The sequence below is a fragment of the Falco rusticolus genome, chromosome 6 (genome assembly GCF_015220075.1).
Source record: "Falco rusticolus isolate bFalRus1 chromosome 6, bFalRus1.pri, whole genome shotgun sequence".
Lineage (NCBI taxonomy): Eukaryota > Metazoa > Chordata > Aves > Falconiformes > Falconidae > Falco > Falco rusticolus.
In genome coordinates this window covers 62,168,193-62,240,281 of record NC_051192.1, presented here as the reverse complement: position 1 = coordinate 62,240,281, position 72,089 = coordinate 62,168,193, and the positions used below count along the sequence as shown (strand labels likewise).

Below are 72,089 nucleotides of genomic sequence, written 5' to 3'. Positions count from 1 at the left end.
ACAGCTGCAGGTGACAAACCTATCCAAAAGGTCTGCCAGAGCTAATGCAGAGAAGAAGAGACACAACGGAGAACTGGTTTTGGAGGTTTCCTGTGGTATGTGAGAGCAAGCGTGTGGATGGAGAGCTCCTTCTGAACAGTGTTTGTTAATCACTTCCATACACCATTCTGAGTGGAGTTATCCCAGCCTCATCTGATGAGAACATCCCTGGGATCTGCAAAATATTTAGATATTTAATTTGGGTGCAAATGAGTAACGCTTCATAGAGGAATGTTTTTAACCATAGGCTATAGACTACTTGTTTCCTTCTGCAGTCCAAGCTAAAATTCTGCGTAAAGGACACCTGTGCTGCTTGCTGAGCAAGGGGAGCCCTACCCTCAAAATGCCTTGCTCCAGAGGTGAAGACTTCTCTAGTCAGCTTGTGTAAGAGATCCCAGTTAACTTGCCCCTGTTGTGAGTGGTGCCCAAATCCTTCAAGAGTCCTGCCAAAAAAATATGGGAATTCAGATCAGGGTTTAAACAAGCCAAAACTGCACCACTTAACAAAAAAATTGCTCCCTATAAGCACTCATTAGGATCGTGGTTATTATGTTGCAACGAAATCTTTGATTTCCTTAATGCTGGGAGCTAATAAGGACACACAAACAGTAATGGGCTGATACCACATCAACTCCCTCCTGCAACTATCACGCAATGGCTCCAGAATGTGCCTAGCTAAAATAGACGTGATTCCTTTGGTTTATCTATGTTAAATACAGAAGTACTTTTGGAATATCAGAGGTTGTGTCCTGTCAGGCTCTATTTTCCAGCAGAATTGTAGAAATGCCACCTTCAAGACTGGTAGCAATCAGACTGGCATTCTTCCAAACAGATTTTATTTCCACAAACAGCCCTTATGCTTTAACTTTTTGTGTTATGCCTGCATTTAATGAATGCAAATAACATAACAAAAGATAAACAAATGAAAGAAACACCTTCTCTAATCACTTCAGAAGTTGTCAGCAACAGTTAAAAAAACCCTGGAAATATTTACATTTGTCGCTCTGGTTTCAAAAGCATTAGGGAATGATCTTGCCCCATGGGAAAAAAGAGAGGGATTGTGGAGGTGGAAGGCATTTATGGACTGCACAGAGCTGTTTGCAATTATTATCTGTAGGACATACCTTAATGGAAATGGAACTACACTGAAGTGGTTTACTTGTGGTTCAAAGACTGGGTGTTACTCATACTTTATATGTAGTAGACACTATGAGGTTGACTTGGGCAGGAGCCATCAAACACATCTGACTGCTCAGCCTCATAACATACATGATACAGCCATGGAAGGCATCTTCAGGTTACTTCACAATAGCTACTCAGAGCCTGGAAGCTGTTTTCCCTCTAAGGAGGGATTTCCAGGCTTGGGTATTAGCGGTTAGACACAGCTCCAGTTTCTTGGACTGAGGGCTGACGAGCTGGACTGGAAATCAGCAGTTCAGCTATCTTCCTGGCCATACCACTTGTCTGTTAACAACAGAGGACCTCAGAGTCAGTCATTGGGGGGGGAAAAAAAAAGCAAAAAAAAAAAATGACTGAAGATTTATGTGAGCTACAGCTTTTAAAAAGGACAGAGAGGAATATATACTAATTCACCATTTGTTTATACCTTTTCTTGCATGGTGTGACTTTCAAATGCCAGTTCTTGCTATGTTCTCTGAGTTCCTTCGGAGCTCAATTGATCTCTGTAACTGCAAGTACAAAACTTTGGAATTTTTTTCATGTTTTTGTCCCAGCATAATCTGTTAGCTCTTAAAGTCTATTGCTGTCCATTTTCAATGCTCTCTGCAAGGACTGGTTTTGTTGGGAGAGAAGGAGTAGGACGGAGACTCAGTCAGTGGTAACTTCCACATGGTACTGCCTTGAAGAATGTGCATTCTGAAACGCACGAGCATCAGCATCTGCTGTAGCTGCCCTCCCTACCATCAGCATCACCCTACATCTGGCAATGGAGTCCTGCAGGTCAGATTACGGTCCAAAACCACAATCACCAAAAGGAGAAACTAAAAGCAGTAGGTAGGAATGATACTGCTGTCTGTCCACATTGCCATTCTGTCCTTTTTTCCATGGAAAAGTCATGGGCCAGATGTGCTGTGAAACTGCTCCTTAGATGCTTCATCTGTATCTTCACCCCCTCTGCTGCAATGTTATAACAACAGCTCACACCCACAGGCTCAGCGGCTGCAATTCCTTTCTCCCAGGGCTTGAAACAACCTCATTCTGCCACCGGCACTCCTCCGTAGGCAGGCTGCCAGTGACACAGCAGACTGACACTATGTTGGTTCCAGCACCTACAGACCTGGCTTATGGCTTAGCCTGGCCTTTGAGTCACATCCTGGCGTGTCTTCTCTGCTGCAACTTCAGAGGTGTAACTCACCCTCAGCCTCCACAGTGATTGCAGCAGTGGGAAGACCACATGCTGGCTGCAGGCTCTGCCTTTTTCAGCCTGTCTTTCCCTTTACACACAGGACACCTTTCTGCTGTGTCCTGACGACAGCCCAGAGGTGGGAAGTAGAGAAGTAGACATGTTTATTCACCACTTCCACAGAATTGCAGGAAATGGGATCAAAGCAACGTTTGGAGATCCCCAGAGTCTAGCTTCCTTTCTGAAGCCAGATAAGCTCTACCCACCCCACATCAGAGAGACATTTAGCTGATCTGCTCCTGTGATGGAAACCTCACAGCTTTCAGTATGCTCGCAGCAACATACAAATACAGGCAGACCAAAGTTACCTGCCCCTTTGCATATATGTAAGGAAGGGTACAAGGCACAGGACAAGTACAGAGTGATCTTTTTCCCCAGTGTGTGCTTCCAGCTTCAGGCAATCTCCGATTTAAGGATTTCTTGAGCTAGAGGCAGCATCCAGGTTCTGAGGTACAGTAAATCTCAGTAGATTTATCACCTGCAAGCACATCTCACTCCTTTTAGGACTAGTACCTACATTTGGCCTCCATAATAGCTGAAGATAATTAGCTTCACAAGGTACCTATACAACATATACATAAATACTCCATATGTCTGTCTTAAAGCTGCTACCTGATAATTTCATTAGATGGCACCTGGATCTTACATTATGAAGAATAATGAATAGTAGTTTTGTAATCTTCCTCTCCACACCATTCCAACTATTTTATAGGCTTCTATAATATGGCTGCTCAGCTGTCTTTGTTTCCAGGCCAAAAAGTCCCACACTTTTTAATCTTCATTCACAAGGAAACTCTTCATGTCTCTTATAAAAAATGCTAGAATGCCGTTTCACTTCAGTGCAGTTATACCACACCCTTTCTTAAAGTGAGGTGATAAGAACTAAGCATAACAGCCGTAGTATGGTACTCTGGGGGTTTATGTATAGCACAGATATTTCCCGCCCCCCCTTCCTCTCATTTCCAGTAACATTTGACGATTGCTGAACACTGAATCAATGTTTTCAGAGAACATTCTCCAGTGACAAAGTCTTTCCTACATACCAGTAACAAGCCGAGAGCTCACCGTTCTGTCGCTGCAGCTGACTGGATTTTCCTGCCTCCCTCTATTACTTCGTGCAGCTGATGTGCCACTGCCACATCACACCATGCCACAGTGACAGCCATCGCTTTGTGTTCTACCCAGGTTTACTGAACTCTCCTACAGCTCTTTGCAGTCTTCCTTATTTATTTTCCTGGGTGATGATTTACCTTTCCAAAACGCACATAAATACATGGATGGGCACAGGGTTCCTCAGAGGTCCCTGGGAAACCCCACTGCTACCTTCCTCCTGTCAGGGGAACTGCCCATTCACTGCCACCCTTTCTTTCCTATCTATAACAACATACTAATCCACAGGAGGACCTCTCCTGTTAACGCATGACAATGGACAGAAACCAAGCCTAGTTTCCAAGCAAACCGTAAAATATATCATTAACAGAGTAGCAGAAGCCCAAGTGTTCTGAATTGTTTGCATGTTTATGGAAAACCCAAACAAGGGGCAGCTTCCATACAAGGAGTGACTCAATGGTTCAGGGCTTCGGTCTCGAAAAGAGATGACTTAAAGAGGATCACAAAAGAAGTCTACAACATCAAGAGTGTTGTCACAAAGAGGACAAGAAGGCAACATCTGTCTCACTGTTTCCTCAAAGCCAAGAATGGGAATGAAGCTCAAGTGAAGCCACAGAGCCAGGTGTAGCACTAGCAATAGGAAGTGTCTCACCACACAGTAGCAGTAGATGTCATGGATGCTAAAATCTGGCGGCTTCAAGGGCAGGCACAAGGAGTACACAGAAACTAAGGTACCATACCAAGGTAGGGAGGTAAGAAGCCAAGGTACTAAGGACACAGAAATCAGATGCAGCTAAGGCTGTCCTCAACCTAAATATTGCTGATAGCAGGGTGACTATTAGGGAGAAGCTGCTACTGTAGAACTGTGTGTCACATCTCCTAGTACACATGGGTTACACTGTAACTATGCACTGCTCAAAGTTTGCAAAAGAAGTACTACTCACCTAAAGCTGCAAATATTCATAGGGTTTCTGTCCCTCCCCAAGTACTCTGACTGCAATCCCACTGCCCTTGCCTAATCCTATAACCACATAAGAAACCTGTGCAGTTACCTACAGATACGGAACCTGTTCTCCAGGGGAAACTTCAAAGTCTTCTACATACAACACCCAACCAAAAATGGCATTTAAGACTTGAACTGTTCCTGATTGTGGCTGCAGACACCTTTGTGAGCAGGATCCATAAAGTTTCAAGGGCACAAACCACACAAAAGTAGACTCTTCTGGTCTCCCTTAGGTCATCGGAAGTAAAACAGAAGAAGAAAAAAAGGAAATAAAGTGAAATCCTTTATTTAAAATATTTTTTTAAAGATTTCCACCACCACCACCCCCAATTGCATCTGAAAAAGGGTGTCTTTGGTTTAAATCCTTAGCAACAGCAACTGGGGACAGAGAGGCTTTGAGAAATACTGTCTCTAAGTTACCGATTTCAGAGCAGGGAACGCACCTTTTATCCCTGCCCTCTGTGCAAGGCAGAACTCATCTGCATTTAACCACCTTCCTGGTGTATGATCTGCCATACTGTCAGGAAACCAAACCAAAGCAAAGACGTAAAAGGTCTTGTCCATCAGGGCAGACCAAAACTTTAGCTCCTTCTCGTGCCAGTTAAGACAGTGCTCTGACAGAACCACTCAGTGGATTCAGAAACCTTCATCTTACTCTTCTGAGACACGGTCATCTCCTCACCCCTTCTAATTTTGAGATCCATTACAGCACATATATTAGGAATGGGTGCAAAATGAGGGAGCAGCAGAAATTTTACAGAGCTTCCAGTGTTTTACCACATCCTCCTTCCACTTTGGGAAATTATTGGGCAACTAGGAACTGGGTTTATGCAAAGCGGATCCGACTCCCAGAGGAGGGCACCCTGCTAGAGTTGTGCGTGACTGAGCTTTGGCTTCTGCTGCAGAGCAGGAACCACAGACTACCCTGTGTGGCCACTGTTAGGGGTCAGGGCAGCAGCTGGTAAGAGCTAATTAACTCATTACACCTGAACAGCCACCTTCCCTTACCCCAATACAATATACTCCTTCCCCTCAACTCCACCCACCAGAACAACCCAAACCTGCAGGCGACCCGTAAGCCACACAGGCAGTACCTTGCAATCATCACAGTAAACATACAGCCAATATCACCCCAACACAGGCAAAACTCCTTTGATGTCAATGAGAGTGTGGCTTGTGTCAAGGCAGCAGGATTGACCCTGTTGTTCTGGAGGCTATGTAGGTGGAAAAGACAAGACCGGCAAGTGGAATAAAAGCCCAAAGAAAATGAATTGAGGAATTATTCAGTAACAGTTCAAAGCCCTGCATGTGGGATGAAAGCCAGCTTAATGCTTAATAAACCCAAGAAATGATTCAGTAATAGTTCATCCTGTGTGATGGGTTCTCTGTAATCAACGTAAGCCGTGTCTGTGAGAGCCAATACAAGTTAAGTACCGGTTGTTCAGATTACCTCTCTGCCTTTGGACTGCTTTAGTTATGTACCAAAGAAAGAACTTTTAATTGAGAGAAAAGTAAGGCTTTCTCAACAATCACATGCTCGTCAACCCAAGACCTCTTGTTAAGGGATTTGGAGCATGGTCACCATAACTAGCTCTCACAGTATCACTGCTTCTCCAGTTAAAACACAAGAGATCCCATTGATATAACAGAATTTCTCTCTTGCAATGCCTGAAATCAACATGCAAAATGATGTTCAAAGAAAACTGTTCCAGTAGCTTTCCAATTTCTTGCTTTGAGGCATCAGATGCTCTGAGACACCAACACTGAAATCCCTCAGAACTGTTATTGTCCCTTGTGTATTTATGTCCTTCTGCCTTAGGGCTTAGTCCTCCTTTCTTGGAACCCTGTAGCCAGCTTTGCTTTACTTTCAGAGACTTAATATTCATGGAAGAAAACAGACTCTATGGACAGTTTTGGCTCTACTGCTTTTCAAATTGGCAGTGAGGAACGTTGCGCAGGCCCCACAGGGAGCTTGTGGTACCTTTCTGAAACACCAAAGACATTTCTGGATACATTGGCCTCAAAATGCACTGACACACTGAAGGCTTTCAATAAGGAGCAGGAAGATTGCTCAGAGAATGCAAGGTAGAAAGGAAAGCTAGAAGCATGGCTGTTGCCAAGCTCTCAGGACAGCCTTGCACTGAAGATTTCCGAGCTGTGGTCAAAGCGGTGATAGGCCTATATTCTTAGATTCAAGCACCTTTGAATTCTGAGCAAGCCTGGAGGCCAGTCCAAATTCTTGCCTCAGCCAAAAGGCAGAAATTTTAACCTGTGGGAGTCACACAGCCTAATACAGTACAAGTTTGCTGGCTGTACGGGTACCTTATGCACTGACAGATTCTCAAGCCCATCTGGTTCTTCAGGCTGGTTTGTACCTCGATGTATTTAGCTTAGATGCCCTAAAATGCTTTACTCTGTGCAGTGAGACAAATGAAGTGATGCATGAAGCCAGAAGTAGGGCTGTCTCGAAGTCAGAACCTCCAAAGCTTCTGGTGATTAAGATATTATTTCCACTTAGCTCCTATCAGTTAGTTGTCACCAAATCCCAGCTACACTAGGAAAAGAACCATTAGCACCAATAATAATTTTCATTCCCAATTAGTGCAGAAATTGTTTTGTTGGTTTAACAGCTAAAGACAGCGTGAAGCAATAAAGAGGTTGTCTATCTGTGGTGGGTTGACCCCAGCTGGATGCCAGGTGCCCACCAAAGCCGCTCTGTCACTGTCCTCCCCGGCTGGGCAGGGGAGGCCCAGCTGGCCCTAGCACGGGTCCCCGCGGGGCCACGGGCCCTGCCCGGAGCTGCTCCAGCGCGGGCTGCCCGCGGGTCACAGCCTCCTTCGGGCATCCCCCTTCTCCTCCATGGGCTGCAGGTGGCAAACTGCTCCACCGTGGACCTCCACGGGCTGGGGACACAGCCTGCCTCGCCAGGGGCTGCACCACGGGCTGGAGGGCACCTAGAGCACCTCCTCCCCCTCCTTGTTCACAGAACTGCGTGTGTGCAAAGTTTTTCTTTTCACGTACTCTCAGTTCTCTCTCTGGCTGTAATCTGCTGCACAGGTTTCTTCCCCTTCTGAAATCTGCTGTCCCAGGGGCGCTGCCACCGTCACTGACGGGCTGGGCCTTGGCCAGCGGCGGGTCCCTCTCGGAGCCGGCTGGCGCTGGCTCCGTTGGACATGGGGGCAGCTCCTGCCAGCTTCTCACAGAAGCCACCCCCATGGCCCCTGGCTACCAAAACCTTGCCACGCAAACCCAATACGCTATCAAACTTCCCCTAACTGTTTTGTCTTCTGATTAGTATTCACTAAACCAATTTTCCATCGCTGAAAGGAGCCTGGGAAACCTGTTGCTGACAGCTGCTGTGGGTCGCTTTCTTGATGTTGTCAGTGTCAGAACATGCCCCCCGAAGGGAGGGAAGACAGAAGGGGTTCAGACAGCTCAGCTCTTCAGCAGTCACAAGCTGCGGGCACTTCAGCCTGCTGCTCCACACAGGCACTCACCGATCCAGGCCTTGCGGTTAGACAGTGCCCAATAACTCCAGATGCTGGGGGGTGCAGAACAAAAAAAAAAAAAAAAAAAAAAAAAAAAAAAAAAAATGGGAAGAGTTTACTTTGCCGTTTCTACCTGATCAGCTCTAGTAACCTTGTCATGCTGGCTGGAGGAATCCAGTTTTTAAAAGGCACTGAAGTGCAAGAAACTAGAGCAGGTCAGGACAGGACTGTACCCTCTAGGAGAAAATTGCAGTAAGATTAAAAGCTAGAAAGTCTTCACTGAAACCCCCAAACCAGAACAGATTAGTTCCAGCTCTTGAAAATTTGACATTTACATTGATCAGCTCTTTTCTCTGTTGGAAAGTGTTTCAAGAGAAACATTTGGCCAGATCTCAAATGATTTTCCACCTCTCCTCTCTCCCATCCTTTCCAGCTGCATTATTGACTGCCTTACTAGACAGTTACCCTTTTTCCAAATTATCTCTATGAGAAATTCCTCTAATTTCATGGGGAGTGGTGGCCTCCTTGAAGGAAGGAGCTCTGCTTCCCCAGATCTTCAGAGGCAAGGGGAAACAGTACATCTAGAAAAAGAAAGGTCAATCACCCTTCTGTGATTAAGGGGAAGCATTTAAGAGACCAAGACAGACATCCACCCTTGGCCATTACTCTCTAGAATTGCTTCAGTAGACATCACGTACACATCACATAACCAGGCAAAGTAAAAAGAGATCCTCTGGCAAAACAGCGGAGAGAAGGAGCTGCCTGCCTCGGCTGTTTGGTTATTTCATCCTCCAGTCCTTGAGGCACAGCGCAGCATACACCCACTCAGGTGTAAAATCTCCCTTGCATTGGTCACATTGAATTTCCACCATATACTAGCAGCCCTGTCCTCACATCTGTCCAAAATGCCACCAGTGAAGGCAGCTTTCATTCCCGCCACTCCGGGGAGGTCAAGCAATACCTGAAATAGCTCCATGCCTCATCTTTGCTCTGGAGAAGATTCCACTTTCCTGCAGTTTTGAATGGACCACTCATTATTTGAGAGACTGACCACAGAAATAAAGGATCATGGCCTTCAAAGTCTCCTACAATAACTTTCACTTATCAGCACATCTAACGTCTTTCCTTAACTGGCTAAACCACAGTTAATTTAGAAAGACTAGTCCCCAGCTACCTGCACATTTTGGGTATTGCACACGATGTTCTTGCTCATGTCTACACTGAATAGTGTCAGGCCGCATCCTGAGTACCGCAGCACAATCATCTATGCTCTGCTTCTAGTAATATTTAAATTGCAGCACTGTAGCTACCATGGCACTGTGCAAAAGTGTTTTGTTGTAACCTGTCTAAAATATCTCAGGTAGAGGATATTTATTTGCTGTGGAGATCTGTTTAAAATATTGCCTCATACTTACAGTGCAAGTGTCATAGTCCCATTAGGCAATCTCCCGTTTACATCTGGGAAAGAAGAAAAACACTGTAGCTATGACGGGAGTGTTGCAAACTTCCCTTTTGATTCAGTTTACAAGAATATTCAGCAAAATCCTAAGAGACAAGATAATTACTTCTCAACATTCTCATTTGCATAAGATGATTAAATCCTTACAGGTAAGCATGGGGTCTCTTACGACTTTTATGTACGCACTCCACAGAAGATCTGTTGGTAAATAAAATGGACATAATATTCATTAGTGAGATGATACATAATCTGAATGCATTTGAATGTTGAAACTTTTGTGTAATTGCACATTATGTAACATAATCATGCATGTATGTAATTGTACACAGCAATTGTACTAATGCAGTAGTAAGATCTTTAAAAAAAATTACAGAACACAACTCCACCCAAAACACCCAGACCCTTACTGAAGCAGAGCTAGCACAGCGGCACAGGCATACAGAACAGTAAGAGGGGAATTTTTGGGGGTTAAAGCAACATTTGCCCCTGCATATCGCCAAGAGCACACGCCAGCTCTCCAAACCCCCACCGTGCACTTTGATGTCACGGCTCTTCACATCTCCAAGTTCATATAGATCTACTCTGCTCAACAGCTGCCTATAAACAACCCGTTACTATTATCATTTTAGTGGTCATTTTCAAAGCCCTGCTACATCTGTACAAATCTGTACTATAGATCCAGATATTAATCGAAAAACTGGAGCATAGAGATAGGCACCCCACAAGAAATAGCCAGATGTTAAAAGAAGAGATAATGAGTAGGAGAGACAGAGCAGCTTTGGCAGAAACTGCTGTAGGGAAGGGAAGGGTGGTTCCAGGAATTGGGAGTATAACTTCTGATTAGGGCTGGGCCGGTATTTCCCACTTCAACTGCCTAGTTTTCTCTTTAATGAGGAAATGGGATTTTCACTTTTGCCCCACTCTGAAGAATTAAATGGGAACAAGGACCTGCCTTCATAGGTAAGCTGACCCTAATGTCACTCATAAAGCATGACCACACTGGGAACAACAGTGTTTTAAACTCATACCTGATTTTGCTGTAACATTATTGTACTTCAACTCTAATTGAATGTAACCATCAAAGGAAATGCAGCACTTCTCTCTGCAATTATTTCTTTCAAATGGTAAGAGAAAAATTACTCCCTTCTGAACATGCTCAGGGTTGATCTTCACTCCTTGCAAATGCACCACAGTCTAAACCACTAAGCAAACAAAGAACAGAAGATGAGATCCTGAAAGAGTCAGCAACAGATACATTTCTGAATTTACACTGTTACAGATGATACACAGTCATTGCAGTTTTCATTCACTTGCACAGAAATCAGCTTACTTCACCTCAACTGATGTGTGATCGTGTAAACTAGTCTGTACCACAGGATGCTCACAAGCATTTCATACAGAAAAGCCACTTACAGTACAAACACAGGGTAACGTGTGATGTATTATCAATAAAAATTTGCCACTAAGCCCCATGTGGGTGAAGGATCTGGGCAAAATTGGAAAACAAGAGGAAGGAACGCAGTTAACGCAAGCAGAGTCATCAGAGAGAGGAATGGGGCAGAGAATGCCTAAATTATAGGTGGGGGAACGGGTGTAGAAATCAGCGATACCCAGTTTTACAGACAGTATGACACAAACCCCAGTGCTAGGTTTATGGTTATCCATCTACAGAGTCTTTAAAATGTGGGAATTCTTTTTCGTCCGGCTGTGTAAACTACAAGCTCTGCTAAATCTGATTGTTTTCTGCAGGCTATACTATAAATTGTTCGTTTTGCTGATAGAATAGGACTACTTCTTCATGTTCATCACAAAGAGTCAGTTGTTGAGTATTATGGGCTTTGAAACACAGTGATAACAATCAAGAGCTAAAGTTTATTAATAGATTTATGTGCTTTCATTCAGCTTAAAAACTCCATACTTCCCAAGATCAGACAAAATATATTAGCTATGGAAACAAGCCAAAAAAGTATTTAATCTTTATGAAAGAGATAAAAAGATAAAGCTCGTGAGTGATTCACTTGAAGGATGGGATAAAGGGGGAAAATTACTCCAGTCAATTAACGCTGCATGCCTCTTCCTTACGCCCTACAAGATTCATAGAGTAATCGGGCTGGAGAGGTTTTCTAAAGTTCATTAATCCATTCCTCCTCCTCAAAGCCGGCTCCACTATACCTGGGGGGCTCCTGCGGATGGTTAATCTGACATTGCAAGCCTTTCAGGGGATGTTGCACAACCTCCCCAGGTATTACTAGTTTTCCCATCCGGAAACATGGAGAACGCAGAGATAAAAGGCTGCTGCAAAGCAAGATGGAGTAATTTGGAAACCGTTGCACCCTCCCTCACAACTCTTCCTGAAGCTGGTTATTTCAAATCATGCCCACTTTTTAAGCTCCATACATAAATGGACCCCATGACCATAAAAATGTGTATAAACATCTCACACACGCCTGCTATTTATGGAGGGGAATATTTTAAATCATACTTCACCCTTTTGTTCAGATATTAAAAACCAGCACTGTGGTACGGTAAATTCGTTCATTGTTTTGTATAATCTGATGGATGCTCTCCATTTCAGACAATTATACAAGCCACAGGAACACAGCATGCTTCTTGGCTTGGTAATAGCATTTTGGAAAGAACATTACATAAATAGTTTTGGTTCAATGTTTGTTCAGTGACTAATAGCCTATCCAAAGTAAGCCATATAGTGGTGGAGCAAGAAAGTACTGAAGCATAGGTGATACATCAGGTCCAGGTCTTTTCTTTATCTTGCTAGTACTTCACTCCCATTTAACCACTATCTGTATATTTATTTATAGGCAGTTTATAAACTGATTCTCACCACTAAATTCACATACATATGAAACAATCAGGGTTTCCACAAGGCTACAGCATCTCACCACTCACCTTAGAGTATGAACTTTAAATGTCGAAAAGGATCCCATCAGCTGCTCAGCTTTTAGGAATGGTAATACTGGATCGATACTGATGCCTGCAGTATGGAAAATGAAGTACTGTTGACTGAAAAAAGGTTGATATAATCAGGCTGATACCCAAGAAATGCCTGCTTTGGTTGCATTATGAAGTTAATTGGTTGCAAGGACGTTGCATGCATGTCAGCTTCTACCAAAACTTCAAATCTTCCCCCAGACAGCTGTTCAAGGACATTAACCTGCTTTATCAGTCTCAAGAATCTAAACATGTTTCACACCCGGTCCCTCCATGGGACTTTAAGGCTCTGCTACCTCTCCCCCACCTTGCCAAGGTTTGGCTGGCTGTGCTGAAAGCCAGCTCTGGTAACAGTACAGCCAGACAGCCGGGGACCAGGCTGCTACGAGAAGAGCTGTGTGCCAAAGAGCTCTGAACAGCCTTGCCAGAGACCTGCCCCTGCTTTGCTAGGGAGCTGCATCAGCCCTGGTCCCTGCCTAAGCTACGCTGCAGGTGTGCCCACGCCCGCCAAAGCACCTCACGGACCCTGACCTGCTCACTTGACCTTGGGCCTGCCTTGTAGTTATGAACTTGCCTGTATTGTGTGCTGGCTGAATCTCACTGCTGTCACCCTACTGCTCTTGTCGTTTGCTAACTGCAGGACTGCACCTCCTGTCAGAGAGGTCACTGCCCCCACCTGCCTTGTCGCTAAGCTCCCAGCCCGCTGAGCTGCCCACTCCTGCTGCTCCCCGATCCCTCAAAAGCCAGGCTTGCAAGGAGCCTTCATCCCTATTTCACCAAAAAGCTCTTGGGTTCACATGCACGCCAGGCAGACTGGCACAGGCCACCCACTATAGCTCACCTGTGTTCAGAGTTCCAGCGCTGGACACCCTGAAGAGCCATGCTTCGCTGTTAGCAAAATGCAAACATCAAACACTTCTCCTGACCGAAGCAAGCAACATGCGAAGAACACCACCTTCTTTCAAGCACTTAATGGTCAGATCAAGGCCAGGAAATACACTTTGCTGGCTACTGCTGGTTCATGGGAAAAAGTAGTATGAAATTAAAAATTAGTTCCACTTCTTGATTTTAAAATTATATACTATCTTTCTGGTTTAGAGACATGCTGAGCATCCATCTCCCTGTATTAGAATGACATGTGCTTCCTTCAGGAATATAGCCAACAGGAGGAAAACACCTTTGGCACCACAGGCCTGTTCCTAGTTAATTCTCTCTGGTCTTTCAAAATCTGCATCAGCCACTGGTTATCTAGTAAAGCACGAATTCAGTTATAGTAAGATGGAGACTGCATAGAGCTTTGCCTCTTCTTCACCTTACACAAATCACGACCTCATGCAAGCCCTCAGCAATCCAGAGCATAAATGAAGAAACTGTAGAATGAAGAACTGGCCCCAGGCAGGTGTTCCCTATCAAAGACAAGCAAATGAATTTACAATCCAGCACAGCCTCCCTCTCCTCAAAGGGGCACATCACAACCAGTCAAGTTACATATGCTGTTCATGAATATTCAGATTCTTGAGCCAACTCTTTAATGTTCTCCTTCACAAATGCTATCTGTGACCTCCAGTTTTCTAGGATTCTTCTCTGCAATGGCTGGTATCTATTACTTGCACTTCTATCTCTAATTTGCCTTACTCTAGGCAGCGGGTGCTGGGGGGTGGGGGTGCTTATATACATCGCACATAAAAATACAGTGCACTGACAGGCAAAGCCTGCAGTGCTTTGGAAACCTCAAGCAGTAGGAACTATCTTCTAAAGACCATAAACTACTAGGTGTACATCAAACCTGTCTTCCAGTTTCCACATTTGCTTCCTATAATATTCAGATTACAGTCACAGTCCTATCTTTCCAGGCATTTCACTGGTTACGCCTAGTATGTTTAAACACTAAAGTGTATCCCAGCTATCTTTTATGCAAAATAAATTGTGTGCTAAGGACAGTTTGCATGTGCCTTCTCTCTAACAGTACAAACTATATTCCTTTAATCATATTACAGGCTCCAACCTAAATACGTGATCAGTATTATCATAATGAGGTACTCTTAAGTGCATAAAAAGCAAAAAAACTGACCTAAACCAGTGTCAGTCAAGAATCTCAAAACAGAATACACTTTTTTTAAGCTGAAAGTTAACATTTCAAACTCAGTTCACTACTACCCTGCAGATCAACCACATTAGTTTTTTTACTGCTCTTGACAGCCAAACAAAATCACTGCTAAAATAAGGATGCCTCAAAACCATAAATGCACCTCTAGCTCTTGATCAAACATAATGGGGTTTAGACCTGCCATGAGAAGGAACAAACTCATCCAAATTCCTGTTCTTACAGTGCCAATTCTGTCCACTTAATCCCCAATTCTCCCTGTATCAGCCAGAACGTGTTAAGTTTCCACCATCAACTTTTCCATGTTCAGTATAGCCCTATGTATGAAGCAAACACACCTGAACTGCATGCAGAAAATTTCTAAGAGATAACACAATGCTCCAGGGGAAAGATGCTGCACTAGTACAAACTTTAACTTGTCACTGCACTTGGATTTCAAAGGTTTGAATGCTACCAGAAGACAAGACTCCAAAGAAGGACATACCCTGGGGCAACCACAACTGCATTACATTTGGCTAAATGCATTACATGTGGCTGAAGTAGTAATAATGGTACTTCTTGATATACAGCATGGGCAAGACTGACACTGGAATACGGGATAGCTCTGTGTTAAACAGAAAGCATGAGAAACTTATGGACAATGCAGAAATTTGACAGCTAGAGGTAAAAAATAAAAAGGTATTGAGAGACTCATCTTTTAGCTGACTGCAAATGACAGCAACATGATGATTACAATGTATGTTTTGAAGATGAAGATACCAGGTGCAAAAGGCATTTTTAAAGGAAACAAAATAATTGAAAACAGAAGCAAAGAATTAAAGCAGGTAAAATTAAATTGGGGAGAAGAAAATCAGCTTAATCATGTGACTGATTATTCTGCCATCTAAACAAAACAAAAATAAGCATCAGGCAATGAGAAACCAAGGTTTTTACTGAAATAACTACAAAAATTCTATGGTAAATACTGTCCAGGAGACATGATCAGATTATTAATATGTCTGGTTTATAAAGCAAAATGCTGTCCTGATTTTGGCTGGGATAGAATTGATTTTCTTCCTAGCAGCTGGTACAATGCTGTGTTTTGGATTTAGTGTGAGAATACTGTTGATAACACGCCGATGTTTTAGCTGTTGCCAAGTTGTTGCTTGCTCTAAGTCAAGGACTTCTCAGTTCCCCGTGCTCTGCCAGTGAGCGGGTGCGCAAGAAGCCGGGAGGGAGCAGAGCCAGGACAGCTGACCCGAACCGGCCAAAGGGATATTCCATACCATAGAGCATCACGCTCCGTATATAACTGGGGGGAGTTGGTCGGGAGGGGCCGATGGCTGCTCGGGGACTGGCTGGGCATCGGTCAGCAAGCATTGTGCATCACTTGATTTTTCTCCTTTCTTTCCCTCTCTTCTTCATTAACATTATCATTGTTGTTATTACTACCATCATTGTCATCTTTTACTTTATTTCAATTATTAAACTGTTCTTACATCAACCCATGAGTTTTACCTTTTTCCAACCATGCTCCCTGCCCCTCTGTGGGTGGGAAAGTGGGGGAGTGAGTGAGCGGCTGCACAGTACTTAGCTGCCAACTGGGGTTAAACCATGACAAACATCTAAGAACCTCCAAGTCTCTTAAGATTTACAGTGATGAAGGAATTCACTCATTCTTCTTGGATCCAAAATTCAAAGTTTCTTGGAGTTAGCAAAAAGACAATTTATGAAGACATTTAAAAGCAATAAACAAAGTTTCTATAGGATCAAAAGTAAAAATTAATTTAAGTAGTGAACTACTTATGTAAATGATGGGTTTGCAAGATTAAAATAATTTTAAAAAAATCAAGACAACATGCTGTATCCTGGTTAGCAACAAGCATTCTTTTGAGAATCAAACAAAATGACACAGAAAAGAATCCATAATTTCCTTAACGTAGGTTCTAGTTTCTTATATTAAAACTAAACCAACTTTTTGAAGAATAGCAGGCTACTGGCATGGCCTTAAAGTGCTTCTTACATGAACATATACCCTTGGTCTATGTCGAGCCTGGCTTACCAAAACATATTAAATGTGGTCCTAAGGATTCTAAGTAAAGGCAATATTCACAAAATTTAACTTAGTAAGACTAACCTTCTGAGATTCCCCCTTGTACATCGGTGTGGCAAGAGAGGTTTCCTTCCAGAGTGATTTAGAGGAACTTAAATCAGGCATTTTCAATTGCCCTCATGACAACTATTTATACCTCCTCCTGGGTACTAAGGCAACCCAAGAATATAAATCCAAAGTCAGTTTTTGAAAAAACACAATTGTGTGTCATCCTTCAAGAACCATAAAAGAAAAATCTGTTGTGCCCTTGTAAAGATAAGTTTTTGGACAAAATAACTTACCCTTGATCTTTTATCTAAGCAGTCACAAACAAAGATTTCAGAAAGCAAAAACCCACAGCTCTTAAGTTAAATAAAAGACAGGCAGCCTTGCTGTATACATAAATTCTTAAATTCTTCTGTAGAAAACACCCAGAGTTACACAATAACCAGTTGCTGGTGATTCTTGCACAAATACAGTTCACACTGGAGTTCAGAAACACAGCACACTTGTAGTGTCCTTTGGTCAATACTTACACTTTCATAAACTTTTCAATAATTAACACAGGGTTTAGCAAATTCTGGGTTTTGTGTTCATCAATGAATCAAAATACAAATATACCGGTACCATGTCCCAATTTGAAAAAGTTTTTTTCCATTTGAAAAAGGAAAAGAGATAAACAAGTTTCTTTAAAAAAAACCATAAAATAAATCAACGAAACAGTCGTCCTCTTCCACGTTTGCTCTTGAGATGATTAGCAGAACGCCTAAGAGTTTTCCTCTCTTGACGATGTTGTTTCTCAGCTTCCTGCTGTTTCTTTTGCTGCTCTGACTGGAATAATAAAACAAAAATAGTCAGGTTCTTGTAAACTTACGCATCACCTCATTGTTCAAGTACCTATATATCAAGTCAGAATTCCATTAGGAAATTTTACTGTAAATGGTCCCAGGCTATCTTGTCTTATACCATATGTCTTATAACGTACTTGTTAATTCTGGGTATCCCTAGGCACTATCATTCCAAGCAATTCAGAGCAAACATTTAAGACAAAGCTATCGAAAACCAGTTCATAAAATCATGTATTTCAGATCAAAACCGATGTCTAACAATAGACTGTAAAATTACACTCTAGAATTTACGATTTAATGCCCTTAAGAAGGCAGAGCACAATTTGAAGCTATTTAGTTTCCACTTTGGTAAACAAGTACTACCACATTTAATATTTGCACACAAATGGATTTAATGAAGACAAAACAGTTAAGTTTGCTGAAACATACAGGTTTTTTAAAAAGTGTTCTTAAAAGTTCCTGAACATGTTTGATATGCTGTATGCAGTTCTAGAAAAACTTTCCACATGAAAATAATTTAAAATCTCTGCTCACGTGGCACATGTTCTATTAATGTTTTTTCTCTTCATCAAAAAGACGCTGAAAGGGTTTAACTTACATACCACAAGATGAAATGGCTCTTACAGCCATAAACTACTGTTTTCTTTGGAAGACTAAGGCTTGTCTTAGAACTAAGCATAAACGGGAACTAGCAGACTTGAACTAGCCAAGCTCAGGCAACTGTCTATGCTATAAAATACTCCAGCAATTAAAGTAATTTCAACAGCAGCACAGATAACTGCATTAACAGTGTGACAGAATTACTTGATATGCAGCTGCATCCCCACTGCATCTAATTCTGTAATCAGTAGCATTCATATATTAGCCTGTCTCTCCCTGAACCTCCCATTAAAGTACAATTTAAACTTGAGCTAGAGATTTGTATGCATAGACAGCATTTTGGCTGAGGTGAGATATGAACCAATTTACCAAATGTAACAATAAGCTCATACTAGTATTGTAGTAATAAAAGCTAGTGGTCTTTAGACTTCGCTGAAACGTACTGACTCCCGATTCCACTGCAAGTAGGGTAAAAAGAAACCCACTATTTGAAAACTGAGTAGTTTCTCTGTCTCCAGACCTCATCTGAAATGGTCTTAAGAAATCTTAATTTAATTTTGACTGCTACTGCTAGTATGCTGTAACTAAATGATCTTGATTTGCATTTGAAGCTTCGTTGGGTTTTTATTTGGGTTTTTTTTGTTGTTGTTTTTTTAAATGTCCTTCCATACCTCCCTAGTAATGTAAAGCATTTCAGTATTCTAGAAACCCTGCTATTTTGTTACATCTATTTGCTATGATAAAGCATGCTGAAACTGAGAAACAGGACACACTGCGGGAACCATACTAAAATCTCCTGAAAACGGAACTGTGAAATATCAATGCCAAACAATTTCATCACTGGACCTGTCAGTGGCTGCTGGGCATCTGGGAGGCTGCTAACATACCCCAAATGCAGCAGCCAAGCACAGTCTCAATTCCACCGAGTTACAAGGTCAAGTGATAACAATCCTATGGGAGCACAATTCTCTCCCCGCCACTGAGTCTTTCTACCTACTCCTAAATACACCTGTGCTTTAAGGAAAGCGCGTCACAAAGCGGAAGTTGACGATCACAGTAACACTAAAACAAAATCCCTTTTTTGGCTTGCCAACCTCATCTCTTCATCCTCTGAAAAGGAGCGTCAAGACACAGCATACTGCATAGAATGACTTCTCCCTAGCTCTCCCTGCTCCTTTCCCTGGGACTTCAGAATATATGTGCAGGATCTGTTTATTTGAGAGAAGACTTCCAAGTCTCATTTTGCTATTTTGTTGATAGGACAAAAGATCTCCAACTGCAGACGCCTTATTTTTCTTTTAATTACACCTTAAAAAGTATTGTTCATGCAAATGAGCACAACATATGTATTTCAATAAAGCAACATCAGTTAACAGAAAAAAAAAATCCATATATGTTAGCAGCAATGTAATTAAAAAAAACGCAAAGCTATAGCATATCTACTGAAATCAAGTAAAAATGGCTTTCTGAACAATTGCTATGTCTTCTTCTGCCTTACTCCCAAATCTTCACAATACTTTTAGTAAAAGGCGATACTTCATTGTTCACCACCGACTAGAAAAAACTTTGTGGCTTTGCATCTTCTAAGTTAAAGCTACTATAAAAAAGACTGTGCTTTTGAAGCCCTACAAAACCCACTTAATTATAGATGCAAGACACTAACATACCAGCTATAGCAGCTGGTAAAATCTCCAGAATGTTTATCCTAAACAGCACTGCAAAGGAATCTGTGACTTACTCCTCAGTCAACACATTTTAAATTCAATCAGTGGAATCAAAAACAGATGAAAAAGGACATCTGCAAACAGACAGTAGTTAGGTAAAACAAGTAAGGTAAAAACAGTCCCATAAATCTGGTTATTCAAAGAATTTTTTCAGGCATACCCGCATACCCAATGTGATCAAATAACTACTTAGCCATTCTTAGCAGTTTTACCAGTGAGAATAGTATTTGACTGCTGATAAGGAGAAATGTATTATACGAAAGAGGCTTACCTGAAGAAAACCAGTTTCAACTGAAGTACTTTTTGACAGCTCAAGTATCAATATGGGTCTTCAGCATTTATAAAGTGTCCTTTCCTCAGTTGTAAAGCAATTTTCTAGCAAAAAATCCCTAAGTGTTCTATAATAGTAGCAGATGCACATATGCATTTAACTCTGCCCACAATATAATCACCTGTATGCGATCTACAAATTCCTTAGGATAGGAAATCAAAACCCTTTGGGAAAGGCAGCAGTCAACTACACACTTCCAATGGAATTTGGCAAGTAGAAAAGGTCCAGAGCTCATTCTTGTGATGTGTTACACGAGTTCAACGACAAAAGGCGGCTAGGAGCTCTGTTTTTATCATGCTGAGGTCTAGCAACATTATCAACCAAGAGAAAGCCTGTCACCTATGGCATCCTGACTACATTTGGACCTGCAGACCAAGCAAGATCTGATCAGTCCTGGCACAGAAGTCAGGTAAGGTCACGAGCTTCTGATGGTATGTCTGCAAATAAACTATTAAAAAATGGAAGCCAGTATTTTCCACTGGAACATAAGATTTTATGAGTGCTGCCTAAGTTATAAGGGTATAAACACACAGAGTACTACCGGAGGCTTTTATTCTCTTGGCAAGAAGCAGAAGAGTTGGCAGCTTATAAAGAAACGAAGAAGGACATTAGATCGACGGTTTTAAAGTTCCTGTTCTTTCATGCAAAAACTAAAGTTACTTGTATATTATCTTAAAAAATTATATATATAGCTCACCTTCTTTAATTTGAAAGTTGCCTGTTTGCTGCCTACTGTGGTATCAGACACATTGAGTGTGCCAAGTTTTTCTTCAAGCTTTAAACGATCTCCAAGAGTTTTCCTGCAGAGAATAATTAACATTAGTCCCTATTCTTGACATCTTTTTACTGTAATAAAGGCTGATAATGCAGTCAAGGCTAATCTCAGTTTCTCTGAAACTCTGACATGCCATAACTCTAAAAAATAAACATTCAGTAAACAGAAAAGTTCAAATCATTCACTCCAGATACTGCTTTCAGTAGAAACACTTTTAAAATTTAAGTTCATCATTCTTCCGCTAAAAAAGCAACAGGACTCTAGCTGAAAAAGAAACCACACCCTTCTATTGATGTAGTTTTCTATGAAATGTCAGAGAAAGTCATGAGTATTCAGCTGCAGCAACATACATGGACAAATAAAAAATACACAGTTTTCTTGAAATCTTATCACTTCTGAGTTGGAAACGCTTTTAAGGGAAGGAAATAATCTTGCCTATACATCAGAATGAATTCATCCTCAAATGAATCACTTCACTGATGGAGACAAACTACTTAGTCCAAATACAAATGACTCTTCAGACACTGTTCCCACAACAGCCTAATGCAAATAGTGTTCCAAATAAAAGACCAATGCAAACAAACGAATGTGGTAACTAAGTCAGACCCTGACCCCAGAGAGGAGCTCCACCTGAGCATATGCCTTCAAGCACACTGCGCTCATCAGTTTCTGTAAGCAAGCTGGTATAGAGCCTCTCCCTCAGGCACTGTAAGTCTAACAGTTCTATGGAGCAGGTAGCCGTTGTGGCCAAAACTGATGCTGCTTTCAGCTCTCCTCCACTGGAAGTTAATGCCCCTATACAAAGGCAACTCATGTGGACGTGCCCTAGTTGCTCCAGGTCGTGATCTGATATTTAACATCACCATTTCTGAATTCATTTAAGTTGGGTTGTAAACTGGAACAGTTGGGGACTGGAAATATACCTTGTTCCCGCATAGCCGCCAGCACAGGAGTGAGGCCGGCAGGTAGGGATGGCACCAGCTTCAGCCAGCCTCCCTAAAGGCACCTGTGAGTCCTAACATGGCTTGTCCTTTTTCTGTAACGTGGGTTCTACAAGTAGGTAGTGCCACCTGAGAATATGACATGGCTTGTACAATCAAACAAGCTCACTCTGCGATGCACTTAGGAAACATTCCCCTAACTGTAAACTAAATTAGTTTCTGCAATTTGAGATGCTACTGTTAGTGCCTCACTAGATCTCTCTGAAGAGGGAGGGCTAAGAGACATTTTCTGTACAAGTTTTAAAGTGGAAAATAAGTCATCATAAAAATACAGACTATTAGCAGCCACCAGTCAATGCCATTTACTATGGATGAAGGGCTCATGGATCGTGACCTATGCATGAAGTCTCTGAAGTCCGCTGAATTTTGGTTAATAAGCCATTTTATGTAACAAAGACTCTTCAGATTAACAATAAAAAAATTACTGTCAAGAATTACTTTATTTCTCATGACTAGGTACTTTGTACTTTTTTCTGTAGTATATTTTTCATTGAGTACATGTAAAAACTTGTTCCATCTGTGCAAATCGGGAAGACATGCTAAGCCTTAGAGCTAACTATGGCAGAAGATCAGTCACCGACATTGTGGTGGGATTTCTACATTCAAGTGAAGTCCCATTTTTCTCCCCTTTGAAAGTGAACTGGAGAAATATGGCTACTACCCAGCAATTATTTAGCATGACTGCCTAGATACTGCTTCAGTCAGGAGAAAAACGAAAATGAGGCGATATTAGCAAAATGCTGTGGGGTTGCAATTTTACTGAATAAACGCAGGTATGGCTATATCTACCTGAAAATGTGCAGACCTCAAATGATAGTGAACTGCACATGCTGACACACACAACAGCTGGGTTGTTTGGGTTAGTTGTTTTTTTTTTTTTTAAATCATCCTCAACAAATTGAATCAAGAGTTACATTAACAGTGTTATTAAAGGCAACTTCCCCTGCCCTACCATAAAAAAGAAACAAAAAAAATCACACCCAGGCACCTCTTTTTTTCCTCATTATAAAGAGAACAGTTTTTCAGGACTTTTCCTGCTGTTTTACTTCAGCAATACCTAGTAACATCAACCGTGCTTTTCTTGGCTTAGTCATCTCTGAAGATACACATATTGACTGCTGTACTACCAACTACTGTAGTTTTTAATTTTGACATGCTCTAACTCCAATACGAAACTTTTTAAAGGGACATCAAGAAAATCAAAAGAGCTCTTAGCACATTTCCTTTTATGCATTCCTTTTAAGTAACTATGTCAGGAACTTATGCAGTAGCTAAACAAAGCACAAGTTTTGCATGTTTTCATGTGTAAGCATAGGAGTGCAAAAGGGGGAAATGAAATGTAGACAAATTTGAGACAAAATGTTTACAACCATGAATAAATTCTGCAGCTTTCCTGTGCAAAGAATGCATAGACTGTTGGTCTATGAAGAAATTTATAGTACACATCACTGCTTTAGAAGTTGGGCTTGGAGCCGTGCTGAGTCAGGAACATGTCAAAAGAAACACCCAGTTTTATATAAGTCATAAACTGTTTCCTCAGGTAGAACATTATATGATTAGAGAAAAAAAGAACACCTAGCCATTAAACGCATAGTGAAGGTATTAAGGTACTTAATTATATTGGTCACAGACCATCATTCCATAACTTGGATAAATCAAATCAAAGACAAACATGCCAGCCTCACCAGATTGTACATGCCACTACAGTCTTTCCAATTTTCAGTACATTACTTGAATTAATTATTTTTATGCTGACTACTTATCACTGAATAAGGCCAGCAGAAAACATATTTAAATATTTTCTTCATAAAATTCAAATATGTAAAAATGATCATTAACCAAACAAGTTAGCTCACAACACAGACTAATTCATTATGATTACAGAATCATATTAGCTGTATGTTAGAAGAAACAGATACCAGTTGTTAATTTTTAAATTTCTTCTAAGAATTTGAGGCATATCAGACTCTATACTAAGAACAATGCTTGGATGAACACAAATGGGATCAGTAAGTAGAGCGCTAACTTCTTAAACAAAAATAAAAAAAGACATGGAAAGACAGTTCAATGACAGCAACTCAGAAAAACTTAAAGGATGTAATGCTGTCACATGCATTTTTTTATCCTTCTATCCTATCCTCCATTTTCTCTCTCCTTTTCCTTTTTTTTTTTTAAAACATATTACATTCCATTCCACCAGCGCACCTACCACACAGAGGTTATCTAACCTAAGCCACCCTAATTACGCATCACACTTTGCAAAATATTCTGCAGAGAATTAGCAGCAAATCTTAAGACAGATTCTCTTCTCTAAAAGCAGTCAAGTCTTTCCATGGTTTATGTCATCACTGATTATTCCTCCATCCACTGGACAGGTCTGTGGTATTTGCTTTTGTTTTTCCTGAGTTCGAAGCAATGATTTTTCTCCCTCAATACACCAGATGAAAGAATTTACTTTGTCCTGTGTCACACTACTATTTTTTTCTAAATGTTTCTCTTCCTTACACCTGCCTTGGCTTATTTACTTAACTTTCAGTATCCTTGTTCACATTTAAGCCTTCCATGCTTTGAACATAATGAAATCTTAATACTTGAAATTGAGCGTCCTTGAGAATTTCCTTCAGAGGTCAGCAGCTGAATTTGTGTAGAACAATGTACGAGTCTGCTGCAGTCATTCTGCATTTTAGGGAAGTGTTTCAATGGCAATGGGAATACACTGCCATTCGACCGGTGTCTCCAGCTCCTTTTAAGTCACTTGTTAACATGACTATAAATCTAAGTACAATGTAAAAAAAATTCTTAACCTACAACACTCTGTTAGTGTCCAGAGTAGATTTTCTCCTGACAAAGAAGAAAAACTGACAAAAGTAAAAAGTTGCTTCATCTTCTGGAAGAAAGAAAGAAAATAAATCAGAAGAAAGCTGACAGAGATGACTAAGACCGTTAAGAGTCCAGAATGAGTGGGTATATTGAAAATAAAGAACAAAGAAAAAACCCATGTGAAAACAATTGCTGATAAAAAACACCTCAGGAAAACATGGGAATCAGTTCTGCAGAAGTGCTATAAATCCCGATTTATAAAAACCACTACTGCTATTTAACGAGGTCTTATAGGTACAGCATGGAAATCCCAGACTACTAGACTACTGTAGAAACACTGTCTCAGTAATACTTAAAAACCATTTTACATGGTAATTCTAGTTATAAACTTGCAAATTTAATGGACAGGCTGCATTTTTATCAAATGTTTCTTTACGTATCTCCAGAAAATTTCCATCATGAAACAACTAGGTTGTAGAGTCAGTCATTAGTGACATAAAGAAACAGCTCCATTATATACATTATTCACTTCCTTTTCTTTGACTATATCATTTCATTTTAAGTAAAAATGTAACGGCTATTATGAGATCCCTCTGGCCCAGCAACTTGTTTCCAACATTAGTCAGAATTCTGTTCTGCATCCAGCGTGCTTCAAGAACTTTGAAGCTATTGTCTTTAATATTAGTGTCTGCACTTCAAATACTAAAAGGCTATTAAATCTCATTTTCTGAAGGGCTTAACTCACCTCTGAAAAAAAAAAAAAAAAATCAATGAGATTTGCAGGCATTAAGCACCTCAAAGCCAAGTCCTTCAGTTTGATGTGCTCTTTATACACTACTCAATTACTTCAGTTGTGTGCTCTTTATACACTACTCAATTACTTCAGTTGATTATCAGTTTAAGGCAATTCAAATTAATAAAAAGAGAGGGGGTTTTGTATTGCAAAAAGAAAACCAGAAATAGTAAGACCTGACAATATCAGGACAGCATAAGTTTCTGGATGCCATAGAAGTACACAAACAAAACAATTTTTCTCGATCCTATCCCCAGAATAGGGACTAGCCATGCAGTGTTCTACATTCTTTTAGAGGGTCAGATGAAAAACATCTAGACTGTCAACGTCATATTGATACTGGGGGAGAAATTTAACCAGTCTCACAGACACCAGTGTTATTTGTGAGAGCAGCAATTCACCAACACCGAGTAATGGATCCTCATATGTTTTACTAATCTCATTTGTGTTGCGCTCTGCTATACTGTAAACATTACAGTTGTTAAACTAGAAAACAATGTTTTCAACAACTATGTCACTAAGTTATATCCCTGAATCGCCAGATGTGGCTTTACTTGTAAGTGCTTCCAAGCCAAAATGCCACTGGCCTACATTGTAGAGAAATGCTTGAGAATCATCCACCCCCAGCTATTAAAATAGGAACATTAGTCTTACTTCATTAATTTTTGTTTTTTGGCAGAGTCTTTGAAGCTTCTGAATTCCTCTCCTTCTTTAATCTCAAAAAACTGAGGTTTCAGTAATGTTTGCTGATCCTCCTTGAACCTTTCCTGCCGCTTTACTTTTTCCTCTTGGCGTAGGAGCTTGCGCTGTTTCCTGACCTCTTCAACCCAGCCTTTTTCATCATCTGAACTCTCAGAACTTTCTGCATCACTTGCTTTTCCTTCTGGTTCTTCCTCCTCTTCCTGCAGACAAAAATAGTACAAAATAAGAAATCATCAACTCATTTTGTTTTCAAACCATTCCTGCAATTAGAGTATGTGACAGCTTTTACATACATACAGTCAAAGAAAACTAAAATTTCAATAGAAGTAATAACAGCAAATGAAGCAGAAGACATTTTATAGAATTGTTTCCACCTACATATTTCATGTTTTTCAAACCTATATTCATGTAGACACAATATTGTTCACATCTAAAAAACCCTAGGATAACATAAATTACACTTAATTACTTTAGCTGATAAGACATTCCTGCATTGCCTCCATTCTTCCTTCTTTCTAATGTGAAAACTCTGAATGCTTGAAGCCAAGAAAACAAATAAACTATGGATTTTTCCTAACGCAAATGGAAAATATTTTACCTGTTCTTGTGCTTCCAGTTCCTCTAAGATCTTTAGTTTCCTCTTTCTTTTCTCACTTATTTTAGAAACAAGTGGGTTAAGTAGCCTAAATTCTTCACTCTGCTCATCCACCTGGAAATCGGGATTCTCAAACATGACCTTAAAACGATCATCTTTGAGAAGACTAGGCAGATTCTGGAAAAGAAGCAAAGCATGAGTGAGTTATAAGACTCTGAAACAGACATTGGTAAAGTAAGTAACACCTTTTTAATTAAACACACCTCAAAACCAGCATGTGAAATGCCAGTTGCTTTATCCTTCCAGGTCATATAAAAATCAAGATTTATGCTTATTATATTTTATTACTTTCACAAAGATCAAATATCATTCTAAGCTACCTCTAAGCAAGACAGGTTTTCTTAGGCACACTATAGACACCTTAAATACACAATTACTAATATTTTTGAATTAATGTTTCTCATACATTCAGCCAGCTAGTCTGGAGACATGTTGATATCTATTGGCTAATCAGCAGTACCTCCGAGGCAAATACTCTGCCTGACAGGGATGATTCTGCAACATGTGCAACAAATTATCAGGGTAAACATGTCTTTATGCAATGCTACTACTGTTTTACTGTAAATACCTAAGAGCAAGTGTTTCTATACATCTTATGACACTTTTTCCTCACTGCCCTCACATACAGCATGAAAAAGGCAGTTTCATTCATGTCAAAGTAAAATGATCTCTGTGTAAATTATGCTACTGCTGAATTAGGTACAGGTCAAGCTACAGTTCCAGCTTGTGCGAATACTTGCTGTTGTCACTTAAAAAAAACACTGAATACATAGGATTTTTATTATAAAAAGCAGATCTTTCAACATTGCCAAATTTATAGGAGTATATTTGTCCCAACCCAGCACTACATTTCAATTGCTACCAAAGAAGGGGTGTGTGTGTGTGTGTGTGTGTGTGGTACAGAATACTGTAAATTTCAAACACAGGAACTGTTGCAAATGTATGACTTCCACTCACAGCCATCACACAGTCAACAATAAACCCCAAAGCCTAAAAAATACTGCTCTTCATAAGCCTCTAATGCCATTTCAGGAAAATAGCCAGGACATGCCTTTTTATGTATATACTTTTTAGTTCTCTTAACACAATCTATATGTACTCCTACACAAATCAGCCCCCAATTATTGAACTCAGATTTCCATCATAACACTGGCTAATACACTCTGCATTTAAGATTTTACCACCATCGACTTTTTCGGTAGTTCATGCTTCCTACTAACTGTAACACATAGGATTTCATCAGATGCCACATGAAACCAATGTCTACTTTTCAAGAATGCCATAGTCCTGTGAGAATGAGCACCTATGAAGTGCAACCCATAGAAAGTCCCCCCCAACTCGATATTAAACATTAATCATTTTTTCCTTTAGACTTTGCTTAGGATAAAAATGGATTATTTTCAACATCAGGAAGAATTGCTGTTGCATAAGAGCAAACCATTTCGGCTATTTTATAAAATGTAGTTAACTGTATATACAAAGAAAGGCAATTGTATCTTCAGTTTTACAGATAACATCTATATTGTCATGGTCACCACCAAAATAACAACAAATGCAAACAACAGGTCTTATTTGAACAACTTTGGTATTCACTCTGCATTTAGCCAGCTTCTGGAGCCCTGTGAAGCCCCTACCATCTTCACAGTAAGTATTTCATTTTAAGCTTTAAGTTACTACATGGCCATCTTGCTGCTGCAGCTACAGTGAAGTCCACTTTAAAGCCACCGACTAGAGTATGTTATTTATGAGAAACAGACAATGGAATTTTGGATCTGTTTGGACACATAAAAAACCCAAAACCAACCACACCCAACAACAACAAAATTAGTGTTGTAAGCATTACTATTTCTGTGCTCCCAGAGAAGTCTCCAAAACAAAAGCTCACCTTCTGTTTCCTTTTTCTAGTAACCTGTTGCTCCTCCTCTTCTTCAATCAGTTTGAGTGCAAGCTCTTTATTGACTTTTGGAAGTTTCTAAAGAGAGGAAAGCAATTCATCAGTAAATTACTCTTTTACACACGCAAAAACCTACATGTTTTACATATAGGTATGGTGAAGAGAGAATTCTTACTCCTTCCTATAACTCTTAATGAAAAGCTCCTTGATGAGTTCCAAACATTTCTTGGTACTAGTAAAGCAATAGTGCTTACAGAAAATTTAAGCAGAACTTATGTATCATTTTTTCCTTGTAATACACCAGCTTTAGTACTTTAAAAGCAATTATTTATCCTTGTATGTTGAGCAAATTCAATCTAGAAAGCTACTAGTTGTAAACATGATACTTTTTTTATATATCTCCTTCCACAGTATTCTGTTCTAATGGCTTAAATCATTTAGTTTAAAGAGAGAAGTAGAAACTATTAAGTTTTACCAGTAGGTTATCTGCTCAAGTGGCAGATGTGATGAGATCTGCTCTTTACAGCTTGGTATCAGTCTCTCTCATCTGTGGGAATCACATGCATGGGAATTTTACAGTTCCATTCAAAAAGTTCTATACTTTGTGTCTCTGAAGATAAACAGAATCAAATCCTAAGTCACTACATCTCCAGGATACACTTAAGAATATATTACTCTCTGTATGAAAAGTTTTCCCAGAGGTATACTCATTGTTTACGGGATTTACCTTTAGTTGAACTCTCTGGGCACGTGTTTCTTCTATCTTCTGCCTTATTTTCTCTCTTCTATATTCTTCATAGGCAAATGGGTTGGCCATCATTTTTGCCTTTGAACAAGCAGGAGGAAGTAAAAAGAAGATACCATTAATACAGGATACAGTCCATTATTTGGAGTAACAAAACACAAAGCACGTAAAAACACCCCTCAAACACACACACATTTTATTGTTAAAAGCAAAAATTGACAAGAATCAGACTTATTTACCTTATGATAAAGTCTTATGTCCATGAAAAAGCCATGCATATATGCTCTGAGCAATGACGATCCAATGAGATGAGCAAGGCCTGGGAAAAGAGTTACAGAGGATTTCAAAGATCTTTCATATATAAAGAACTCCTATTCCAAGTTGGCCACTTCACCTACCCGATTCAAGACAAGCAAGCACTGCCAACGCAACACATCAAACAGTCACATCTATTACATCAAGACTAAAGTAAAACCACAAAAAGAAAAAGTTTGGCCAGCAAGAAATTCGAGCTTCTTCAGAGCAACAAAATCCATTTTCATTGTCATAATACATGTTACTGTGCACTTTTTAAAAATGCCCCCATGCACTACATTCCATAAAAGTTTACAAGGAAAAATTCAAGACTATTTTTTTGAAAGTCCATAGACGTTTGACAGTCACTTTTTTAGTGTGGTATAGAGATGCTTTTAATTAAAGAGTTTTGCCTTGAGTCATATCTTTGAAGAATCAACATGTTGAAAAAAAATACAGTACCACATCACATCATAAAACTGTCACCCTAGGCCCTAACCTAAGTAAGAATGAAAATACTTAAGAGTTCTCTGATTTTCCTCCCATGTATCTTCACAAAATTCCAAGACTGAGAAAAGGAAAAGCTTTTTGATAGCAAAATATCCTCTACAGACCCCAAATCTTTAGAAATGAAGAATTAACAAACTTCTTCTAAAACTAAATAGAGAAGAAAAAAAAAACCCAAACCAAAAAACAGAACCACTGAACCTCTCAGAAAGTAATGTCCCTAAAAATTGTTTTAACTGTTTCCAGGAAACAATCTTCCTGCACACTCCAAAACGAGAATACTCCAGCTAATGGCTAGTAATACAAAGAATTCATTGACATATGAAATACGAAATACCCTTAAGCTGGTTCTTCATTTGAAAGCTTGCTTGTATGGGGAAATGAATTTGACTAGGTCATAGTTAATTTAAAGCAGAGCTAAGTATTCCAAGTCAAGTCTCTGTGTAGATACTACTACATTGCCTTATTCCCTTACTAGTGGGATAGGGGTCTGGCAGGCTACATCGAGGCCATCATCTACTCTAGAACTCCTAATGCTGAAGATGCAGGTGCTTTGGATGACCTCCTCCTTGTATGGCCTCCTGCCAGGCCAAACCCAACTCCCATACTCTGAGGTAAATTAATTAAACTGGAGCAACACATTGCAATCAAAACATGTAACAGATGGAAAAGGACTAACTACCTTGTGAGAAGCATGCCTACCTTCTCTGCTGTAACTTTCAGCATTCCATTTCCTTGAAACTGTTTCTATTAGCCCTAGAATGATCTGTATTTTCTGGAAATTACTACATTCAAATAGGGTAGCCTTTGGCAGATTTTGCTATGAGTTCCAACGTACTATTTGAAGACCCCAAAAGTATTTTGAAAACTAAAACAACTTCTCTTCCTATGCCTTCCACTTAGTGTCTGAAAGTACACACACATTTCTAGACATATTACATCAGCAAATATCAATCACCTCCTTAGGATAAAAGTCTGAGAAACACAACTATCTACTGTTGCACTGGTTGGGAACCAAAGAACATAAAGCCATCAGTCTGGTATATTAATAACAAAGATGACTGGAATGAACTATTGTCAGTGAACTTCTAACTGTCCCCATACGTCACACTGGAATCACAAAACTTACATGTGTAGATGATCAAAAAATGAACAAGTCAGTCAGATGAAGAGGGTATTCAACTCTTTTACCTAAATTTTCAAGGTCTTTTCTGGTAACGAATTTGTAATCATCATAAACTGTGCTCTCTGGACTCTCTTCCAGCTCTTCAGTCAAGTTGTCTAAGAAGGAACACCATTTTGGGGCAGGTCCTAAAACCTGTGGGTATTATAAAAAGTTATTATATTTTATATCCTTACAGAAAAAAAAAACCAACCCTACAGTTAGGCTCTCTGCTACTGTGCTGTAATGGAATAACAAATGAACCCTTCTGAAATCAAACAGACCTTAAGAGCAACAGCCGTTAGAGAACACAATTAAACCTACTGCTTGCATTAACAATAAGGGGTACTATAGATTATTTAAGCATTTTAATTTAGGTCATTTATTTGAGACCAACAAGCTAGAGGTTTGAAGTTTAACTGTTTCAAGTTGTCCCAGTTCAATTGATTAATTTATCAAAAGCTCAGAGCCAAACATTATAGATGAAATTAACAGCACTAAAAAGCAACTAATCTGTAAAGCGCTATTGAATCTTGGAACTCATTAGGTTCACTATGCAATCACGTTAAATCCTATTCTGCCCTATTTGTTACAACTAAAACACCACAGGCATATTTAATGTATTTTTATTCAAGAATAAACACAGAGTGTATGAACAGACAATGAGAAATACTAAAAAACTTGCATATTTCCACCATGAGGCAAAGGATTTATTTGAACAATATTATGTTGCACTACTAATGTACTTTTCCATATAAGCTTCCTCCAATTTCCCAAGTTAACAAATTAGCTCCCTTCACTCTTCCCTCCCGCTGTTCGGATTGAAATTCCTCTCTATCCTGATGCATGCACCCGTACTCAACTGTTCCAGTACTATTATTTTAGTAGGCGAGTTAGCTGAACGGAAAAATCCAACACTATAGTTTTCCCTCTAGAGCCAATCAGCTGATGTTTTAGAATGTGAAGTGGCCAGTTAACCCTAAGGCTTCTAACTTGTTTGCCAGAAACACACATTAAAAATTCTGCAGTCAACATGACCATAGGAATGGTTGTGATTCAACAACATTTTAAGATCTTCTTTGATTACAGAGGCAAGTAGAAGTGATTTCATATATATATAAAATACATAAAATTTGTTTTAACATAATAGCGTGGTAACAGTACAAGACAGTGCTGTTCATTTAAAAAGCAGTGTGTTACTACTCATTCAAAAGTCTTCTTTTGAAGACAACTACACATAAAAATTGTAAAATTGTATTCTTGACCATAGTTATTCCACTAATAATCTAGACTGTAACACTCCAGAAATAATATTGTATTCTAGACCACTACCGTCTCTATATCAAGTATGACTTATCTTCACAAGGTATCAGCCCCACCTGAGAACTGTAACATGCCAAATGAAAAACCACACTTTTTCCACATTGCTGCCTTTTTTATTCCAATCAGTAAGAGCTTTCAAGGAAAGACGCAAGATGTCACTAACAGTACAGACTTTACCTACTTAATGAATCAACCAAATCCCTGTGTCTGCTCCAGTAATACACAGTTTAAACCCTATGTAACATTCAGATTGATTTCTTGTCAACACTGCAGAAGCTTGTGTCTTCATCTTATCTCCACCCAGATTTTTTTCAGTTATTTCCCCTAAAACCATTTTTTCAAATCTAAATGCCAAACTTTAATATTAATAAGAAAGCGGTCTAGACATATTAAATGTACCACTGGGTTTCATGCCATTCAATAAATCAGTTATCTGTGCTCCCTTACCAGACCATCAAAGTATAACTGGGATGGAGGAATCTTCTCTAAAGTTTACCTATAGTTTTGTTTTGGATGAAGCAGTTTCTCCTTTTTATAAAAAAACAAGTTGCTTGACTCACATCCATTCCCATTAAATAAAAAGTTCCCCTTCATTCCATCTTGCTGACACATCATGTAAAGATCCCTATCACTTCAATAAACCTTTTTCATCACTTCCATGTCTACGACACTCTCTGCTCCAGCCTTGCAAAGTGCTCATTACTCATCAGAACTCAGGCCAGTCCAACCAATTAGGGTAATCCCCCTATGGGATCTTGACTGGTGTAAATATTTGAATGAGTAACTAAAGCACAAGTCTCACAAATAAGAGAAAACAGTTTATCTGATCTTCAACTGTACCTCCACTCACTGTTCCAAGTATCCCTGCACTCAAAACTTGATATTGGGAGTAAAACCCTTCATGGCACTTAATCAGTGCCATAAAATACAAAGCCAAAAGATCCGATTATTCACTATACTCTGTGGAGTGAGTTGGATGACCGGCTGATAGAAAAGAAGGGGGGGGGGGGGGGGGGCGGGAAATGAGATAATTGACAGAAAAAAGCAGAATACCAGGGAAAAATAGGAAGCCCAACCATTATTCAAATTTCACATGTAAACTGACAAAAAGGAAAATCCTACAGACATGTCTGTGTATGTTTTATTGCCTTATTTCCCGCTCTCCCACCCTACTGAAACCACTTGTCTACCTATTCTAAGGACACCTTAGAAGCTTTGTATACTAAAATGGAACATTTTTTAAACCTTAGCAAGAAATTTTAAAATAGAAAAGGCAAACAACACCAGCCACAACAACAAAAATATAAACAAGAAATGTCCTTCTCTTGCAATAGTAACTCTTCACAGAATTTAATTGCCACTGCATTTTAGCTGCAGAGCCTAATGCTCCTCTGTCATTCACTGCCAACAACAGACACCCCAGGGTGGTGCCAAGAGCACTGTGAAATGGCAGGCTCTGCCACTGCCGTGCTCGGGTACAAATGCAACAGTTCAGAGAGCTGGTCTGCACCAGATTACTAAGGCTGAGGCAAATGGGTGAAACCTGTCTGTCCCTCCCAGTTCACGGGTTTCCATACAGCGGGTGCGCAGCAGCCAGGTAGGACCCCTCAGAGCTCCTGCCACCACCTCAGCCTGGAGTGCAGTCCCCACCAAAACCAGCAAAAATGCTGTGGAGTTGGGTGAGCTAATTAATACATTTATATATATATATAAAAATATATTGCCAATTTAGATTGGGAACATACAATTCTACCATATCCAAGGGAGAAAAATGCACTGGAATTCACAGCAAGAATAAGAAAATATTGTCGAGGTAGGTAATTGCATGCAACTAAACTGACAGATCTCATTTTTGCAATATGTAGCTATCTCTGAAAGTTTTACAAAAGTTGCACACAGGTAATGGGGAAAACCATTATTAAATGAGTGCACATCTACACTCTGCTTTTACTCAAATATTTCTTAGGATAAGAAACCAGACACCATCACCAACAGTGACTGAACCAGTATTTTTTTCTTTCTTTCACTATTCTACTCTCTCCTCCCCACCCAGCGCTCTCCTCCTTAACTGACTGGACAAAGGACCAAAACACAGTTAACTTACATCGTGTCCCACCACCACACTGCAAGACAGAGCAGCGGCTGGGTCACACCAGGCAGGAGATGTACAGCCAGGGAGCATGGCTCTCTCCCCCCCACAGGTGGGGGGGCTTATCGCAGGGGGCTTCCTGCTGCAATACACAGGTAACAGAGACATCTCACCATTGCCTTTTGAGTCTTATACCAAACCACAAGAAGATTTGGACATTTTAATCATTAGTATCATGCCATCTTAATGCCATACTTCTGTTAGTACACATTAGAATTTCTTTTTTTAAAACTTTACACACAGAAAACACAAAATATGATGAGTAATCTAGCATGCAACTGAGCAGACAGAAGTGCAAGGCCAAACTGTTAAGGAAAAGGAAGAGAAAAACATTGGCAGAAAAATATTTTTTTAATATTGTAAAATAACTTCAAAAAACACAGTTCTTTGTATTCCATTTTATAAGACGTTTAACTGAATAGTCTCGTAGCATCAGAAATCTTGTATGGCACAGCTCTGCAATGCCCAATTCCTGAGCACTTCTGTAGAAAATATCATCCTGCCATTGGTCTGTAATTCCCCTGAAATTAATGAAGGCTAGGACAGAGTAGGTATTATTCTTAACCCAAAACAGATGTTCCTTATCTTCAATCTGGAACATCCGACCACACTTGCATTTTTAAAAGCCACTCAACAATTTGACAGCCAGCTCTGCAGAGTCCTTAGAGCCACAGACAAACTGTGTCTAATCCTAACTAGTATTAAACATGCTCAACAACTTAAAAAGAAGCCCAGGATGTGTAGAAGCTGTCTAGGGAGATGTCATGAGATTTAAATTAAACCTTTGAATGCGCATACAGACAAGTACTGTTAAGTATGTGTTTGAAGGTTTCAGGGACCATTTTTAGACGAGTGAACTGAACAGTTGCTCTTTTCTTCTCAGGGAGTCAAAACGGGTTGCAAAATGTATTTTTCAGGATGTTAAATAGTAAGTCCTTGGAAGATTTCATACAAAGCAGCGATAAACTCTTCAGCTGTAAATAAGATACACACCCAGCAGAAACTCCTCCCAACCTTCATTAATGTATTTTAGCAATGAAAAACATGCAAATGTTCACAGACAGTGTAAATCAGATTTTAAAATTATTAACTAGAATTTGCAAGGTTTACACTGCATGAATTCACTCTAGAAGACTAACAATGTATGTGGACATCATTCAACAAAACACTTCCAGAGGCTTTGGAAAGCATAAGTATTAACAGCCGTGGCTGTACAAAACTGCAACATGTGGTTTCACAGAAACTTTTCACAAAAATTAACACTGTAATGCCGTATCACGCATATCATAGTGTTGACCGAAATCAGGACACATAGTAATACAGTTAGTAACAAGTACAAAAATACATCATATCACTGCTCTTTCATAACATATTTTAGAAGTAAAGCCTTCTTTAAGAAACTCAAAAAGTACCTCTTTACAGATTTTGTTAGACAGTAAGACCTTTACCAGGTAACAAAAATGTATTAGTTAAATAATTCACTGCCATGCTATTGGAATAACGCTGACTACAACAAAAATAACATATTTTTAAAAGCCTTCAACAGAGCTCTGGGTACAGTGTATTGTGTAAAAATAAGGTAAGCATGTTAATAACTGTAAGGCAAGATCGGAACTGGCTAATGAAAACCTTATGCTGAAAGGAGTGTTACTGCACAAAAAGAAGTTTACAAGTGAAGCTCCAAGGCCTATCCTAGGAAATATTTTCAGTAACGACTGCCACATATGGTAGGAGAATGCCAGTAAAATTTGCTGATGACAAACTGTCAGATAAGAAGGGTCAAATTCTCTCAGGGAAAAAAAGCTACCTTGAAAACCAAAATGCTGGAAACGGGATGAAACGTATAGCTGACCACTATGAGCTGTAAAGAACAGAATAAGAAAAAAAGATAAAAAATGATCATAAGACAACAAAACAGTCATGTAAGGCCAGAATGACGACTCAGTGGAGTCATCTCGTACAACTCCAGGCAATAACGTTCAGGATACATGAATGCAAACTGTAGCAAGTACAGAGAAAGGCTGCTAGGGTGATTTCTGAAATGTTAATGCTTGCATAAGAATAAATACATGCAAAGTTTTCACAGTGACACTGTAAATTTGAAAAGTTAGCTAAGGTTCAGAGGAATGTGACTAAACTAACAGCCTTTTAATGGAGATGAGGAAGAAACAAACAACTAATTTTGATGAAATATGACACATTCATGGAAAAGATTATAGAATGTGATTGCCTGCAATAAGATGGGCCTGAACACCATGATCCCAGGAAGCTCCTCCATTCCTCTGTTCCCATTTAAAAAGAAAGAAAAACAAACCAAAGACTCCCACACTTAAAGCACTTCAAAGAGAGATTCTTTTGTAGATTATAATGTCTTTAAATATATTTTATACATATGAGTCAATGACTTCACATACATATTATTACTATTATTTGTCTCCTACAGATAAATAAAATCTTAGGGTTTTTTTGGGGGGGGGTAATAAAATGGCACAATAAAAAGCATTTTAAACTTAACAGGACACATTTGCTGGAGAAAGCAAATGCACATCTACGCATGCATATTCTCAGCTTCAATCACATCATTTAACAGGAGGAGAATACAGAAGGTCTCATGAGGGAGGAGAAAAAAAAATGAGTGATCCCCAGGGTGTGGACAGTGATTGAAATGTGCAATTGTGTTTTAAACATAATTGGCTCCCTAATTGCATAGTCAAGTTTAATTAATGCAATTACATGAGTAATTAATTACTATTCATTTTAAGAGTACTGTTTTCAATGTTTTGTTCTCTAATTTTAAGAATTAGACAGATCTCAATATGTAATAACTTTGAATAGTTTCCATCTATACGCATTGAAAAGGCACCTTGTTAACAGTCAAGGTTACATCAATTGTAACTGGTAACTCTCAAAAAACAGATGGATTATTTCTAGCTTGTAGACATGAAAAGCTGTGGCTCTCCGTTCTTGTTTCTATGCTTTTGGGCTTCAGTCATACCCAGCCCAAGAGATCAGCTGGTGTTAGAAGGGAGCTTTGGGATCGCATTACCTTGTTATGTTTCTATCTACAACATTTCCATATACAGTGTTTCCCTTAGCAACCAACGTGCTCCAAACAGTTTGTGATTTTGAGTTTCATTCTGCCATTTCCTTTCTCATCTACTTTCTTGCTATGAAAACTCTACAATCAACTTCAGTTGTGCCCTGTTAATCAGTAATTCCATTTAATTTACTGAATTCTTTACAATTTTTAGATTATCTAAATTAATGGGTGTTTGGAACAAACTTCAAACGAGACTGCCATGTATTTTCATTTTTCATAGTTTCACGCTTTTGTTCACCCTATGTTATATCGTGTAGATTTTATGCTTTTACAACCATCAAGTAGCTTACTGGAGTACAGCTATGAACAGGAGAGACTGAATAGCTTATTTTTCCTTCTCAGCATACTACTGACAGCAGTATTGCATTTGGTTTTAAGCCCACACACTCATAAATTTCACTGAACTATACAACGAATTGGCTCTTTCTTTCATCCTAACTCCAGCACATCCAGACAGTTTTGGCAGATTCATTAATCAGAGAGGTTGGTTTTCCTACCTTTCACTATGCTATGGAAGCTGCCAAATCAACAATTTGGAGGTTTTACTCCTTAGAGAGCATGTTAAAGGAAATGTTGCTTTTAAGATCTTCCCAGTGTTAAACAAAAAACTGCTGCAGGAACTTGCACACATCTTCTAGGAATGAGATACTAAATCTTTCAGCCCTAGTAGTTATCAGATAGTGAGTACTACTTTTTCTAATCCTAAGCAGTCTGGCTTTATAGTGTTGTTTTCTTAAAAATCTCATATTCTCTGATCTGACAGGTATTAGAGTCAGTTAACCAGTCACGGGTCTAAGCTCACTGTGTCTTCCTGGTGAAGCCACAATCTTTTGAAGGAGACAACAATCCCGTTGCTCAGAGTGTTGGGAAAAAAATGCCCTCTAATCGGAACAGCAAATAATTTTTCAGCAAAGAAAGTTACCTCTTAAAATTGTTAATAAAATTAGAATAGTTCTCTTCTTCAGGAAACATGAAGAAAAAGGGATACTTCTCACAAGACATCTGTAACTTAGCAGCTGTGGCATCAAAAGTAAGGAGTCCGATGCTTTCACCAATGTCCCTGTCATGTTCTGACATGCTGACATATATAAATGATAAACACTTGACACTATTGCTGTGGATCTTCTAATTTAGCAGACTCCCTACACATTTTGGTACATTAATGGTACTCCCTACACATTAATGGTCTTTAGACCATTGGAGCTGAGACAATTTGAGGTCAGAAAAATTGGTAGAAACTTAAGTACAAGAACTCACTACTTTCACACTAAATCAATTAATCAAATGAAGCTCAAGAGGCAAGAAGAGAGTGGCATCTCAAAGTATGTGTTATAAGCATGACAAGCTTCAAGCACTTTCCTGTAAATACAGCTGGAAGTGAATGAAAAGTTCCTGGAAGTCTCTTCTTACTCTATACAGCTTCTATAGCATATCTGCTGTAATAACAGAGGCACTTAGGCGTTACCTAAATACGGTGCAGTAAGTTCAGCTGAGACTGACTTCACAGGATTTATTTACCTGTGAACATCTGCTGATGGTCTGTTTCTTTATCCATGGAAACAAGGGAGCAGATCAGCAACCACATTTTACTTCAACCATCCACACCTCCCACTCCCTACCACATCTGACTGTGCCCTTACCAGTTCCTTCACATAGGCTCTGGTATTCGTTAAAACCTTCATAAGGCAAATTTACTGTCCAGTGACAATGCCACACAACCCACCCCTCACAAACCAAACACCTCCACACTTCGTATGAAGTCTAACAAGAAGAAAAAAAACCAACCCTATCCTATCATGATACTCTTCAAAGAATAAATCCCTCACGAAGCTTTCCCCCTGCATTTACAATTGTGACTGCAGGGGAGACCGACAAGGCAATGGCAAGTGGGTGCCTTCCCAGCCGCCTTGGCCTTTTTCTTACACAATGAGAGATCTCCTACACAGCTTGTACTTGTTCCAACATGGTCAGAAATCTGTGTCTCAAAACCTAATGGCATCTCTTGCAATACGAAGGCCATGGGCCATCAATGGACAAAACTTCCACTACTAATAGATATAAGAGTAATATGTGCATCGATTTTAGTACATACATAATAGCCTCTGACTGCAACCTAAATCACCAAGTAAGAAGAAGCAAGAATAAGACAGAAATGCAAAATCCCAGCTAGTCCCCTTCTCCATTTCTCTGATGGAACAGGAAAATTCCCAACTGTCACACCGTGTTGGGACTGACTTGTCTCTCATGCTGTTAAGTGGCCAGGAGCAACAGGGCTGTCACAGTACAAGCCAGGGGCCAAGGAACATTCAGAGCATAAATATCTTTACAGCCGTGAAAACTAAACTTACTGGAGTTCAGAGCATGACCTGCATTTTAGGGAAGTTTGAAGTATGCTACAGACATAAAGGTAACAGCAAATCCAGCTGTACGTCTGCCTTACATAACTGACAAGCTACCGGAAATCTAGGAACGTGTGAGCTTCTAGTAACTCCCTGCCATGGCAGCTTAATTGCTGTTTGCAAAGCTGGGAGGAAGGCTGCTCTGGGAGTTTATGCAACTACTGCCAGACAACACAAAGGGAAGGAAAGGCAACTACCTGTTGGGAACGTGCAACTCCTCCAGACAGATAACAAAGATAACCTCAGCATAAACCAATTTACTCTTTACAGAGCATGATGCTAAAGAGAAGAAATTTTATATAACTTATGACACAATTTTCTTTAAGTAGGAAACTTCTTTCAAATATATATTTGAAAGCTTTCACATATTTGATGGTTTTATTTATCTCTCAGGGTTGTGTGACAGAAATCTTAAATCCTCACAACTTTGTTACTGTTGCTGTATAAAACACTCTTAACTCACACTTCGTTCTCACAACGTTGAGTGCAGCACAGAAGATGACAACACAGATAAGCCACAAGAGTCACTTGCCTCTACTTTCAAATACAATGAAATAAAGACTTAGTTGAAATTATCACAGAGAAAATTCTCATGTGCTTTGTCTTTTCTGATCCAAAAGCTAAAAGACACACTAATTCTTATAACATGCTGATAGACCACAGTATAGTACAAAACTTCCTTTCAGCAATTACATCTTTCCGTTATCTGTGACTGCTTCTCTCTTCACTGACTGAAGTTGAGCAGCTGCACCTCTAAATTTTCAGAAACCAAGTGAAGAATAGATGGCCCAAAGGAAGGAACAAGTGCAACTTTAATAATAATAATAAAAAATATCTTTCAGATACTCAAGGCTTAATTTTTCCACCACTTAAAAAGGGGAGCATACTTCTCCCTCAAAACCTGTTTTGAGGGCCCCATACTACCAAGTGCTTAAGATACAGTCACAATGCTAAAAAAACATGTGAGTCTCAAATAGCAGAGCAATTACCTGGTATAATTCGGTAGAACTGCTTTTAAGAGTTTTCTCCTTTGGTCTATGAAAGGTATGATGCGAACTATAAGGAAGTATGGACTTAACAGTCAGCATACTGATATCTATTAAAAAACCAAAAAAATAAATGAAGAAGTGATGCCTATCATACTATCAGCCACAACAGCAGTAAGCAGGGATAATACATCTTCATAATCTATACATGAGGTTGAACTCCTACATCATCTGCACCAAAAAACATCTAAACCAAGTTTTACAGGAAGATCAGAAATTGTTTCCTGATTATCGCACGTTGTGTTTTCCTTCTATGTATGTGTGATAAGCGGTACAGTGTCTCTTAGCCAGTGCATGGGAAATGAAGGATATCCTTTGTTGGGAATAAGCCCAGCATGTTATTTTTCAATTTGAAAGTGTTTAGGTTAAAAGTAGGAAGCTCACATTTCTGTTTGTGAAGATAAACAATTTTTTTTCCTATGCTTGTAAATACTGTGAGACAGGTAAAGTTATCATTCACAACATACTTTTTATATTGTTTGCGCAGTTTTCTGTGTAAAGGCTTGGACTGTTCTGGCTAGAAAACACAGCTCTAAAAGACTGATATACCAAAACTGAGAATTAGCTTAAAGGCCAAAGATGCCCTCAAGCATCTCTTTGTTAATGGGAAGTTTTTTTCTTACAACACTTGGCAGCCCCAAAGCACAACTATGCTAGTTAACAACCCTGCTTTCCACTCATTTCACAGTTCTCAAAAACTGAGCAAACGAAGGCTAAGACCAACGTTTCCCATTCTACATCATAACTACTGTATTTTTATTTTACAACATTTTTTTCCCAGGGAATGAAACATTTTTCTACACCATATATTGCTTCAGGATAGAAAAGCTCTTAACACAATTCAGTTTCATGGCTGCTTTCCACTTGACCTAAAACTTCTTAGGTCAGGGCTGTACTGAATGAGATTAATAACTGTCTTCTAAAAAATACAGCCTCATCTTACTATCTTCCAGAAGACAGCTGAGGCAGCATTAATCCAGAATGACCAAATACTGCCAATAGGAAGACATGAAAACATCCCAAAAGAAATAAAAATCTCATGCTCTAGTCCTAATCTGTTCTATTATGCCAGCCATAAATACGAAAAGAATTGCATCATTTGCTTCATAGCTTTTGCCACGCAGAAGCCAAAAAACAGTTGAGAAGATCTTGCTTTAACTCCAACGGCACCTGTAAACAACATGAAGAGCACTGACTATACAGAACATTGGTCTTAAAGGTATGAACTATAAGGTGTGGATAGCTGTTTTTCTCCAATCATATCCCCACCACAAAAACTCAAGAGAAAAAAAGACAATTAGTAGAACCCAAAATAAAGAAAGGATGAGAAAGTCAGTCTTAAGAGTGATAAAACTGTTCTAAAAAGCTACGACCATAGAGCTAAGCGTGTCACACGTGAGAAACCACCCACATCTTTTCAAATTAAAAGTGACAGACTAATGACAGATATCTGGTCATCATAACTCCCTGTACAGAACTAGTGAGAGCAGTCACCAGGCTGAGAGAAAACACTAACCTATTTCAGATAAATGCTTATTCTGTCTGAGTGAACTGAACACAACCCTTTGGTCAATTCAGTCAGATGTAGGTTTAGAAGCAGCTAACCTGGAAGCCTACAATCAAACCAAAAGCATGTTCATCATTGATTTACAATCCAGAACTGTTCCAGACTAGTATCAAGAAATAAATACAGGGGGTGAACTAAGGTATTAAAAAACTGTCTTCACTTGTATTTCCTTCAGTACAAGTTCCCTCTACAGATTTGTTTCATCAAATACCCAGTGCATTAAATGAAAACATATAAGCTAGTAGAATTTGGTGCCTTAATCTCTGATTACATTATTTCAGGGTGAGCAACTAAAGAAAAAGTAGTTTGTTCTAAGTTTTTCTAAGAATTTTTTTCCGAATCTAAGGGAAGCATTTTTTTTATTTTTTTTTTTTTAAAGAATGAGCATTTCTGAGGCATATTCAAAACAAAAAGTACCAGGAATGTCTGGTTTAGTTGAAAAGCCACTCAATTTGAAGAGGATAAAATTCATAAATATTTCTAGCAATAAAGAGATCCAAATATCTGAAGCGGGTATTGTATTAGAAACCAGACCCATTATAAAGATATTCTTGGAGAAACTGAATCATTGAGTAGGCAAGAAATACTTGCCCTTGAAACATTTCCAGTTTATAACTCCAACAACCATGAACTAGGAGAGCGCTAGGATATCAAATTATTTTCCAAAACCACCTGAAATGAAGCCAGAGACGCTCCAGGATTTATTTTTTCTTAAAGAGCTTAATATCTTCGCTACACCAAAAGTACATTGCTTCTAGCCTCAACAGGGACTTTTCTGCCAAGATAGCAGGAAAGTAAAAAAATACAGAACACAGAATATTACACTCAATTAATTACACGCTTAATTGCTCTCTTCTTCCAACAGCCTAATGAACAGAGCAAGTTTCAGTTTCAGTATGTATATGCAGCCCAGAGTTTCAAGCCCAATAAAGGAGATGTGACTGATTTGAAATGTCTGTGCTAGGATCAGACATGTTCATATAACCAGTAGTAAACACTCAGAATAAATAACACCTCTGCCCCTTGCCTTCCACTCAGAGCATCCAGGAGCTAATACGTAGGGGGTTTTCTGTACAACCTGAAAAGAGAACACTGTATGTCATGGAAGCTGACAGACAGCCTCAATTAAACTTAAGAGAATCTGGTTCATCTTAGGTCCCAGGCCAGCAGACCACCAGGTATCAGTGGAGCTTCTTCCTCTCCTTACTTCTTTGGCCAGGACCTAGCTGCGCTACTGACTCAACTTAGTTTAAGCCAGTAGTCTGAAAAGTATCCCAAGGCACACAACAACTTTCATTTCAACCTTCCCGAGGCACACATCAAAGTGATATACTAGGAAGCCAGCTGGCAAGAAGCAGGTTCCAAATGTTTGCATAAACTTCAAGTTAACTATTAAACTGTTGGCAAACAGCCCTATTCCAGTCAGAGGCACTTGCCCTCATTAAAGCCCAACAAAATAAAACAAAAACAAAGTCTCTAAGCTAAGACACTCAAGATGTTACCTATGTAAAACAAACATTTCATTTCAACAGTCAGATTCAATTTGGCTTTTACTCACTGTCTGCACTGTGTACCTGCATAAGGCATCTTCTTGCCATTTAAAAGCAAACCTACCTGTCCTCTCTAGTAAACAAAAAACACCTTCTTTTCCCTGGTGGTGATTTATTTTTTTTTTAAGAAATACATAGTTCTCTCAGACATTCCTAATCTCAAATGTCATACCTATCTTGCTGAAAATTCTGCAGGAAAAGCTGACGCATGCCAATTCATTTACAGACAATATTATGATACCCGTTGTCAACTCTTTTATAATCCTGAAGTTCAAGAGACAGTCATTTTTTGGTTTTGCAATGGAAATTTAGCTTTGGCATTAACAATGGAGAGAATGGGCACATGTACACAGATAATTCAGTCAGACATGAGCTCAGTCAGACCCTACTCCAAGCTGGCCGGACATGAGCCAGCTCCAGTTCACAAGTCATGTAGCTGTGTTAGCACAGCACTGTGCCCACACTAATAAAACCTGCTGAGAGGCAGGGTATATTAGGCTGGGCACAGTCCTACACTGTCTGGCCAACTTCAATCAAGGACAGAGGATGCTGGGTCTGTCTGCACCCATCCGTGTACACAGGCACTCCTGCTCTGTTAGACTGACTTCTGTGCATCTCTTCTTCTGAAGAATTTTTTTCTTATGTTGTAAACTATAAGGCTAGAGCACAGCACGTTTGAGGTACATTTGAGATCTGAAGTACCTGCCTTGACCATAGCTATGGTAATTTCTTGTAGCTGTTCCAATGAAGACTTAAAAAAAAAGAGAATAATTACTAGCACTACAGGGCAATGAGGGGCTAGGGCAATCAAATGGATTCTATTTACACAAAAATACTTCCAAGAGCTCTGAAACACAACTGTCCTTTATAGTAGCAGCACTTCCCCCAGGCATTTATTCTGTTGTGGAATTCAAGAATTATAACTCAATTCTTGTCGACATCTCAAAAACAGAGGGCACATTTTAAGTAGCATTCACATCTATCTCAAAGTAAACAAACAAATAGAAAATTAAGCTATTCATTGGAAAAAACAGTGAATCCAAGTTCTTAGAAAAAGCCAGAAAACAAGACTACGAAAAGGGATCGTAATACAGCAAATCACTAGCTCTTTAAAGTTTTGCTCCAAAGATACATGCAACTAAACTCATCTTCGCCTGTGCAAGGAAATTACTCAGTGTTCCAAGGATGGAAAAACCCCATGCCTTAATAACCTACTGACACAGAAACCAAAGGACAGGTGTGCATCTCTGAGCTCAAATAACTAGCCCAAAAGATCAAGGAATAGAACTGTAACATGAACAGGTTAATAACATTGAGTTTTCCTTAATAACAAATACCCTAGAGCAGCTTAAGTCTAACACGACTTCTCCATTTTGTATTCTCTTCATTTAAAAAGAAGATTAAAAAAGCCTAGAACAGCCAACCAAAACAGATTTAGTGAGCTACATACTTGATTTTTAGGAAGTGCAGTAAAAAATACTGCAATTATACAACAGTATCTGTGCCAGCCCTTCAGTCTTGCCCATAAAAAGGCAGACAAGGTAAAAAGGCCAGTTACTACAGTGTGATACTCCTGTTTCAAAGAAACTTAACTTTTCTATTGTCTAAAATAGGCATTTCATGTTTTTAAATGAACTATAGATTTCTGACTAAAAAAAGTCATGCCAGTATATTTAAGATATCTTCAGCAGCCTTCAAACCCAAAGCCATTGATGCTAACTGGAGTTTAGCTTATTCAAAAACCGAATTTGATCTGGACAGTAGCCTTTGAATGAAATTTTAAGTCTTCTTACACACAACAGTATTTCAAAAATAGAACTCCTATTTGGATTTATGCTCTAACATTCATCATTTGCGTCCATTTTATGATCTAAACATGTTCAGGCAGACTCAGGTACTAACAGTCAAAGAACAGTGGCAAAGGAAGATGGCTTAAGGAAAGATTTAGTGCTAATTTTCATTGGAATAGCCTGCATGCTGCAAAAATACTAGATAATATCAGTCAATATTTGGGTTTGCAATAATGTCTGTTAAGTATGACCTGAGATCTAATATAGTGATTGTATTTCTTAGCTAAAAATTACATATCTGACTTCAGAAACATTAACTCAGTATTCAAAGATGATTCTATAAGAGCGAGATTTTTGAAAGAGTAAAAAATATTTTTCATTTTGTTTTACAATATATGCAAGAATACTCAAAATAATACTGGCTAGAACAAGTTCTAACAAACATTAATTACTAGTGACAATCAAGACAAATAGTATTTTGGATAAGTAGCAATGCTGGATATGCACCTCTAATGTACTATAGCTGTGAAGTTCATACATCATAAACACCTGCATAAAAAAAAAAAATGTCAGTGCACAATTTTCAGAGAGAAGTTGAACTTTAGCCTTAGTGACAAAAATAATGCTTTTTCCACCTGAACTTAAGGAATTGAGTAACTAGCCCATTCAAGTTTTAAAAACTCAGACTAAAAATATGGGAGTTTGCCTTCCCCATTCCATTAAATAAAAAGACAACAGACAAAAAAAAATAAAATTGAGAGCTACTCTCTAAACCTTACAAAGAACAAGGTAAAGAGAAATAAAGCGTTCCACTTCTAACTACAGCTAATAGTTTTTCTTAAATACAAAAACATTTTTTGTCCCCCTCCCATTTGTTACCCAAGCATGGAATAGCTCCAGTTAATAAAATACAAGTTGGCTAGAGCTGAATTATAGAAATGGATATTTACATCCAAAGAACACAGACATAAATGACACACAAAACACGTGTATATAACTTTTCCTTTCCTTAAATGCAAAAATCTAGTAACAGAAGTAAATACAACCAGAGTACAGAATTGTTGACAGGAATATACTTTTGTGGTTCGACATGTACATACAACCGGTATATAGTGTCTATTCCACAAAGAAAAATGTGAACTGATGAATCTCCATGTTAAACTTAATCAAGATCATGGGGGGGGGGGGGAGGATGGGGGGGACATGATGACATGACACAACACACATGTACAGACACAACCCAGAAATAAGCTAAAGAAAATTAAATTTACATTAATTTCAAATTCATTATCTGCATGCAGACTTCTCGGCTGATTTAAAAGACAGTTAAAAATGTATTTTAAAATCAGCAGCTTAGAGTTTGTCCAGAACGTCAATAAAATTACTTCAGAGAAAGTGCACATATTTTTAGAGTCTGGTCAGCTAATCTGTATATATCATCCGCATATATATCCTACTATTTGTCTCCTACGAGGCAAAAAAACCCCTAGTAATTTCAGTGTAGAATCAAAAACAACAGTGAAAAGCAAGTGTAATTTTCTGCATCATTCCCTAACACCGGAAGGCTTGCTTTTGTCTCCCTAAAACCAACCTGCAAAGATACAACCTACAGTTAATTCTTTCAAGCGAAGAGCTTCTCAAGTGAAAAGCACAATTCAAGTAGGACATTGAACATAAGCCAGAGCCAAGAGCCATACCTGAAGCCACACAGTAACATCTTTGTCAGAACAGAGAATAATAATTACTGCCATTACTATGTCACTGTATACACCACATATTAAAGACAGTAATGAAATATTTCACAACAAATCAAAATTATTATCTTGGAAGTAAGCTACATAGCTTCTATCTAGGAATTCTTTTCTGGTCAGATATCAAAAAATTACTATTTCCAGCAAAGCTCCACTTGAATTTCCTACTGCCACTAGCCAGTTTTGGAGTCGACAGCAAAAGGAAAATTACAAACTGTTTTTTAGTAATTCAATACATTACATTAATAAATTATGGTTAGCTTAAATTTACTTCATCATGAAAAGTCAGAGAAAGTATAGGTGAATTTGCAGAAGTAATTTTCCAACATGAATACCTGAACAGCACCAAACAACTGATATATATACAATATATCAACAATACAAAACAATTTGTATTACTTACTGGTATATAATAGATATTCATTTTAGGGGCTTCATTGGCAGTCATTAGCATTCCTAAAAAGAGATTTCCATATTTAAAAATACTGCTCACAAGAGGATAACATTACTTTAATAAAAAGTATATATATATACACACTTGAAGCATTTAATTCACATGCAGTAGATTTGTACTTACAATTTAAAATAATCTTTCCAAAAAATAAATGAAAAAAATGGAAAATTTGCTGGCACAAAATGGCAACCTGAGTATTTGTAGGGAAAGAATCCTTCATAGGTTAGGGGAGGAGGGGTGAAATCACATTACTTGTAGCTTATACAGTCCATATTCCTGGCCTGCAATAGAACAGCTATTTGGGATCTATAATAAATTGTTGTGTCAAATGCTAAGGAAAGAAAGGTCTGATAGCAGCACAATTAACAAAGCTTCATTTCCTACATATTCATCCTCTGTCCTCTAACTTAACTGCTTGGCACCACTTCAAGCAACACCGACTCCTGACAACCGTGGGCTGCCATATTTCATAACAAACTTAAACAGTTCATCCCATATTGCACTTAAAAGCTACCTTGGGTATAAACTTGTATTATTAATACAAGGGGTTTTGGGGGTTTTGTTTTTGAACACACAACTATAGCCTAATTTATATTTTATACATATATATAACACATATATAATATATAACATATATATATAATTTACATATATAACAGTCATAAATCATACATGGCTTACACCTTTACTTGTATTTTATCTTGGGCAATCAAAACAACAGTAGCTTCTCAACACAAAATGAGTGACGGGATATTGTGGCTTCAAGTGCTGTAATATTAGTGATACTAGCCAACCTGGGCAAACTGGAAATTTGAAATATCTACGAATATACCTAAGAAATACCATGATTAAAGCTTGTAAATACTCTGAATATAAAAAAATACTGTAGAAGTATTAAAATCCATGGAAAAATCTCCTATTGCCACAAGACTTCATGTAAGTTCAAAATGAGAAATGCTCTCAATTTCCTTCTACATGAGAGTAATAAGGACATTTGGCATACACTTTTACATTTATCTCAATTTTGTCTTTCCAACATAGCTGTTCACCAGGAATACAAGAGATGGAATATGAAGAAGAAAAGAGCAATCAAGTTAGATAACATTCTGATCTAAAAGCACTGTAACATATGCCACTGAGACTATGAATAATTGGGTCAATTACTATACACCCAGAGGGCAGAAATATAATTTACACCCAACTAGAGGAACGCAATTAACATGGGTGGAGTAATCCTTTCTACCTAATCCTTTTATTAAAAAATACACAATGCAGCTGGACTTATAATGTCAGAAAAAAAAGGGGGCTTGCTTCCTTGGCAAAGCAAGATATTTGTGAAAGCTTAGTCAGCAAACTGAGGCTGAAAACCCTACCTGAAAAGGTTTGCAGGCAATTATAGTACATACATATACACACAATGTACTATAGTATATAGATTACACACTCTTAACATATCAGTATGCTTACTACTAGTTCAGGAGACAAAGCATTTCTCCATTGACTAAACGTGAATCACTAGAGACAAGAGGACAGAAATAAATTCTGCAGGTGCTTCAAAGATGACAGTAAAAGGAAAACCTCTTTGAGTCTTCCACCAATAATTAAAGGAGGGAAAACAGACTTTGGAACAGTACATGGGCATATACTACAGGGGAAATGAAAGAATACAAAAAAGGAACAAGTCTGTGAAAGGAGAAGTCTACTCCACACATTTTCATAGTTTCAGCTTGTTAGTTTTAACCACTTTTTATGGGGAGACCACACCCTAACAAACTACACAGCAGCCTAGTTTGATCACTTTAAAAGGGAAATAAATTAGGACTCTTTTTCCAGAGAAAAGGTTTTAATAAGACTCATCTTTGGAAAATGGTCCGAAAAACAGGAGTATGAAGCAGTAGTAAATAGGAGAAGCAGTTTGAGAAAATGCAAATTTTTAACTTAAATTTGGGTTTTTTTACAGTAACTGAAACAAATTAGACAGCTTTCTACACAATGAAGATGCTGTTCAACTTCATTTATGTCCTACAACTTAACTGGAGTGAAGGCTACTTCAGTAACTGGCAAGCCTTTTTTCCCCTAGCCCCATTCTGTGCACATATGATCAGCGAAAAGAAACTCATAGCTAGTTTAAGAGATCCACTGAATTTTGTCACCATGTAGTTTGGTCAAAGATACACAAGGATTTGCTTCCTATGAAAGGCAGTAATACTGAAGCTGGTTGGTAAAAAAATTTAATTTTTAAAAAAAACGAACTTCAAAAAAATTCAAAAAATACTCTTGAAAAAGAATAATTCACATTATACTGATACACAGTTTACCATAAATGACAGAATCCTAGAATATTTTGGGTTGGAAGAGGTCTTTAAAGATCATCTAGTCCAATCCCCCCCTTCAATGAGCAGGGATGTCTTCAACAAGACCAGGTTGCTCAGAGCCACATCCAGCCTGGCCTTGAATGTTTCCAGGGATGGGGCATCTACCACCACTCTGTGCAAACTGTGCCAGTTTCACCACCCACATTGTAAAACATTTCTTTCTTATATTTAGTCTAAATCTACCCTCTTTCAGTTTAAAACCATTACCCCTATTCCTAGCTCAACAAGCCCTGGTAAAAAGTCTGTCCCAGTCTTTCTTATAGGCCCCCTTTAAGTGCCGAAAGGCCGCTGTAAGGTCTCCCCGCAGCCTTCTCTTCTCCAGGCCGAACAGCCCCAACTCCCTCAGCCTGTGCTCACAGGAGAGCTGCTCCAGCCCCCTGACCATGTCTGTGGCCTCCTCCAGACCCGCTCCGACAGGTCCATGTCTCCCCTGTGCCGAGGGCCCCAGAGCTGGACCCGGCGCTGCAGGGGGGTCTCGCCGGAGCGGAGTGGAGGGGCGGAATGCCCTCCCTCGCCCTGCTGCCCACGCTGCTTCTTGTGCAGCCCACAACAACTGGCTTCCTGGGCTGTGAGTGCACATTGCCAGGTCATGTCCAGCTTCTCATCCACCAGTACCCCCAAGTCCTTCTCTGCAGGGCTGCTCTCAATCCCTTCATCCCCCAACCTATGTACATACTGGGGATTGTGCCAACCCTGGTGCAGCACCTGGTACTTGGCCTTGCTGAACTTCATCAGGTTCACATGGACCCCCTTCTCAAGCTTACCCGGGTCCCTCTGGATGGCATCCCATCCCTCAGGTGTGCCAGCCACACCACTCAGCTTGGTGCCCTCTGCAAACTCGCAAAGCGTGCATTCAATCTCACTATGTCATTGCTGAAGATATCAAACAGTATTGGTCCCAATATGAACCCCTGAGGAACACCACTTGTCACTGATCTCCACCTGTTGACCACTCCCCTCTGAATGCAATCATCTAACCAGTTCCTCCACTGAACAGTTCACGCATCAAATCCATCTCTCCAATTTAAAGAGAAGGATGTTGTGGAGGATTGTGTCAAAAGATCTTACAGACGTCCACATAGTTGAAATTCGTAGCTCTTCCCTTATCCACTGATGCAGTCACTATTTCAGAATATTTTATGTTACAGTGTAGTTTCTCTTTTCCAATTCTTTATTTGTATTTTGTAATTGTGACAATGAAGTGTTAAAACTATTTCATAAGGGTGAGATTAAGGTATGGGCTTTCTGAGCAGCTGTTTCTCATGAAATGTTAAAACACAAGCTAGGCAAAAATCTCTTGGGTTTCCTCAGCTGTGCTGGCTTCATGAACATCCAGGATGCCCTGAGCATGCTGAGGGGCACCAATGAGAGCACTGAGCCATAGCCATACTGGTACTTAAATGATATTTTATTTGCAGATTTCCACAACTGCAAGCTCATATTACTGAAAGTATTTCCTTATTTTCAGATGTTCAATTATTATTATTATTTAGATTCTCAATGAGCATGAGGTGGTGCTAGGTATCTTAAACTCTGGAGCAACAGTATTTATGACAAACATGCAAGGCATCACTCCTACCTTAAACCTCTTAACTTCCACTGCAGCATGTTCTAGGATTCCCCGTCTGCCTCCATATAATCATAAAATACAACCCGGTTTTCATCCCACAACAGTTCTTACCAAAAGACATTAACCTGCCCCCCACCAGACATAGTAAAGAAATAATAAGAAGAAAAGCAGAACTGACTCGAGAAGAGATGAGACACAGGACTGGAACGCACTATCTAGATCACAGACACCTGAAAAGGCAATATCCAATAAGCAACACTGGGGAGATACATGCATTCAAATCTCTGTGCTGCAAGATTCTTCCTTCAGTCTCACGAAAATAATTTCTGCAAAAGTACTTGAGGCACGTCTACACACCCGAGGCTATACAGCATCCACAGCTGAGTGATGTCCACCCCTGTAGGTATTCAAACTTGACTGCTTATGACCTGAGCAACCTGATCAGACTTCAAAGCTGGATTAACCTCAAGTCTGGCCCTGCTTTGAGCAGGAAATAGGTGACACCCAAAGCTCCCTTCCAACCTAAATTACGCTAAGATTCTACATTGTCAAATAGCTTGCTTCTGTTTCACTCCCTGTCATGAGCCCTTCATTATCAATGCTGCATGGATGTTAATTCACTCCTGGATTCTCTTTTGGATCAAATCAATAAGCTCAAAGACGAAACCTCAACGAAATACTAAAGATAATTCATTCCAATTATCTCTCTCTGTAACCACTATGGATAAGAGCAGATCAGGTTTGTCCACCTCCACGTTGCACAGTCCACAGTGTTACCACACAGTTATTCTCAAATACACCTAAATGAATTCATACACACAACCAGGGCACATGAGATGTACCCTCAGTGCCATGCCATAAAGTCCTTGTTTTGGCAAGCTTCAATACTCTGCTTGCATTATTTCTGGCACATGGATCTGGCAAAAACAAATATATGGAACATAGATTAAAATGCTATCAATGTCTTTCTGAGGGCTCAGAAAAACCTAGCCCAATTCCTAAGTATTGGAATTCTGTTTCAGAGGGGGCTAAACCTGAGAAGCAAGTTAATATTTTCATCAGCGAGGTCCTGCAGACCACTGCAGTTTTGCTGCTGCATAAGGTCAAAAATGCCTACCATCTCAGCAGGAATCAGTATATAAGTGCTCATCTTACAGGGAAAAAAAAAAGACAAAAAAAGACACATTCTTAACTGAAGCTGGCAGAAAAGACAAGATAAGTTTTAACTCGTTAAAAATCTCAAACTCGCTTATCTACAATCTTGAATTTGAGCTGCTAGTATGAAGCAAAGTCCAAGTCGCTCTGTCTTCACTGCTAACTTTCTCCAAAATTAAAATAGCAGCAGAGTTTGCAACACAGGCATTCTCTGGTTCAAGAATTTTACCCTGTGCCATTCTAGTGGCCCTAGTTTTATTACATCTTTTTCAGTACTGCTTTCTAAAAAGGAAAAAGGTGTCACATAGTAAAGAACTAAGCAACTCAGATCAAGCAGGGAAGATTAAGGCCAGTTGCAATCTAAGGTACAGCCAAAGCACATGTGCACACACAACCACCATTTTGTAAAGTATCTTACTTGTAAGGTAGGATCTGGAAACTGGTTAAAAGCGACCCTCGGTTTTGACCTCTGAACATAACGTTATAGGAAATGACAAATTTGAAAACAGTCACAAAAAGCATGCAAATCTGTGCACTACAGAATCTACACTTAAAACCAAAGTCCTCAATCTAAGGGAGGGCACAGTAAATGCTGTATCTAAAACACAGACAGACCACATAGTTGTAAACACTTGTAAAAATACGAAAACTTGTTGTAAAGAGATTTTTCCTAGTTCTAGAAAGCAAGCTCCAATTCATGTGGGACTTAGCTGAGACAAAAGGCCAAAATTCCTATTCTTATGAAATGAAACACTTCAGCTATTTGAAAGAGCAAAAGAGGTCAGTCACTCAACTGACAGCACAGCAACTTCTAACTGCAGAGAGGCTCCGATTTAATACAGATGCAGAGGAAACAATGACACTAACTGACAAGTAACCATTTACTCCTAACTCTGTCATAAGGAGGAAAGTAGAGTTAACTTGTATCACCTAAACAGAAAAAACAAGACCACAGCTTGGGTTAAGTTCAATGAGGGAAAGCTTGTGTTAAGGCATTAATATATCTAACCTACCTGAGTTTGGATACAGGCAGACATCATTGATATCATGTTCTGGCTCCATTGAAGTAAATATCTTCCCCTGAAATTACAGGAAGAAAACATAAAGAACTCCAAACAATATAATTAAATTTAGGAAATCTAAACATTAAGAATAGCCATTATAGAATCTAAGAAATAGATGGAATAAAGATGGAACAGATTTTGCTGTTTATGTATATATTTTTATATAATGTCATATATATATGTAATAACATTAATAAAATGTTATTAAAGGATCTGAACACAACACAAAGAACTCAATGTTGTATTTTGCCTCTGATCTGATCTCTTAGAAGGAAGCGTAGCCTACTATTTATTGAAGACACAGCAATGTACAGTGGCACCTCTAACTTTTCAACTCACTTCTGTGTTGAAAATATATGTGCTAGATTTACTTTATTTTATGCAAAAGGTGGGGGGTAAGGTCCATAGGTTCTGGGCACATTGGCAGTGTAACCCTCAGTTTGTTCAACTCAAAATTATTTAAAACTACTAAATTCAATTTTAGTAAGTACCATTAGCTGAAATGATGGACTGGAAGTAGAACTTTATTCTGGAGCTCGGTTCCTCCACCTTGCTCACATCTACATGAAAGGAAATATAGCTCAGCACTTTGTTTATAATTTATAAACTCAGTATTAAAGAGGTCTAAATATAAAAGTAGTAAAAGCATCCAGTGGTATCTAGCTTAGATCAGAATTGAAGTTATAAAGGTTATTTAAGAAAGAGGTAAAAGCAGGAAACAACATTCTGAAAAAAATAAGAATTGGAACAGAGTCTGAAAAACCCAGACAAAATACAGGTGCTCTTATAAGCCAACACACAAGACAGCCAGTAAAGGAAGAGTCTCTAAGAACTGGGCCACAGAATCCAAAGCATGAGAGTACATGTCTACACTGTTCTAAATGAGGGACAGGAACAGAGCAAATTTTGATCCTATTCCTCTTCTTTCTTTCCCTGCAGCAATCCCACCTACCTTTCTGGGCCCTTCCTTTCCCTCCCAGTTACATGCTGTTACCCCACCCACCTCTGGTCTCTCCCCGATGATTAATAAGAGTCCTCCCCCACCCCGGTCTTAGCAGACAAAAGCCTCATGCTCCCCACCCCAAGGCACGTCTCAGCATGGGGCTATTCTGGTATCAAAGCCATATGCTCTCCACCCCACAGTCTGCCTCTGCAGTTGGTTCCCAGCCAGAGATAGTCAGGAACCAACATCTGGGAGAGGTGGAGCCAGCTGGAACATACTCTAGGAAAGAGTCCAAAGCTATCTTTGCCTTCCAGCAGTAAGAAACCCTCCCTTTTCCCACTGCAGAGGCCACCTGACAAACCTTACAGTGTTTCACTCTCAATGAGGGAAATATATATACACCTAGGAAAAATGGAGAGCAGCCACTGCAGATGTTTTAAATAATAACCAATAATGTATTTGTTCTTTTAAACAATAAAAAATAACTGCAGAGGAGCTTGCAAAAAACCGCTTGCGATCACAGAAAAAATAAAAGAGGCTGTTGAAAGTTTATGAAGAAGCAAAACAATAGAGAAATGACTGCCTGAAATAGTCAGAAAAAAGGGCCTCTGAACTACTACAACTGTTCTTGGTATGTTTCACTATAAAGCTAGAAAAGTACAGATGGTGCACGTTTTTCAGTCCTTCTAAAATACAATGACTAAAGTTAGCCCCTCAAACCAAACCAAGTTACAGCAGTATTACTATGAACCTATGGGGTAACATTTTGTGCAAGCTTCACTGACAGAAAGATAAGAAAAAGAACTGTATAATGTAATGAAAGGAAGTGTTACGAAAATTAGAGATTTCCATTTCACACAAAGGTGCAAAAGGCAGAGATAAGCCATTGCCTACTGCAACATAACCCATTACAGCATAATACACATTTTGATTTGGATCTAGGCATAGTATCTGCTTCAATCTCCAAATAGGTTTCTATGAAAATAGGAAGCACCTGATTTTAATAGGTCATAAACTAACTGACCTACCTTTCAAGTTAGCCCTGCTTTGAGCAGGGAATTGGAATGACCATTTTTTCTCTGATGAAAATTTGCAAATGGATGTATTCAAGCATACTGTGAGAAATACACAAACCAGGGCAATGGCTAAGGTAGTACCTTTCATGTTTAAACCCTTCTATTGAAAGGAGCATCTGAGGCAGACATGTACAAACAGCTAAAAAAAAAAAAACTGACATTGTATCTTTTACCTGACAGGCGGTTGAATAACTTCCCAGATGCTGGTTTATTTAGTCAGACTGGACAAAGTGTTATGTAAATTAGGACATATTAAAAATTCAACTTCCTACACTGAATTTCAGCTTTGTTATTCAAGCTGCATGAAAAAAACATAACAAAAAGGAAGTAAAAATTAGAAAATTTGAATGCAGCAACAAAAAAACACTTACCGTATCTTTGTTCCACATTTTTATGATTCGAGAATCTGCAGAGATAATTAAATCCAACTGATGCTGAAACTGAATTGACTTAATAGGCAGGCCATAGTGGTGATCTTTGACTATTAATGGATTACTAGACCGGAGATCATATAATAAAACCTTGAAGAATAAAAGGGATTAAATTTACAATATTGTAATGCTAAGAGGAAGTCATGCACATCAGATCTTCACTGAAGACTTAACTAAACTTGAGATGTTTTACTGAAATACACGGACAGAATTTACATAAAAGAAATCATTTTAATTTCTGAAAATAGTTTATTAAGTGAGCCTAGTTTAATCTGGCAGTATATTTTAACCTCAGCATGCTTCAGCCTAGAAAAATTAAGAGCAAATTTAAGAGCTTCTAAAGTATTTTTTATTCCTATTGGGAAAATGAGCCATTTTAAAGGCTGTTAGCATTTTTTAATTACTAATATTTCACTTTCAGGTCCTTGTGCTGTTCTCACAAGATTTGAATTTTCAGACCCCCTTCCACATTCAGTAACACTTCCACTCAATGAAACCCCACAGAATGTAATTTTTTATGTTAAAGAAGGTAGAAAATACAGGCCCTGTCTTCCAGAAACCTGCATTTTTATCTCCAGAGTTTCCTATGGAACTTAAGAGACCTTGCTTGAATCTTTCATACACAAAGTGTGAATACTAATAATTTTGGGGAAAAAAATATTACTGGTTTGTTTAATAAAAAAGTATAATCTCCAATAAAACTTGCCTGGTACGTATGCTAACATTATTGTAAATACAACTCTTACATACATACTTGCTCTTGACAGGCTAGTTTTCCAAACCCATGAAAAGACTGATGAAGGCAGAACCCCCCACCCCCCACCATCATTTTATAAATATGATGGCAACAATGAATCAATGAATATAAGTGCTGCTTTATAGAAAGATAAGACAGTAAAAACAATAGTTGAAAGAATCACTTCTGCTTCTCTGGCCACCATCAAGATAACTGAGAGCATATGTTGCATTGAGATGGTACTGATAGTCTCAAAAAGCAGCAACATCCCCGCATACTTGACTGAAGTCATAAGGAAACTACAGAATTGGAAGTTATCTAGTATGTAGGTTGTGATGACTTTAAGTGGTCCCTATAGTGTTCTAAAGAGCAAGACCATTTGACAAAATTAATTTGCAGTTTAAGAATGACTATTACTTCTCTATACATATAATTTACACTCTTAATAATAATTTGTGTTAATAGATATTAACATTACAATAAGTGCACTCAATGTATGATATACTTGGACTGGCAATTGCAAGAACTCCTAAGAACTGCTGTAGATGAAGTTAAGCCTACCTGCCCAGTAGTTGTTCCAACAGCCATATTCAAAGCTCCATCAAACTTCAGGGCTGAAACGGATGGTAAACCATCTATCCTGCAAAGCATGATGCTTATAGTTAGACATTCTTTCAATAAAGGCTGCAAATAATTTTGAAATGTTAAAAATAGCTAATTAATTAAAATTAATTTACAGATATCACTCAGAAATACTACTTCAAAAAGCTGCATTGTTTACATCCACAACTTGTGGTTGTATAGAGAAGTAGCCACTAGTACTCAGATCAGTAAGAGACTCCTTTATGACTAAGAAAACCCTTTATTCACACCAGCAACAAGACCAGACCTTGGGCAGGCCATTTTAATGCAAAGTGGGATCTGTTCCTAAATGCAAAACTTCTGAAAGAAACAGAAGAACACACTTTGAAAGGTAGCCTTTACTCACTCTGCATCTGCTGTCACACTGCTTAAAGCACAGTCCAACACACCAACTCGATTTCTAGTTCTAGGATCCCAGCATTCCACTTTACCCTAAACAGTTTAAAAAAAAAACATATTTCAAGCTTATCCAACAGAAGTCTGGTATTCTGAAAGTGTTTAAAGAAAATTATGAATTAATCTATGAAAAATTAACCAAGTTCCCCAAGTTGACATGAATTGTTCTAATAGCATACAAGCTCCACAGATTTCACTGGTATTTTTAAAAAACGTGACCTCAATCAAAATCACTAACACTAAATTTCTGAAGATAATAGGGTACACATGCTAGCTAATTTCTACAGACAGCTGTACTGCATAGCAAGGTAACATTATTTTCTCTCCTACCTGCTAAATCTCAAGCATCTCAGCAACCAAGGTAGCTCAGAAATTGTATTTGCACTATTCTCTAAAAAGTCACCTTATTTAATGGATCTATACTTAGCAGATGAGATCAAATTGATTAATTAAGTTCCTGTCATGATTTCTTCTTATCCTCAGGCAAACTAATATAAAAAAAGAAACACACAATACTGCCCTTTTTATATAAGGAATGCAAACATTTACCTCAGCCGTCCCCATAGCGAACAAGAAGTGTACAGGATTTATGTCACAGACATTACTCTCTCTAAAACAGAAAAAAGAGTAAGTTTAATGACCTCAGAATAATTTAACACAACTAAAAAGATTCCTGTAATCATGTACCCTAATGCTCAGCCTGGAAAAGCAAAAGCTGGCCCTAGGGAGGGACTGGTTGCTTTAATAGCACCCTCCTATACTCTGAGAGGCTGACCAAAAATTTGGAGCCATCAGAGACAGCGCTGGTTACTTGAAACAGGTAAGGTTCCAACCAGATGCAAGGAAAGTATTTTAATGTTATGCAAATAATTAAGCACTGGAACAGGTTGCCCACAGAAGATGTGGAATTTCCATCCTTGGAGTTTTTAAGACCCCCCCTGGGAAAACTCATCAGAATTCAGTGTGATTACGTCTTCAGCAGGAAGCTGGGCTCTGAGGTTCTCTCCAACCTGAATGCTTCTGCATTTCTCTGCCCACACCTACCACCAAGCCTTGCCATATTGCTCTGTTCCATTATATTCTTAAACAACTCAATTATGGCAAAAGGTCTTCCCAAATACTTATGTTCTCAAGCTTACATCTACCACATACTCTGATGAATGGCCTGTCTTCCCCTCCCTCACTCAAGTACCATATTTCTCAACAGAGTCCTGTATTTCTCCAACAGTTCTTCCAAAGTATAAATATTTGCCCTTACACACCACTTGTCCCAGTACTCTCCAACTTCTTCCATTCAAAGCCCTCCACCTCTAATTCTGTAACTCATCCAACTCCCCACCTCACAACTTTTCCCAACTTCAAGTCTCACCTCTGTAATTCAGATTTTACACTACACCTTTAGCTCTTCCACTCCAGGATTTTCCCACCTTTTTTATTTTTTTCCTGCTGCTCAGTTTCTGTATTGTGCCTTCCTAAATACTGCTTTGTCCATTAAGCTATCCTACCCACTGAACACCAGCTGTTGCCCACCAACTAGACATTTTATCGAGGTGAGTCTGTTCTTCTCATCTGCTTCTCCCCACATTAAAGCAGCCCAGCTCCTGCTCTGGTAGGGTTTTCAAAAGAATCAGACACATGCTGGAGATATAAAAATTCTGTTTGGGCTACTCCAAGAGCAGAAGGACAAAGACATGTCTGGGAAAGTACATACCCTGTGGGTAGATCTCTATATGATGGCTAAATTGAGCAATAATGGCAAAGTTTTAATGAAATGCTCTTAAGATCAAGTTATATAATACCTATTACAAGTCCATATTAAGTAATTTTAAAATATCCACAAAAGAAAACTCAATTAAAACATAAAAACTAGAACAAAGAATTACAGAACATAAAATGAGGCTCAGGCTCGGCATATGCTCCTTTTTAACACAACAAGATGTTTGGGCAGCATTGAGATACAGTACTGATGGAGAGCATGCTAGTCGTTTGCTTCCACCTGGTGGAAAGACGACAGATAGACGTCATGCATTACAGATAACTTACGAAGCGTCAGTTTGCAGGGAGTTCAGAAACCTTCCTTGTTCCAGATTCAGCCTGTATACTTCAGAACTACAATGGAAAAATTCAAAATTACTCTTTTCTCTTACAAATACTGAAAAATACTGCTGCAAATTTAGAGAAGTTATAGTAAAATCAGGCTGTCAACAGGAGTTTTTAAATATAAAATTTTCAGGTTTCACAACCTAAAAACTAAGACAAATCTGTCCTTCAGTGTTAAAAATACAGAGAAAAATGTGCATGTTCACCAAAGATATTTATTACACTGCAATATCCTACCAATTATTCTTTTTCCAGGGAAAAGAAGCATTAATTCCTTTTTTAGGATCTTTCAGTTTCCTATGATTTATGTTATATCTTAAATTGCTACTTACTTTGTATGAAATCCTGAAGACCTCATTTTATTTTTACTATGATTTCTCACAAACTCAACTAATTATATGTGATTTGACTCACATTTTAACAGCAACAAAACACCAACCAGGATAGAAAAAGTTACTTAACTTCCCTCACTTAGATGCTAATCACTTTTTAAAACAGTACACTGAATTGAGATTTTTTTGTAACAAATTTGCTAACATATAATGTACCCAGTTTAAGAATCAAAGGGAAAAAAAGTATTAAAACAGTACAAGCAACTGAATTTATATTAGTCTTCCCATATTTTCTACTCTTCACAAACAGTCTCAGTTATTAAATTGGAAGGAACTGCCATTTCTTCCAATTTTTAACTTTTCTGGTATTTCATTGTTCATTTTATTCCTGGAAAACGTTGCTAAAAAAGTGAAACAAAGTAATGCACTTGATCAATACCTTGCTCCTACAAAATACAGGTCACATGATGGATAGTGATAAGAGAAATCTCTACCAAATTTTGGTATTCTTGTCTTGTAGTAATGGCCATGTTGCGAATGAAACTCCACAAATCTACCACACTGCAAGAAGACAATCTGAAAAGAAAATAGAAAGCACTGAAACATACAGAAGCTGACAAGCTCCGCAATTTGTCTTTGTCTTACAGTGATTTTTTTCAAGTTCACAGACAAGTTTATCACAACTCATTCAAACCATTTCTATTAAAAAGACAGAATCGACTAGTGCTTCATCATTCTCATTAGCCACAGCAAAAAGCTTTATTAATAAACATTAAATGAATATTCACAAGAGTATATGCGACATCCTGAAAGTGACTCTGCAACCAGAAGCAGTATAGCCATCTCAGTGTTCTGCTGCACCAGAATTAACACCTATACTTCTGACAGTTAACTTCTTCCAGGTACAATGCCACGCAGACATCAATATGTTCATAGGTACTAAGCACATGAATGTCCTGACGCATGGCAGCATTCCAATAATGACACCAACGACCTCTGTGCTTTTTTTGTTGTTGTTGTTTGCCAACTGAATAAGCACGTTGTTTCTTTCTGAAACTGAGACAAACATCTCAGTCCTGCAAAACCCCGCAGGGAGGAATTACTAGGCTAACTAGTAGTAAATAAAATAGGCCAGAACCTGCCCCTATAGTCCTGATGGCAAGTTAACATGGCACAACTCAAATCATATGAAGGAATTCTTCCCACTCCAGAGACAGCATCATCCACACCATCCGTTACACTCATGCTGTACCTCAAACCACACCCAAGCACTGTGTGATGAAGAAACAGGTGGCCTGATCCAAACTCATGCCACGATGCATACAAACTGAAACTGTATAGATAATCTCAGGCTAACTCTTGACTCTGAGCCCCATCTCTATTTAGCTTAGATTAGAAAAGAGTGCTAGTTTAGTTTCAAATCTGTATAGTCCATGCATCTTCTAGAAGTAGTAGACCATTGAAGACTCTACATTTCCTACTGCTGGACTATATTGTTACCAATGCAAATATGGATGAGAACCTCAAGAAATGCGAGGTACAAAAGTTATTTTAAATCTGTTGTCTTTATTTACATATCTGTATATTCCTCCCTTACAAGACACAGACTGACCTTGGCTAGTACTTCATGCCTATATACCATTAAGTCCTCCCTTAATTCTGCTTTTTCTAATACCAGAAACCCTAGTGTTTCAACATTTATCCACGGACTCACTCACCTTAGTCCAAGACCAAGTAGAGTATCATCTTTCAGAATTACAGAATAGTTTTCTGTAAAGAAACCCCCTGCCATGGGCAGGGTCACCTTCCACTAGACCAGGCTGCTCAGAGCTCCATCCAGCCTGGCCTTGGACACTTCCAGGGATGGGGCATCCACAGCTTCTCTGGGCAACCTGTCCCCGTAACTATGATTTCATACGAGATTACCGATGCAGCTGCACAGTTGGCGTTGTACAATGATCTTTTTAATTTGCATCCCAATCAATCCTTTGCATGCTTAATGCCTTTACGCTTTTAACTGGAGATTTACAACAAGCAAAGCTCTTTACTTACTTGTTTGAAACAATGCCCAGATCAAATCTTTTCTCTGTCATCATTATAGAAGAAATGCCTGCATCTTCATGCAGTACAGAAGCTACATGAACTATGAGAACACAAAATTAAATCATATCACATTCTCTTAGTTCACTACCAGTAAGCCACCAAAAACTTAGTACCAGGAAAGAGAGAAGATGCAGTTTGCTTTCAAGGACAAAAGTGAATTTTCTTCTCACCTGCTCTAGCTCCAAAGATATTTTACAAAGTTTTTGATAGCTGCCAAAACCAACCAGATGTTCTGCTTGTGATCGCTTTACCTCTAGTAATTTTCAACTTTAAGATAAATTTCTACAATATTGAACTTGAAGAGATTTGTGTCCTCTGTCATTAGCAGTGCATACAACTTACTGTAAATCATGTTTGTCTTTCCTTCATACTAAATTGATTTTGGTCACTGCCAGAAAACTTCAACCTGAGGGTAGCAAAAGCATAGCCGCCAGTGTGTGGCAAAAATACCAATCAGAAATACAGGTCTTTTTGCAAAAGGCTGTGAAAGAAAAAAAAGATACCACTCTCTCCTAAGTCTGAAGCTCAGTCCAAGACTACAACTTATGAGAGAAGTGTAACTGGCTTTATGGATACCAGTATAACCAAAAGCTAACAGTGTGCTCTCACTGTGAAGATGCAAATAAGCCTCAAAAGGCAACATTACAGAGACAGTGGGAGCAAACTGGAGAGAAGCTGTTTTCCTTGTGCTACCAAAGCATGAGGCAGTGTGTCCAGTTTTGGGGCCCCCAATTCAAGAGAGATGTTGAGAGCATCAAAAGGGCTACCAAGACAAACAAATGTTTTGTTTGGGGCAGAACACAAAATGTACAAAAGAAGGAGAGGCTGGGAGAACCTTAGCTTGTTTAGTCAGGCAAAGAGCACCCTGCAGGATAACCTAATAGCAGCCAGCAAATGAGGTGCAGTTACAAGAATGACAAGTCAAACCCTTTGCCATAGCAACAGTGAAAATTTCAGATTTTCACGGGCAGGTTGGACAGGAAGGAAAAATTCTTTACAACGAGGTAGTACAGCATTACAACAAGTTATTCAGTGAATTTGTGGAACCACCATATGCCTGCAGTTTTTGACAGTCCTGTTCAAGCATTAAAGGACGCCTGAAGATCCCCTTCCAATCAATATTTTTATGATTCTAAGAATTTCAAATGTAATTCCTCAATGTTCCCTTTTTCTAACATGATCAAAACATTATGACAGCTTCCTGAAATTAAGTTTTCTTTCTAATGATTTGTAAGTTTTCGGAAAATCAAATTAAACATAAGGTTGTATTAAGGACTGAAAGCAGGGCTTCAGTCCGAAATAGAGTACCAATTTCAGCTGAACACACACACAAGCCTTACTGTTTGTAACCAGTCAGAAACAAATTTGTGAACACAATGTGTTCCTCAGTCTCCCAAATAACTGTTTGGCCTGTATTACCAGAAACAACCTCCCTCAGACAGCTAAGTGGGAGGCTATTATACTGTCCCAGTTACTGCCTTCTGCTACTTGAATTCAGACACATTCTTGGAAATCTCACTGGAAAATTTTTTGAAAAGACTAAAGACAGAAGGCTAGATGATAATGTCTCTCATCAAACAGTAAAATTTATTGAAACAAACCTGTACCAGAAATGATAAGGTCTCTTCTCAGAAAAAAGTATTAAAATAAATACTTAACAAAACAAACAAAAAAAACCCCACACACCAAAAAACAACAGCTTGTCCTAATGAAATCAGCAAAATTGTATGCTTAAATTTAATGTTTAATTTGAAACAATACTTTGATGAATCAGAAAAGCAAAATTTACAGAAAGAAGTAACACCTTTTATTACACCAACTGTTACAGCTGAAGAAACAAGCTAGGTGTTAAATAGCATTAGAAGCAGTAACTGAATTGGGCCTGAAAAAGAGCTGATGGTCCTAAGAACTCAACTGTTTCCTCCAGGTACAGCTATTCATTTAAAAAAAAAAAACAAACACGAACAAAACAACACACAAACAAAACCCCAAAATATGATGGTCCTAAGAACTCAACTGTTTCCTCCAGGTACAGCTATTCATTTAAAAAAAAAAAACAAACACGAACAAAACAACACACAAACAAAACCCCAAAATATTTACTCCCCTCCACAATCTTTGCCTCATTCATATACTTATGCTAATCACAGCTACAATAACACTGACAAATCAGGCTACTGACTTACCTATAGCTATCCCACCTCTCAAAAATGGTGTAACAGCTTATGACTTGTCACAAAGGATTACGACTTAACATTACCCTAGAAAAAACACCTAATTCCGTTTTTCACATTATTTTGTTTGTAGGCCAGATCATTATTTGAAGTTTTTCCCTACAGACAGAAGACTTTAAAAGTGGTAAGGCAAATTATAATACAAAGAGACACAGAAACAACATTTTGAATGTACAAAAAATGTTTATCCTGTTAACAATTCCTGAAACAAAAATTCTTCTACTCTGAAAGTTGTGTTGACTGCCTTTACTATATATGAAAATGCATTTTAATATACATATTAAACAATTTTTTCATTTATACACTGAAAACATTAAACATACCTTTGAGTAATCATCTGATAAAATCTCAAACGTAACCACTAGAGGAGAGAGCAAGAGAATTTTAAGTCAACTAGGTCAGCAAACTTATTTGCAAACATTGGCGTAAATCCCGAAAATATTTACATTGGTGCTAACCTTTAGTCATATAAGTATTCCCCACAGGTGTCAATGCATAATGCAGACATTGTGATAAAATCTTTAATTATATAACTTTATTTGCAAAATAGTGTAGTTTTCTAAAACTTTAGAAACATATGAAGCATCCTGTAATCTTTTTATCATTCTTGTGTACTTGACATGTTCCTCAACACAACGCTCGACCATGTATTTATTGGCTGGGGAAGACCTAATCAAATGGTTTTCAGTGAGTGTGTGGTCCATGGACCACATCATGTAATCCATCAAACATGATTTAAAAAAATGACACTAGTTTAGACACACTATGCACAAACCTGCATGTACAATCCTTCTAAGGGGTCAGCACTTTCTCACAAGTTTTAAGGCTCAAAAAATATCACAGATTTGGAAGCTACTATCCCTGCTAAACACTACAACATATTGAACTTTGCCTAGTTTTAAATGAGCTGGGTTGGGAACATTAGGGAGTAGCTGCTTCATCTAAATTGGTTCCATTTAAATGAAGTAGCTCATTTAAACGTTACCTGAAGTGACTCTTTGCTACATTTCAAATTAAACATACTTTCGCAATCTAGTAAGATGCCAGTTCCAAAAAATGTTCTTTAAGCTCTAATCACCAGCAAGCATTTACTATTACAATGATTCCTACTCTTCTAAAGTGGGTCTCACTCTTGCCATACCTTCCTCTCTGCAGCCTCTCTGAACCCTGCCCACACCACCTCCCCTCTTGCTATGTTGTAGCACTGTCCCTTCACCTTATGTTACTCCTTGTAGTCCTGACACACAGGGTAAAGAAACACCATCATGCTCTACTGCACTTTTCCTGACCTAATTTAGCCGTTCTTAATTTTTATTTTTCACATCACTTTCACATACACCACAGTTAAACCCGTTTCATTCTTCCATGATGATTTAGGACTTCTGCCACTCTGTGCTCATACCCTCATTGCTTTGGTCACCCCTGTATCCCAGTTTTCACCCATCAGACTTCTAACAAAAACCAAACCAAAACAACCAAACCACCACCACCACCCAAAAAAACCCCACTGCTCTCCAAATCTATGCACCTCAAAACTCAGAGCCACAGCAGCTCTGACCTCCTCCCCTCATCTAACTGCCAGCAGATTCTCCCTTTCTCATTGTCTAGATGGCTCCTTGGTTGCCTCACTACAGTTGTTCTCCCTCCAAATGAGTAGCAAACAAGTTGTAATTAGGGCCTTGGTGATGATGCCACCTACCCTTAAGTATCTTGTTTCCAAGAAAACAAACAAAAAACCAAACCAAACAAACAAAGCAACCCATTCTCAGGGAATTCTCTTTACCCTGTAATTCACCTACTGAGCTTGGGCTACAGAGAGAAAAGAGTGAGAACTCATTTCAGTAACGACAATGCAAGCACAGTACCTTCTCCCACCTTACTGCTTCACAGAAGGGGAAAGAAGGGAGATCTGGCCACTACCCAGCCATCATACCCACATCACATTCCCTGCACAGAGGACAGACTTCAGCCACGCTCACTCTGAGCCCCACACTTACTGGCTCAAGGTAAATCTTACATTCTTCACACCACTCCAACAGAGTAAAGAATGGTGAAGGAGGAGGAGAAGGGAAAAACAGAGATAAAAGACCAGGTGATGTTTTAATCTAGATTCTTGTGTTCTCCCAAAATACATTCTGTCTCCTCAGCGCAGCGAGGGAGATTTCTACTTGAGTCCGAACTGAATTATATATGAAAGATATCTTGTGCTAACAGCCATAGCTTATACTAACCTTCAGAATCTAAGCACCTTTCAAATTTCTGGGATAACTGATAGGTATCATAACAGCGGACCCTTGGCTTGTAAGTTCCTGAAAGAATAATTCGATCTTTAGTAAAAACAATAAACAAAAAGATAACATTAAAGCTCTTTTTTTTTTTTTTAATATAATGTCTTACATATACAGGCTTTACTGCATTTCACTGTAATTATTCTGATCTTACCAAAGTCTCTGTGACTGGAAAAACATGACCCTCAGTAACATAACCTTACGGCCTGAGTTTTGTCTTTGGTGCCTGAAAGCACCCTGCTTGTACATAGGTTCTTCTGATTACCAGATACATCATACAGATTTTAATAATACCTTCCAGTCAGTCTGAAAGAGCAAGTCTCCTTATGCTATTAACACCTACTAAAGTATTCATGGTTAGATCCTCCTTTCACAGTTATAAAGCGTAGCATTATCCTCCATCCTTTAAAACAATACTCGAACAATGACGTTCAAAAGTTATTTAAAGCAAATTTCTGTACGTACAATAAAAATAATTAAGAAATTAGTTTTAAACTGTATTATAAACAATTTCGTTTTTAATTGAATTACAAACCCCTGGTGGTAGAGTGGTTGGACTAGGTGATTGTCAACAGTCCGTTCCAACCCAAACTGTTTCATGATTTAAGAACATCTGTATTCTAAAAGGAAGTATTTCACAATACTGCTACCAAGACAACCACTGTATCACATCTTAAGCTTCCAAAACTCTGTTCAATGCTCCACTTATAAATGAACCCATCAATTCTATTTGAAATACTGTCATTCTGCAATCAAGATTTTCTAGCATTTTTGACCTCTGCTAGAGACTCACTTCATTAACTCACCAGCTGCCATAATATACTGTCCATCTCTTGATACCTTAATCTTTGTGCTGACCGTGGGCATTTCAAAGTCTTGAATAAGTTCAATTCTTCTACGAATATCTAGAAAGAAAAAAAAAAGTTTTGCAATGGTAGCACAACTGTATCGGTCCAAAAAAATGTAATAGTTTCTTACGGAAGCATGTTGAGTTAATTGAGTATAGGAAATATCTCTTAATATCTTTTCAAGTATAAAGATTTTTTCAAGTATAATTGACATGTTTCAAGCAGATTAATACAGTCTGTTAATCCTGAAAAGCACACTACCTCCACGCGAAATAAATGCCTATTCAGAGATAACTACGCAACCAGCTATTACATAACGTAGTAGCAAATATTCATCATATATTTCACACAACTAAGATGTTGTATGATGTACTACATCCTCCTACTAACTCTATGCACTTATTCTTTGGTTGAGTTCCTTGTACAACGCATCCTATGGTACATATATATTTTGTATAACAAGTTTAAGCTAAAATGACAATGCTCTTGCACTGTAGGATTAGCATATATATATGAGGAGTTTATAGTCAGACTTTACCATAAGCTATACATGGAATTCATCATCTACAACCCTGATATTTAATGTCTGAATTTAAAACAATACTGGTAATACTTTATTCACATAAAGCTATACAGAAAGCTGAAGTAACTATTTATATCTTTAATTTTGTAGCTTTTAAAATACGAGCTATCAGTTACTAAAGCTGTCTCCCTGTGGGTTTGCATGTTGCATATGTGCAGCAGAATATTACTGAGGACTCTGAGACAGGAAAACTCACCCACATCTTTCTTCTGTAATGCTCTTTTCTTCCTGTCAGAGAGCCACTGTAAGAAAATATATAAATCAGTCTTGAGCAGATTATTCATGCAAGAACCAGAGAATCACTTACAAGTTTATCCAACTTGGAAGCATAAGTCCATTAGGCCGCTAATAATATTTTTCTTTATTATTTTAAAATTTCTGCTGATGAGTTTAACCACGCCACACCGAGAAAACTTACAGTCCTGGTTTTTAAGGGTCCGTAGAATAACACACCTACAAGTTAGACATACACGCATTCAAACCGCATGTTTAGCTTAAGAAATCCTTACGGATGGTTTTAGTTACACTCAACACAAGCCCGCAGGGAGAAGAGGCAGCTCAGCCAGCCGCCGGGCCCCGCACGCCCCCGGAGCCTCCTGCCGCCGGCGGGCAGCCCGGGACCCCGCCACTCGGCCGCAGGGGAGCCCGGCCCGGCAGCGCGTCCCCTCGCCCCGCTCGGCGGCCCTCTCCCGGCCGCCCGGCCGCTCACCTCCGGGAGGCTCCTGCCGGCGCTGAGGCTGTAGATCTTCACCTCGTTGAGGCTGGAGACCTGCATGGCCGCGACTCGGCCCGCCTCTTCCCGGGCGGAGGGGAAGCGGAAGGCGGCTGGCTTCCGGCTGGCGGCGGCGGGGCCGGGCGCGGCCCGGCTGCTGGTGGGTCAGGCCCGATCTGCCGCACAGGGAAGTGGCCGCCCCTGGCCAGCGCCGCCGCTCGCCGCGGAACAGCTTCGCTGCGGCCCGTCTCCCCGCCCGTCCGTTCCTAGCGCGGGAAGCGCCTGTGGCAGGCGCGGCGGGCGGCGGCGGCGTCCCCCCTCGGCGGGCCGGAGCCATCTTGTGCCGCCCGAGGGCAGGGGCCGCCGCCTGGCGGGGCTGTGGCGGGTCTGTGGTGCCCTGCCGGCCGCCGCCGGGTCACCACGGAGCAGGAGGTGCTTTTGCAGGCCTGGTGGGGGAGGGTTAATGTTCTCGCCCTACAGCAAACCGTGTCCGTTACCTGTGGAAAACGGTGAATCCGGGGTTTAGTTGGTCAGCAGACGGAAAAAGACACGGGTTTATTGCTTTGTAGCATCACTGGTTTTAGAGCAGAAGGGACATGCAAAATTCCTGACCGTTCCATTTCTAACTTAGAACAGCAACAACAAGGACTGAAATGATACATATGCCATCTATGTACATCTTCAAGGACCAGTTAAAATCACAACGAAATTCTTACCACAACGGCATATAACCAGTACAGGATGCAAACTGAAGCTGTTACAAATAATCACGGAGCCATAGAATCATTTAGCCTGGAAAAGACCTTTAAGATCATCGAATCCAACCATAAGTAAGCCTTACGTATGGTATTCCCTGGATGATATATCGCAACAAAGATGATACCAATATCGTGACTAGCAGGGATTCTACCCTAGTTCGTGTTACAGGGCGTTACAGCTGAGGGAGATCGCCGTACCCGAGTACAGGTGCCTATGTGGGTCTTAGATGTCCGAGCCCCCATTTCAGAGACCTAAGGCTTCACTTGCTTAAATGTAGGTTGTCTAGTGGCGTTTGAGATGCCATATGGTATCCATGGCACATAGATGGAGCTGACACAAGACCTATGGAAAACCCATGGTCTCCTGAGAAAAGGAGGGTCAGGAAGGACCTTATCGCTCTCTACAGCTACCCGAGAGGCTGTGGGCAGGTGGGGGTCGGTCTCTTCTCCCAGGTAACAAGCGACAGGACAAGAAGAAACGGCCTCAAGTTGAGCCTGGGAGGTTTAGATTGGATATGAGGAAAAGTTTCTTCACTGCAAGGGTTGTCAAGCATTGGAACAGGCTGCTCAGGGAGGTGGTGGAATCACCATCCGTGGAAGTGTTGAGAAAACGCGTAGATGCGGTACTTAGGGACATGGTTTAGTGGTGGACTTGGCAGTGCTGGGTTAACAGCTGGAGTCGATCTTTTAGGTCTCTTCCAACCTAAACGATTTTATGATTCTCCAGCTCAGAGGCCAGGCAGGGTGTGCAAGGACACCTCAAGTGGCGCTAGAAGCTCAGGCCGCTGAATCTCACCCCTAGTAAATGCAGCTAACGAAGCCTGAGGAGCAATGTAGGGCAGCAGCCACCAGGTGACGCCTTCGGGGAGAGCCCAACCCTCCCTAGGTTCCACTGCCTGATCACTTAGGCCACCCCTAACTGTTAATAGGTATTTAAAGTTGAATTCGCGTGTCCGCACATCGAGGTCTTGTGCTCTTCGGGGTGCCCTAAGGATTTCCAGACATCTGCAGGGGGTTGGTTGGTGTGATGCAAGCCGTGCAGAAGGCCAGTGCCATCCTGGAACAGCAGCTGAAGGACCACTAGGATGCTCCAGGGCACCTCGAAAGGCATTACGAAG

At 39.3% G+C, this 72,089-nt stretch overlaps 1 protein-coding gene and 1 long non-coding RNA gene across 3 annotated transcripts in view; both read right to left on the bottom strand.

Annotated features, from left to right (window-relative positions):
- Window positions 1–469, bottom strand: part of LOC119150509 — a 10,625-nt gene extending 10,156 nt beyond the window's left edge. Inside the window, exon 1 of the long non-coding RNA XR_005105087.1 lies at window positions 376–469. This is a non-coding gene — a long non-coding RNA (uncharacterized LOC119150509). The remainder of the gene's footprint in view (window positions 1–375) is intronic.
- Window positions 470–16,419: 15,950 nt separating this feature from the next.
- NOL10 (nucleolar protein 10) lies at window positions 16,420–70,325 on the bottom strand. 2 transcript variants are annotated; one of them, XM_037392062.1, is made up of 21 exons: window positions 70,211–70,325; window positions 69,698–69,743; window positions 68,877–68,975; window positions 68,014–68,091; window positions 66,106–66,143; window positions 61,885–62,021; window positions 61,057–61,122; window positions 59,563–59,623; window positions 58,964–59,049; window positions 58,537–58,615; window positions 57,180–57,329; window positions 54,739–54,805; window positions 48,575–48,627; window positions 31,526–31,652; window positions 29,773–29,852; window positions 29,516–29,614; window positions 28,780–28,866; window positions 26,838–27,011; window positions 26,192–26,439; window positions 20,846–20,948; window positions 16,420–17,476 (listed from the first exon to the last, which is right to left on the bottom strand). In XM_037392062.1, exons 1-21 carry the CDS (start codon window positions 70,274–70,276, stop codon window positions 17,357–17,359), a joined length of 2,064 nt encoding a protein of 687 aa, XP_037247959.1. In that variant the 5' UTR covers window positions 70,277–70,325; the 3' UTR covers window positions 16,420–17,356. The 2 variants fall into 2 exon arrangements, with proteins under 2 accessions (XP_037247959.1, XP_037247960.1); XM_037392063.1 differs by lacking the exon at window positions 61,057–61,122.
- Window positions 70,326–72,089: the final 1,764 nt, after the last annotated feature.

Coding starts and splice junctions, on each gene's coding strand:
- NOL10 (XM_037392062.1), bottom strand. CDS start 70,276: ATGCAGGTCTCCAGCCTCAACGAGGTGAAGATCTACAGCCTCAGCGCC. Junction 68,976..69,697: donor ATTACAGAAGAAAGATGTGG/GTGAGTTTTCCT, acceptor TTTTCTTTCTAG/ATATTCGTAGAAGAATTGAA. Junction 26,440..26,837: donor AACTGGAAGCACAAGAACAG/GTAAAATATTTT, acceptor TTTTGTCTGCAG/GAAGAGGAGGAAGAACCAGA.